The following is a 72,089-nucleotide window of genomic DNA, read 5'->3' on the forward strand; positions in this document are numbered from 1 at the left end:
AAACACAAATCCCTGTACATTAACACATCACAGTCTGCCATGCATGTAACCCAGCTGCATGAAGGACACAGTTGCATACACCATTATGCGCTGTCAGATGATCACACACCTATATGTCACACAGGTCTTGTCTCTCACAGTCACATCGCAGATGACATGCTGACCCTCTGAATCATGGACACCCCAGTTGTACGCAGCAACAAGCCACACCCTAATGACACAGAGGCAGACACCTGAGGGCACATGTCACTAAGCACAACCTGCAATTTCATACACAGGAGTGGGATTACAGAGTGTTTCTAAATGCCCTTGAGGGGGCGGGACTGGCCAGGACTAAGTGAAACAGTGTTTGGCCCTGGACAGTAGTCAGGTGGCTAAGCAAGTGTGACATACATGATATACATACTCCTGAGGCCCAACAATAGGAGTCCCCTGCTGCATGGGTTTGTTTGGAATACCCCAGCCACATGTTGCGAGTCAGACCAGCAATTGGTACACATCTCAAGGGCACACATAGATCACATGTCAGATCTCAGGCATTGTGTAAACAATTGACCCACCCATGAAACACACAACAGATTCACGGGAACTGATGCTGACTGGTACCTGAAGCATAGCTGACTGCAGGGACACAGTGCCCTAGTGACACAAGTATCAGACTGGAGGGGCCACACCTGTGGAACAGATGAGGAGGGTGCATCACACAAATGAGGGACCTGAGTTTGGGACTACAAGACCTACATAATGTGGAAGTGTGACCAGGACAAAAGACTGCTATTTGCATGTCAGACATAGTACACAAATCAGACATGGACTCACCCCCTTACTGCTGCTGTCTGGCCTTCAGCTGCTGCCTATCCAGGTCCAGGAAGGCCACCGCCAGGATCCAGAAATTGTGGGGAGTCAGGGTCCGGTGTCCAACCCTCCTGCATGGAGGTGACAGCTTCAGCTGGACTCTATCTATCCTCCGGGTCCAGCTCCGAAGGTCCTGCCACCTCTTCTGGCAGTTGCGGATCCGGCGCTTGTAGACCCCCACAGAACGCACAGCCCGGGAAATGGTCAGACAGATCTCCTGCTGCTGGTGGGCATCAACCTGTGAGGAGGACAAAGTGAAAAGTACATTAACACACATGCCCCAGATTTGTGCAGCACACATTTGGATATACATGTCATCATCACAAACGGAAATAAATTACACAGGTAGTGCAACCATGGGGAAGGAAAAATCACATGCATGTCTGACATGTTAACAATGCTTAGATAGTTTAAGCTTGCAATAATGCACTTTAGCAGCAGGAAGACTATTCATTACATGTACCTACACACTTAGGGGAACGAAAGTAGTCAGTGAGAATGCTTGCCACTGGTGTACACACTGCTAGTACTGCTAGTCAGACAACATGCATAATTAGGAAGGCAGTGGACTGTACACTCACCTGCTCCCCTGGATTCCCATAGAGCTTTCTGTACTCTGGAAGGAGCCCATCCAGCAGGGCCTGGTTCTCCTCCTCAGTGAAGGCTGGGGCCCTCCTCAGAGTACATGCCATAGCAGGAGCCAGAGGATGCAGAGACTACAGCAGTGGTAGCAGGGATGTGGTTCAGTAGCATGTAGTGCAGGCAAGTGAGCTCCCTGGGGGCCAGCCAGCCTTATATCTGTGCTGCAGAGGCAGACTCTGTGCCATGTGTCCCAAGTGATAGGTCCAACACGGTTGCATTCTATGAATCTGGCCAATCCATTCAAAAGTACGACTCGTACACGCCTCCCGCATCGTTCAAATCTTCACCTTCATGGAACACTTCAAATTGCATCATTGTTGTAGGCATCCAACTGAATTTCCAGTGCACAACTCGTACAAGTTTTGAATCCGCATCCGTCTCCGTGACAGTCCTGAGCCAATGGGTGTGCCCGGCTCGTTCAACTGACTGTATAACGCGTATTTTGAATATACACATGCACCCGTCTCCATACGATTCAATGGCCAAGGCTTACGCCTGTCTCGGACCATGCCTGTCCGACGCGTATGCATGATAGTCACCCGCGTCGGACCTCATTGCATTCAATGACAAAGCGTACGCACGGCTCAGACATGACACGTGCAATGCGTACGCAGTGTCACCCGCGTCGGACCTCATTGCATTCAATGACAAAGCGTACGCACGGCTCGGACATGACCCATGCAATGCGTACGCATTGTCACCCACGTCGGACCTCATAGCATTCAATGACAAAGCGTACTCACGGCTCGGACATGACCCATGCAATGCGTACGCGGTGTCACCCGCGTCGGACCTCATTGCATTCAATGACAAAGCGTACGCACGGCTCGGACATGACCCATGCAATGCGCACACATTGTCACCCACGTCGGACCTCATTGCATTCAATGACAAAGCGTACGCATGGCTCGGACATGACCCGTGCAATGCGTACGCATTGTCACCCGCGTCGGACCTCATTAGTGTGACTATTATAAGGATACAACACACATTTACTGGCCAGGGACACCTGTGCACACCTACCACACTACAGCATTGGCCACACAGTGTCCCATGCCATGTAAGGCTGCATTCCCTGGGTGTTTGGGGGGGCCACATCTGTTTTTTTGGCTGGCACTTTGTGCAGCCTCTCCCAGGCTGTGCACGTGTACATGGGGGCAGACTCCTTTGTGTGTTGTGCACATTACCACTGTGATGTGCAATTGGACAGTAATGGGCATGAGTCACGGACGCAGTTTCAGGTTGGATATGTTTAGTACAGGTCACATACACCCTGAGTCCTGGGGGTGATGGCATGTACGTCACAGTGAGACCTTTAGCCACAATACTGACGTGCACCCACAGTCTGTGTGCATGTTGTGTCTAAGATGTGTCTGATCAAATGTTACCAATGGGTGACAGTCTCCACATCCATGTGGTATATGCATCAACCTTGATGGGGTGTGTGTCTAAGAGACGTACATGTAGGGCCGGCAGGAACAACAGTGGCCACTTCCTGTGGGACTTACGCTTGCCTTGTGGTGTGTACGTGCTACGCCATGTCCATTGCTGTGTTGATGTGGCGAAACAGGGACCCTGGGTTTCTTTAGGCAAAGATCTGTGATGCCGGGGATACATGAGGCCTCAATTGTCACTGTGGTGTTTTTTTAGAACGTTGCAGCGGCACATAGGTTGGGTGACACAGCCAGATGATTGACCATTGCACTACTTGGGACTCATGTGGACATTGAGATGTGAGGTGGTGGTCTTGTAGGTGACATATGTCTCCATGACCAACAGCACACACCTCAGTACATTGTGTAATGTCATGTACTAGCATTTGATAGGGATCATGGTCATGGCCACATGGGTGGATAAACTGACAATCTTCATTTGTGCATCTCTGTACTGCAGGGCACCAGCTGTCCATCGTCTGTTCCCAGACCTTGCAACCACGCAGGAACGCGACTGCATCAGATGGTCCAGCTTCACCAGGCCACTGATTGCGGAGTTGGCGGAGCAGTTGGCGCCACATCTGCTACCTGGCCGGACATACCCTACAGCACTGACCCCAGAGGTGAAGGTGATGGCAACCCTTCACTTCTTTGCTACTGGTACCTTCCAGTACACTGTGGCTACTGCTGGTGGGATGTCGCAAACGATGTTTAGTCGGGTGCTACACGATGTCTTGGAGGGGATGTTGCAATTCCTCAACCTGTATATCAAGTTCCCGAAACCAGCTGAACTCCCTGAAATAAAGGATGCCTTTTATACACTGTGGAGGATGCCGAACGTCATTGGATCTATTGATGGGACACATGTTGCCCTGATACCGCCAAAGGCACACGAGCAGGCATACCGGAACAGGAAGCACTACCCTGGTTCTGCGCATGATGCCTACATTATGAGGAGTAGTCGCAGTGCAACGCTGATGTCACAGATGCCAGCTCAGCATGCCTGGCTTGTCGGTGTGTACTGACTGTTTCTCATTGTGTGTGTTTGTCAATGTTGTATTCCGCACTCCGACAAAACTCAGCTACTTGTTCATTTTTGTGTGTGTAGGTGATTCCGGATACCCCAACATGCCATGGTTGCTGACACCCCTCAGGAACCCTGTGACACCAGCTGAGCTGCGCTACAATGAGGCACGTGGTCGGAGCAGGAGGGTGATTGAGCAGACATTCGGCCTCCTGAAAAGCCGCTTTCGCTGCCTGGACAAGACCGGAGGGGCCCGCCCATATGAGCCTGCAAAGGTGTGCAAAATAATCCTTGTCTGCTGCATGCTACACAACATGGCGGTGCGGAAGGAGGTGCCTCTCATCCAGGATGACGATCACGACGACCAATGTCTGGCACCTGTGGAGGTTCCCGGCCTGGGCCAAGATGCCAGTGATGATGAAGATGATGATGACGTCCGCTCCCAGCTCATCAACAACTTCTTCACCTGAATGTGAGTTTCCAGGGTTGTTATGTGAATGTATGGAGGTAGCCTGGAATGTGTTGTGCCAGCTCTGCTGCTGTCTGAGTGTATCTGTGTGCCACTTGACTGGATGCATGCTGTGATGTGTCCATTCAGGTGGTGTGTACTCCACAATAGGGTAGTACTGCTAACTAGTGTTTGTGTAGGTGTCTTGCAACATGTTTTCTGAATGTGTATTGCATTTCTCTCCTGTTCTTCTGTGCTTTTGACTGTATCTTGTCTGTCCTTCCCAGGGTATTTTGCCTGTTGTGTGGTCACCTCTGACCCCCAACACCCAGAAGCCAACACCAGTGTGGAAGTTGACAATTCCCATCAACTGATGTACCACACATCCCTGGACTTCCATTCTCCAACACATTGGGAGCGTGTGTCCACTGTTACGTTGAATTACCGTGCAACTAGTGTGGAATAAACGTGTTGCTGATGTGTGATGAACCTGTGCTATGCTTTGTTATGTGCGTTGTCTGTCTTCCCACATCTGCGTGACATCTGCTTACCTCATCTGTGGACTTGCTGACTGGGCTTGGTGTTCTGTCTGTGCATGCCAATGTGTTTGATGAGTAACATGGCCATGGTGAATATGTTTTGTGTTGCCATAGTGGTGTGTCTCCCTCACATGTGTCACATCCCCATGACTCACCTTACGTTGGTCATATTGTTGCAGTATTTGGCATGCACTGTGTTGTGTAGCAGATCGACATCTCCCTGTACATGACAAGTTGGAATCACAACAGAGGCAAGTATAGTGTACTGGTGAGTTTATTTACAAACATGTGTGAGGGAAGTGCACAGGATGGTGGGTGCTGTACAGTGGTTTGGGAATCAAAAGTTCACATTGGAGTTGGAAGTGCTGGTAGATTAAATGTCCAGAGTAAAGTCCACAGTCATCTGATACATTGGCCCAACATGAACCCTCCATGTCATGTGGGCGAGTTGTGTGCGATTGGACAAGGTGAACGGGTTGCGCACAAAGAACATTGTCCAGAACAGGTTTAGAGGCCCTAGGGGGTGTGCTGGGACATCTGCCTCTCACATGTCCTTCTTCGGACGACCCCCTTCTTCCGGGGGGGATCCTCATGTGCAGGCCTCTGCGGTGCAGGGGACTCTCCGCCAGAGTCCTCCTCCCTCCTTGTGGCGCTGGCGGATGGTGTTGCAACAGATGTTGTGGGCACACAGTGGGGTGTGTACAGGTTGGTGTTGATCTGGTGGAGGCATTGTAGTATGTCCCGATGCACCGCAGTGATGTCATCCCACTTGGCCTCCATGCGGGCATGGTGGGCAACCTGCTCGTGTTGCATGTCCTTGAGGATCCTCACTACCTGGCCAAATCCTCTGGTGCTATCCTGGTACACATCTAAGATGCGTGCCAGGTGGGGGTCATCATGCAGTCCAGACCCCTCTGCAAGGCGCGCCCTGTGCCACCCACCCCTCCCAGCACCCCTCTCCACACGGGCAGGACCAGCGGCAGGACACACAAGTGACACTGGGACCCCTTGGGTGGTGTTGCTGGTGGTGTTGGCTGTAGCTTCCGGGGAGTCCTGTGTCCCTGTGCTGTGGGTGTTGATTGTCCTTGGCCTGTCCGTGTTGGCGGGGGTGCCCTGTCGGTGTCCAGATGCTGGAGGCATGGGTACAGGGGGGCAGATGTTGATGCTGCTGGTGTTGCATGATGGCTCACACCGGAGGGGCCAGGTTGGTCGTCGTCATCCGAAGAGGAAAGTAACAGAGTCAGACCAGAGAGCTCAGTGTCAACCAGAGTCTGGGACTGGGTATCCTCATCATTTGGTGCTGGGTGCCCAGCACCACCTGTGTTTGGAAGAGACACACAATGTGATTAATGTTTCTACATGCATCGTTGGTTCACAAACATGACATTTTCTACTTTTCAAACAGATGCCTGCCTGTACAGTGCTTTTTCCCAGCTTGTCACGGACAGAGTTTGATTTTGTTGTTGGCCATTTCCCAGCATGGCCTTGTGCTCCCCGCAACAGAGCCCACTCCCTGTGAGGCGAGTATGGTTCAGTTTGATCTTTCTGGGCCATGTGGGTGGGTGTAGGTTGTCTCTGACTGCGAGTCCAATCATACTCTTGGCTATACCCCCCTTCTCAGCATGCCCATACTTCCTCCCTCTTGACTTTGCTTCCCTGTGAGGGGGTGTGACAGCAATGGCAAGATGGCTGACTGTGAAGTCCTGATGTTTGTTGGCCAGTTCCCAGCATGGCCTTGTGCTCCCTACAACAGAGCCCAGTGTCAGACATCTTGTCAGTCCCTTCCCACTTCCTGTGAGGCGAGTATGGTTCAGTTTGATCTTTCTGGGCCATTTGGGTGGGTATAGGTTGTCTGTGACTGCGAGTCCCATCATACTCTTGGCTACACCCCCTTCCCAGCATGCCCATACTTCCTCCCTCTTGACTCTGCTTCCCTGTGAGGGGGTGTGACAGCAATGGCAAGATGGCTGTCTGTGAAGTCCTGATGTTTGTTGTTGGCCAGTTCCCAGCATGGCCTTGTGCTCCCCACAACAGAGCCCAGTGTCAGACATCTTGTCAGTCCCTTCCTACTCCCTGTGACGCGAGTATGGTTCAGTTTGATCTTTCTGGGCCATGTGGGTGGGTGTAGGTTGTCTGTGACTGCGAGTCCCATCATACTCTTGGCCACACCTCCCTCCCCAGCATGCCCATACTTCTTTCCTTTTGACTCTGCTTCCCTGTGAGGGGGTGTGACAGCAATGGCAAGATGGCTGACTGTGAAATCCTGGTGTTTGTTAGGCTACAAGTCCCAAGTGAGCCCGTGTGCTTCACACAGCAGCACCTAGTACGGGGTATCTTTTCCTGATATTTCAATGAGGTGTGTGTCAATGCATTGTACCCGGTGAGTTGTGTGGAGTTTGTGTTGAGGGGGGGTGTCTCCCCATGCTGATTAGAATGGTCAGGGCTGTCAGTCCTCCTTCCCATCATGAAACGTGCTTCCATTGTAGGGTGTGCAAGTTGTCTTTCAGGATGTCAGTCAGTGGTGTCCTGCTTCTGATTTGCACACAGGCCCTAGCAGGGCCTTGTGCTCCCCACAGCAGGACCCAGTGTCAGCCATCTTGTCAGTCATTTTCCACTCCCTGTGATGTGGGCATGTTTCTGAGAGGTCTTGATTAACCCTTGGCGTAGTGGGCGTAGTGGGGCTACATGGAGCTTCGTGTAGTGTGGCCAAATCTACGCACACTCCGCATTAAGTCAATGGTGCACACTTAATATGCTTGCGCACATTTAGGCATACATGAATAAATGTTTTTAGTGCATTAGATTCACATTAAATGTAATGTTCAGTATGTCCCAAAATAATCATGTGTCACGAGCAGGATAAGTGCACACCTACCTTTGGGTTACTTTTGCATACATTGTATTGTAGTGCTGATATAACTACTTGCAAATAAGAATAAACCTTCTCCTCACACAATTCTTTTGGTCTCCCTTCCTTCCTCTCCTGTTGATTGAATTCTTTTTATGTATTTACCCTGTAACTGATCACATGTTGAGACATTGTTCCTTGTTCATATACCCTACCCGGGTTTCAACTGGGTTAACAGGTTTACTCCTGTTTTGTAATTCTATGTTATTGAGCAACCGCTGGATTGCAAGAGTATATTTGTATACTTTCTTCATCTTTATGACACATTGGGGCCGATTCCGATTCCGGACGCAAAATGAACCGACCGACACGGATCCGGACCGAACACCGACCGACACGGACCAGCGGCGTACGACCTGTGTAGTACGATGCAACGCGTGTGAATTACAACCGACACGTACGGAATACAAGCCATACGACCGAGCCGTAGGGAAAATAGTGATCCGGCCGGAAAACCGACGCGAATATCACCGACCGACACAAACCCGGAATGAAGCCGACCGACCCGCACCCGCGATGTACGATTTGCGTAGTATGATGCAATGAGTGCAAAACCAGACCAACTCGCACGGAGAACAAGTCACACGACCAACACGCACAGACACACCCAACACTCCAACTATATAAAGGACTACACTCACTGCCATCATCCCTTGCAAACAGGAGACACAGCCAGCAGCAAACACCAGTACACAGCAACCACAGACACACTCACAACTCACCCATCACACAACTCACACACCATCAGCACCTCATACAAAAGCACACCCACATACACCCAGCAAAACCAACACCAACCCACCATCACTTGCACCCTCACACATACATCCCTCACCACCACCACCCATCACCATGCCTCCAAAGAAGAATCCAAAGTTCACAGATAATGAGTTAGAAGTGCTGGTAGACGAGATCATCATTGTAGAGCCACATTTGTTTGGTACATTGGTCCAAAGGACCCCCATCTCACAGAAAACCAAGATGTGGGCCAGGATTCTGGACAAGGTGAACGCACAAGCACCAGCAAGGCACGCAAAGGACGACATCCACAACAGGTGGTATGACGTGCGCAGGAGGGTCAAGAAACTCATTGAAAAAGGATCACGCCCTGAGTCAGTGCACTGGCGGTGGCCCTCCTGCCAAACCAGTCTACTTCAGGACCTGGGAGGAGAAGGTGCGGGACATCCTACCACCAGAGAGCGTCCATGGCCTAACAGACATCCCAGAGCCTGGTGAGTACACAAACAACATACCCAAGATTGTGTGGCAAGGGGACAGTGAAACCATACACCGCAAGCAAAGCTAGACTAACCAATAGATAATCAGCCCAAGATGTGTATGCCAGTCAGACAAACACAATACCTGCCATCTCATAGTGACTGGGAACTGTGTCATGACATGCATCAACCTACAAACAAATAGAGCAAGCCAGTGGCACTAAGCCAAATACACCCTGCCAGACAGTTTGACACCACAAACACACCACCTCACAGTGCAGCTGACTGTCAGGAAGGAATAGTGGGGATGCAGGTGAAGTGAGTGTAGACAAAAGCATGATGGGGCCTGTAGTCACAGATAATGCTCCCCCTCCTGATTGGCCCATCAAGACTAAGGGTGGGCAGAGTGCTCCGCTCCGCCCGCGGAGTGTGCTTAGTGCTGCCTGCTTCGTGGTCCACGAAGTAGGCGTAGCAGGCAGTGCTACGCACACGCCACGGCGGAGCAGAGTTGCCCGCCACCCGCCTCCCGTCCGCCCTCATTTTAAAATAACTTAAAGAATTTAAAAGTAAGAAAATGTCTTACCTGAGGTGCGGCGTCCCGGGTCTCGCTCTTCCTCCTTCAGCGGCAACTACTTCCTCACAAATGCTCATGCGCGGACGCCCACGCATGCGCATTTCTCCCGTTTGAGGCCGCAAAAAATGGTCGTACATCTGGCCCATGGTGTGTTATAATTTAGTGTTCAAACCATTGGGGATCAGATCCAATTTGACATCTTTTCAGACACAGTCCCGGGAAAGCTTAGATCATTTTTCCTGAACTTTGAGAGGTGTAGACCTCAATGCTTCCTTCTAATTTGTTCCTAAGTGTGGCTTAGGCTAACACTTTCTCTGTTACCCATAGACGACTCTTGACTGTGCTTCAGAGATGCTGATACCTTCCCTACTTAATTTGTCTTTACTTTGTTTTAATTTCCTGTATGGAAATTCCTGATTTTGAGACTCTTAGATTTTTAAAAATCATCCCTTTAGTTGGAACTCTACCATAGAAGATTTAAATTCATCAATGCATAGACAACTAAACTTGCTACTCATTTGAGCACCAAATTTTACTTCCAATTTTTTGTATTGCTGTGACTGAATTGCTTGTTTGCCTTATATGAGTTCACCCTAATTTCGTTTGCAGGTTTGGATTGCTTGTGACTATTTTGTACATCTATAGTATGGTTTTAAGAGTCGCGTATCTTAGTTTCATTTTGAATTCGTAATAAATCTTCTTAAACCATAGCTAAGAATTACTGGTTTTCATTGTGTGGCCAAATGGTTTGCTCTGTTAATTGGATTTGGTTTATGTCAATGTTAACTCCCATCACCTCACAGTCCGATAGGAAGGTCCTGCGGAGGCCCAATGGCAAGCAGGTGGGCCCAGAAAACGCTATATAACCAGGGATAAAGAGGCAACATATGGGATCCATGAGTGGATCCTTTGCTCTTACACACTCTTGTTGGGGCTTTGAGTTCCTGAGAGTAGCTAAGGCCTGTAACATACAGTTGAACATATCGAGAGTTTGTTGCACAAACTATTATTTCTTAAACTATGGATCAGTTGCCTTCTACCAGAAGTACTTCTCTTGCTGTAATTTCACGTCTTAAATATATTTGAGACAGACAGCGTTCTATTAATTTCTCTCAGTAAGTTATTTGGCAGATAAGCCGACTCTCAGGTGAGATAAGCACACTGCTCAACAAACAAGACTATCTTTAAAAGCTGCAAAGCTTTGCCAATCATTCTTTGGATGCACCGTAAAATATGAAACAGAATTCTTGAGTATTAATTAGGGGTGGGCGGAATTTGCGAAATTAACTTTCGCAAATTATCGCGAAAATGTTTAAAATTATCGCAAACAAGCGGAAATATCGCGAAGATGCGGAAGTTTTTTTCCCGCATGTTTGCGAGATTTTCTGCAAGGTTGCGGGTCGCCAACTTACCCATGTGGTTGCTTGCGGGCGCGGCCATCTTGTTTTGAGTTGTCTCGCGGTGCATGATCGCGAGAAGAAAGACGTGATCGCGTGACGCATGACGTCACTGCGGGCGCGAACTGTCGCGAGACAGTGCAAATGGCTAAAAACTATACAACATCTCATGGAGAACGCGACCGGATCAAGAAAACTTGTCGGCGAATGCAGGGATTCAGGTAAGGCGATCGCGCGCGAGAATGTATTATTTTACAGCGCGAGCAAGAAACAAATTATCGCCAAGCTGCGGAAACCGGAAATTTTGACATTTTCGCGCTCTCCGCGGAACGCGAAAATGTCAAATTATCGCAATTTCCACGAACAGGACGAAATTTTCGCCCAGGCCTAGTATTAATTAGTTCGCATTCCTCCATATCTTTAGAAAATAACACCAAGCATTTGTGTCCGTAGAATTTCCAAACAAGATTTAATATATTTTGTCTTTTATGTCGTATGTGCACCTCACTATTTTGAGGCCTATTACGATGGCGGTCGGAAAGCCTCTGACCTGTAGTCGGAGGCTTTCTGACGCCATCATCAGTTTCAATTCCGACTGGCTGATTATGAATCAGCTGGTTGTAATTGAAACCGGTCGGAATTGACACCAGCCAGTCATTCCGGCTGGCTTCCGATGAGCTCAAGGAGCCCGTCAGTCAGCAAGCCGGGCCGGCCCATAATCCTAACGGGCGGTCTTTCTGACCTTGGGATTACGATGCCCCATTTCCGGCATGGTTGCCATGCCGGCTATTAGAAACCGTGAAAGCGTGTTTGGGGGCCCCTAGTAGGGCCCCCTTGTGTGCGCGGCCTCCAGTTGGGGGCTGACTGCACCCCGTCGCATGCACCTTGAGGTGCCTGCCACGGGGTGCAGTGATTTACACCACCTCCCATTTCCCTATGGGAGCATGTACTACGGCTGAATTACGGCCATAACACATGTTCCCATAGGGAAATGTTGGAATGCGCCTGAATAGTTTGGCTGGTCCCGTTTATGAGATGGTGTCGTGTGGAGGCAATTCCGCCCCACATCTAAATCAGCCCCCTAGTATCTTTCCTGCGGTCTCAAGGCATATGTTGTTATTTATCCGCAAAAGTTTGCCTATTTTTTCTATACAGTGCGACTACATTTAATATGCATTTTGATGGTCTACTTCTACTACATATATTCAAGTAGTTATTTGAATTCCTGGTACTTAGGAAAGAGCAAATTTTTAACCCATTATTACGGCAAATATTTTGATGCTTAAAGATTTAGCAAGAGGCTATCCCTAAAATGCCCGGTGTAATATGATTTCTGCTTACATAATATTTACATTCTTTTCTTTAGCAGTCACTGCAGTTCTAGCAACCCTGCAGTAGAGAGGCAGGAAACCTGCATGGTATTTTCACTGTTACATACTTGCATGAGCCATGCCAGAACTCACCGAGTTTACCTTTGCTGCTTCTGTCATCCCCTCTTCTTTGTTTAGGATGTCAATGGTGACAGTTACATACCAAAAATACTACATTCCAGGTACAGAAAAAAAGGGGAGCACACAGATTGACTCAGCACTGGCTAGTATGTAAATAATTGTTAATGATTTAATTCCTGACTGATGCCAGGTCACTGCATATGCTTCCCTCTCCCTCCCTTACTGGTGTCCTAATCTACTACCTTTATCCATTTCTGAATGGACAAAATAAGCAGACCAGAGGGGAAGGTGGGAAGGATGTCATTGATGTTAGTGTTACCAATGCAAGCAATACCTTGTTGGGGACTGCCTACTCATGCAGGGTTCTCTACGAAAAAGCAATACATCACACCCGCCCCCTCGAAACCTCGAAAACGTTTGAGAGCCATAACAAAATGTGGGTTTGTTAAGAAATCCATCCCTGGTCCAGATGAAAATGAGGCACTATTGACTACATTATGTTTATAATTAGACTAGGGGATTGATGTGCTGTGCCGTGAGCCAAGAGATTTAGTAAATACATTTAAGAGTTTTCGGTCAGTATTTTGTATCAGTGTGGTATATGTGGATTAGATGGTCGTATGTTGTTATTATTGATCGAATTTTATTACAATTCAAAATGCACAGGATGTAGAATGAAGATTAATGACATTTTTCATCCGTCGTGCCACATGCATTGTAAACTTTCAACAGTTCAAACAAATCAACAGAATGGTTTCATTGTCATTAGGCAGCCTTGTAGAGGTCTCATAAATATATTACATACAGTATGCATATGTCATATATCCAAAAGAGCCAAAGGGAAAGGGAAAAAAGAAGGAAACCCCTGGTTATTTGATAACAAGAAGAGGGCACATATCGGAGGGAGACGGAGGGGAAATGATACAGGACAGAAAAGTAGATAGGTTCTGTTATGGATAGGGTACACTGATACATATTCTGCATCTGCCCTATTAATATAGCATCGCACGGAGGGTCATGGGGCATACAACGAATCAACCGTGAGTGCTTTAGGTCGAAAAGTGTGTTCCCTAGGCTGTTCAGAGTGCAAGATGGTAGTATGCTGAATAAAATGCTTCTCCTCTCTTGAAGAGTGTCCAGATATTATCTTGTTTCTTTTTCGACAACTCTACTATGTGTTGTGGATTATGTCTAAGGCTCCCTGTTTTCAGTTTTTACAGATAAATACAGAGAGAAAACCATTTATTTTCTTGTCTGTATTTATTTTAAAATGTGGCTAAAACGGAAATTGGGTGTTTTTTGAGTGTTCCTAAATACTCTTTGTCATGACTGCCAAGCCAATTATGGTGTGGATAGATAGCTAAGGGGGTTAAAAAAGAAAGGACTATTAAGCTTTATTGTTCAATTACTGTTAGACCTGGCACCTTGGTGTGAGTCTCCCTTCCACTTTTTGTCGCTGTGCCTCATGTGTTTTTATGGTGTTGGCCGCTCAGCGCACTGTGCCACTGCCAACCAGTGCCACAGTGCAAGTGCTCCCTATGTAAAATATATATGTTGGTTGGATTCCATGATTGGATTATTTGGTTTACTGTCAGACCCCAGTAAAGTGCACCAGGAGTGCCAGGGCGTGTAAATACAAATGCCGCTGGTGGGCTTGCAGTACTGGTTGTGCCACCCACAGAAGCGGCCTGGTAAAATGTGTCTAGTGTCTGCCATTGCAGAACCCGCGTGCAGTCTGGTACTGACATGCTGACTGGCAAGTGCCCACACTTGCCAGTCCCTAAACCTTCTCTTAACTTCATGTTAGTCACCCCTATGTTAGGCCCAAGGGCAGGGTGCGTTGTAAGCATAAGGTAGGACAAGCCCTGATGTGCGTGGCATGTCCTAATAGTGATTTACCGCCATTTTTCGTTGTTCACTATTGTAAGGCTACCCTGTTCTCATAGGCCAGAATGGGCGGTTAGGATTATTACATCCTATGATCCTAACCGACCCAGGGAACATGGTAGAAGATCGAGTTTAGTATGCCTGAACTCGGAATAATAAGGTACATCTTTTCGTAAGGTTTATTTTAATATTCTGCGTTTGCAAATGCCACTTTTAGAAAGTTGGCCTTTGCTTGCCTAACCATTTCAGCCCGCCTCTGCATGATGTGTATCTGCTGTCTGGCTTGCGTGAGTGACAGGGCTGGGGGAACCCAGATGGGCAGGTCTAGGTAGCCTGGTGGTGAATAGAAAGATTGACAGGTAGATGGGTGGGAGGAGTACACCTGGACTCTGAATAGGACTGTGTTCTGCCACCACAATGCCAGCTCCGCCCCCTGTGGAGCGTCTGATCACTCTGCCCTGCACTCTGAAAGAAGAAGCCTGTATCGCGTCAACAAAGTGCTCCAGAACCGGACTGAACTAGGCAAGGGCCCCCCTGGCCTGGGAGATCAAAAGAAATGCAGTATAAATGTAGGAGCCCTGCTCCTAAGAAATCAGATCCGCTTTGACCCAAGAAGAATCTCTGCCTGAGGAGGAGGCGCCAGGAAAGCTGTAAGGAGGAAGACTGTCCCTATCCTGGGGGACTGGCCTGCAGTGGTGACCTTGCTGCCAAAGGAGAGAAGAGGAACCTTTTGCTGAAGACTTTGCTTTATTTTTACTTTCAAGAAACTTGTGCTTTTCAAAACGATCTCCAAGGGCTTGGAAGCGAGCTTGCCCCCTGAACTGAGCCCCAGGACCATTGGGCTCAACCTGACCTTCACTCGCCCGCCGCTGGACTGTGGTGTTCCTTGCCTCGCCGGAGCCGTGACTCTCGTGCCCCCAGCCCCTCCTTGAGCCGTGACCTGACTGCTTAGCCGCCCCTGCCTTGGGAAGAGCCTCGCTCGATCTGAGCCGCTCCCCCGACGCCGTGCTGGGCTGCCCCCGTCACATCGCTCGCCGGAGGCTCGCTGTGCACCTTCACCCCTCCCGCCGGAATCGGCGTTGTGAGCATCTTCAAGCCTTGGACGGCCCGGACGTAGACTGCGTGCCTGGCTGCCCTGCTTTGTTCACTTGCCACCTGTAACACCCCGCTCTTGCCGTGAGCCTGAAGGACCAGACCCCCCTCGTGAAGTGTGGAAGCCCCGGATGCCGCCTCGCCCTTCTAACTAAGAACCGCTGAAATCCCGCACCCGCCTTCATGAAAAGAAACAAGGTACTGTTCTTACGAACTCGACCGCAAGCTCGCATTGGATCCAGAGTCCGCAACGTTCTGTTTTCCCTGTCGTCTGCCGCGTGCTTCCCAGTTGCCGCCTCAGCGCGAAGTGCGCTGAGGCCCGCAGTCACCCTGTTGCCCGCATAAGAACTTTCCGTATAAAGAGAACTTTTCCGTATTTATAGAAATTGTGGCCCCACCGTTACTGGGTCTTGTACTAAATCTGCTGAAAATATATAAAAGCCTTATTTTTGTATACAACCTAATTGGTGTCCGTTTGTGGTGCATGCAAGGGATTTACTGTGTCTATAATTGCAAGTGCTTAACCGTGTACGCCCTGAAGTTTAGCCTTGACTGCTCGCGCCACGCACCTAGAGGGTGAGCAGGGGTTATTCTAAGGAGTCATCCTTCGCCCTGACTAGAAGTAAAGGGTCCCTGCTTGTCGCTGGTACTTGCCTGCGCCAACCAGAGTCCCCTCATTTCTAACATTGGAGGCAGCGGTGAGGATTTTCGGATTTGCATTGTAGTTGGATATAGTGAATCATTGATCGCCACATAGAGTGCAGACCAGTAACGCAGCCACAATACTATTGACATTTATGCTTTCCCAAGAATCTCCATTTTTTGAGAAACCATGCCTGGTTCACTCCCTGCAGGAAGGGCAGCCTCTATAGTCTCTGGAATGGACGATGTATATTGGGGAGAAGGCGCACTTGAGAGCTACACAAATGAGGATTTAAAAGGTTTTTGCTCCAAGTTCAGAATTGCCCAAACTGGATTGAAAAACAAGGCCCAACTTGTAAAGGCGCTGAGGGCCTGGTATGAGTCAAGGGCACCAGAGAATATGGTGGAAGTGGTTCCACCAGAAAGCGTCCATGAGTTTTCCAGAGGACTGTCGCCAGAAGAGTTGGCAGACAGGGCAGCAACCAGGGCACATGAAGTAGAGATGGCAAAGCTTAATGGGCAGATGGATATGGACAAACTAAGATTAGCCATGGAAGAAAGAAAAATCCAAATGGAACATGAGATGAAGCTGAGGGAGCTGGAGCTGAAAACGAAAAGTTTGGAGCTTAATCCCTCTGGTGGCAGCACACCGCCAGTGCCGGCAGAATCAAGGGTATATATTCCTAAAGATGTGGTTAAGGAGTTTTTTAAGAATGATGACATAGGGAAGTGGTTCAAAGCCAACGAAGTAGCCATGTCCTCTCACCGGGTCCCTGAGAAGGACTGGGGAGCGGGGTTGTGGGGGCGGTTCTTAAGTGAAGGGCGGGACACACTGCTAGATTTGCCCTCAGATGTGTATAACGCTTACCCCCATATGAAGGATGCTTTAATGGCTAGGTATGGGTTGACTCCTGAAATGTATAGACAGAGGTTCAGGGGTTGCACTAAGATTCCCAATAGTACGTATGTGGAGTATGTGACTTTTTTTTGCAGAGTGCTGGATGGTTGGGTAAAGGGTAGCAAGGTTAATGATTATCAAGGGCTTCTTGATTTAATGGCATGGGAGCACATGTCCAGTAATTGTTTTCCTGAGCTACGCCAGCACCTGATTGATAGTAGGCTGACTAACCCTAGGAAGCTTGCTGAGGAGGCGGACCGCTGGGTCAGTACCAGGGTCCACAAGGGTCACGTGGGAGATTCCGCCAAAGGTGGGCAGGGTCCCCAGCAGAAGAGTGGGGGGGACAGGGGTAACCAGAGGGAGTTCCCAAAAAGGCCCCAAAGTAATCCCCAAGGAAACCAAGGGAAAGGTTCTCAGGTCCCCCACCCCCGAGACCGACCGGGGCCCCGACAGGTCTTCCTGTTTAGAAGGGGCCCCTAAAATGTTACAGGTGTGGTAACATGGGGCATTTTGCCTCTGATGTAAAGTGTTCGCTGTATGGTAAACCAGCACCCACTGGTGCTCCACCCCGGCAGGTGACTAGTGTAGCCTTGGAGGCGGAGATGGGTGCCCAAGGTGGGTGGGGTCCCACAGAGATGTCCCTGGTCTCATTAGGAGACTGTGAAGTTTTCCCCCAAACCCATCTGCCTGATAACACTAAGAAGTACAGGCAGTGGGTGACCATAAATGGCCGTAGAGTGGAAGCTCTGAGAGATACAGGAGCCAGTGTGACAGCTGTCAAGTGTCACCTGGTGTCTCAAGAGCAGGTGGTCCCAGGAGCATTCTATCCAGTTGTTGCCGCTGACAACACAGAGAGTCACTGTAAGTTGGCTCAGGTTCCCTTTGAGTGGGGGTGGGGTCTCTGGTACTCTTCAGGTAGCTATGAGGCCTGCCATGCCTGTAGACTGTCTGTTAGGGAATGACTTGGAGAGCTCACGTTGGGCTAAGGTGGAGCGGAGTGCTCACCTGGAGATGTTGGGTATGCCAGATTGGGCGTGTGTCACCACACGGTCCATGGCAGCAAGTAGAGGTACTCAAGAGGTCCTGGAGCCTGAGAGGGAGTCCCAGGCACCGGCCTTAGAGAGAAGGAGCAGGGGGCACGGGAACCCGGCCCCCGAAGTTCCCACGGTCCAGGAGGAAGCAGACCTTGAGGGGGATGCCCTGGAGCCTACAGGGGAACAGATAGCTGAACTGGGGGACCTACCGGAGCTGACCCATTGGCAGCAGGAAGGAGGCCCCTCCAGGGACGACTTTTGTAAGGCACAAAGAGAATGCCCTTCTCTCGTGGGTATGCGGCAGCAGGCTGCAGACCAGGCCGCAGATGATCAGTCTGGGTCACATTTCATTTACTGGGAGAACGACCTCCTATATACAGAGCCTAAGGTTGCTGAGTCTGGGTCAGCCCGTGCGCTGGTGGTACCCCAGGACTTCAGAGCCTTCCTACTGGGGCTGGCTCCCGATGTGCTATTGGCAGGGCATTTGGGGCAGGACAAGACCTTTGAAAGGCTTGTCACCCACTTTTATTGGCCTCAAATGCGCAGGAGTTCAGACACTCACTGCAGGACATGCCAGACTTGCCAGGCAAGTGGAAAGAGTGTAAGGAAGCAGAAGGCTCCACTCCAGCCATTCCCTGTGGTTGGTACCCCATTCCAGCGAGTGGGGATTGACATTGTAGGGCCACTGGACCCCAGGACAGCGATGGGCAATAGGTTCATCCTGGTCCTGGTAGACCATGACACCCGGTACCCGGAAGCCATCCCTCTGAGGACAGTGACGGCCCCCGTGGTGGGACGTGCACTGATGGGAATATTCTCCCGGGTGGGATTCCCTCTAGAGGTGGTGTCTGACCGGGGTACCAATTTCATTTCCAAATACATGAAATCCCTTTGGCAAGAGTGTGGTGTAACCTACAAGTTCACCACACCTCACCACCCCCAAGGAAACGGGTTGGTTGAGAGATTCAACCGTACCCTCAAAGGCATGATAATGGGCCCAGAAGGACCCATGAGGCGTAAGTGGGACGTCCTCTTACCATGCCTTCTCTTTGCTTACCGTGAGGTGCCACAGAAGTCTCTAGGGTTCAGCCCCTTTGAGCTCCTGTACGGCCACCCAGTGCGAGGACCTCTAAGTCTGGTCAGGAAGGCTGGGAGCAATCTCCCAGGAAACCTCCCCAGAATGTATATAGTTACATGCTGGCCTTCAGGAATCAGACTAGGCGATTCAGGCAACTTGCTGAGGCAAATCTGGAAGCCAGCCAGGAGGAGATGAAGCGGTGGTACGACCAGAATGCCACTCTGGTAGAGCTTCAGCCTGGACAAAAGGTATGGGTCTTGGCCCCAGTGGAGCCCTGTGCGCTCCAGGATAAGTGGACCGGTCCCTTTGAGGTGGTGGAGCGCAAGAGTCCTGCTACCTATTGGTGGACTTGCGGTCTCCAAGGAACCCCTTAAGGGTCCTTCATGTCAACCGCCTCAAGCCCCACTTAGAGAGGTCCCAAGTGGGCATGCTCCTGGCAACAGATGCTGGGATGGAAGAGGAGCCTCTTCCAGACCTCCTGTCAGCCCAGGAGCAAGATGGGTCAGTGGATGGTGTCATCCTCTCTTCCGCCCTGACCCCTGAGCAACAGAATGATTGTCGCCAGTTGCTGGGGCAATTTTCTGATCTGTTTCCCCTGGTTCCCGGTGTCACTGATCGGTGCGTCCATGATGTGGACACTGGGGATAGTCCACCCGTGAGGCACAAGGCCTACAGGGTGACTGACAGGGTGAGGGCATGCATCAAGGAGGAGGTCTCCAAGATGTTTGCCCTCTGGGTAATTGAGTCCTCCAGCAGTCCTTGGGCCAGCCCAGGGGTCTTGGTCCCAAAGGCTGCAGCGCCGGGAGCCACACCCGAACTCCGGTTCTGTGTGGACTACAGAGGACTCAATTCGGTCACCAGGACTGACGCACACCCCATCCCCAGAGCTGATGAGCTCATAGATCGGCTAGGGGCTGCCAACTACCTCAGCACGTTTGATTTAGCGTCTGGGTACTGGCAGATCGCCTTGACCAATGGGGCCAAAGAGAGGTCAGCATTTTCCACCCCAGATGGGCACTACCAGTTCCGGGTTATGCCCTTTGGGATGAAGAATGCCCCTGCCACCTTCCAGACATTGGTCAACCAGGTGTTGGCTGGACTGGATTCGTTCAGTGCTGCCTACCTGGATGACATCGCAGTGTTCAGCTCCACTTGGGAAGAACACCTGCGCCACCTCTGGGAAGTGTTGATGGCGCTGCGGAGGGCAGGCCTCACGATCAAGGCGAGTAAGTGCCAGATCGGGCAGGGTTCCGTGCTGTACTTGGGGCACCAGGTTGGGAGCGGCCAGGTGGCGCCCCTTCAACCCAAGATAGAAACCATCCTGAATTGGGAGTCGCCCAAAACCCAGACAGAGGTGAGAGCCTTCCTAGGTCTCACCGGGTGCTACAGGAGGTTTGTCAAGGGGTATGGCAACATTGTTGCCCCCTTGACAGCGCTGATGTCTAGGAAGCAGCCCAAGAAAGTGATTTGGACTGACACCTGTCAGAAAGCTTTTGAGGCCCTGAAAGCTGCTATGTGCACGGCACCCGTGCTCTTGGCTCCCAACTTCTCCAAAGAGTTTATCGTTCAGACAGACGCTTCAGAGCATGGTGTGGGGGCTGTTCTTTCACAGATTAATGAAGAGGGCCTAGATCAACCTGTAGCCTTCCTTAGCAGGAGGTTACTTCCACGGGAACAGAGATGGAGTGCTATTGAGCATGAGGCATTTGCTGTGGTCTGGGCGCTGAAGAAGCTAAGACCCTACCTGTTTGGGTCTCACTTCCGGGTTCAGACATTCCACAGGCCCCTCAGATGGTTGATGCATATGAGGGGTGAGAATCCAAAGCTGTTGAGGTGGTCCATTTCCCTACAGGGTATTGATTTCACGGTGGAACATCGCCCTGGTACAGATCACGCCAATGCTGACGGTCTGTCCAGATTTTTCCGCCTTAGTGATGAGGGACTCCCTGGGGTAGGGTAGTTCTCCCCACTTTTCAGCTGGAGGGGACACGTGTTAGACCTGGCACCTTGGCGTGAGTCTCCCTTCCACTTTTTGCCGCTGTGCCTCATGTGTTTTTATGGTGTTGGCCGCTCAGCGCACTGTGCCACTGCCAACCAGTGCCACAGTGCAAGTGCTCCCTATGTAAAATATATATGTTGGTTGGATTCCATGATTGGATTATTTGGTTTACTGTCAGACCCCAGTAAAGTGCACCAGGAGTGCCAGGGCGTGTAAATACAAATGCCGCTGGTGGGCTTGCAGCACTGGTTGTGCCACCCACAGAAGCGGCCTGGTAAAATGTGTCTAGGGTCTGCCATTGCAGAACCCGCGTGCAGTCTGGTACTGACACGCTGACTGGCAAGTGACCACACTTGCCAGTCCCTAAACCTTCCCTTAACTTCATGTTAGTCACCCCTATGGTAGGCCCAAGGGCAGTGTGCGTTGTAAGCATAAGGTAGGACAAGCCCTGATGTGCGTGGCATGTCCTAATAGTGAATTACCGCCATATTTCATAGTTCACTATTGTAAGGCTACCCTGTTCTCATAGGCCAGAATGGGCGGTTAGGATTATTACATTCTATGATCTTAACCGACCCAGGGAACATGGTAGAAGATCGAGTTTAGAATGCCTGAACTCGGAATAATAAGGTACATCTTTTCGTAAGGTTTATTTTAATATTCTGCGTTTGCAAATGCCACTTTTAGAAAGTTGGCCTTTGCTTGCCTAACCATTTCAGCCCACCTCTGCGTGATGTGTATCTGCTGTCTGGCTTGCGTAAGTGACAGGGTTGGGGGAACCCAGATGGGCAGGGCTAGGTAGCCTGGTGGTGAATAGAAAGATTGACAGGTAGATAGGTGGGAGGAGTACACCTGGACTCTGAATAGGACTGTGCTCTGCCACCATAATGCCGGCTCCGCCCCCTGTGGAGCGTCTGATCACTCTGCCCTGCACTCTGAAAGAAGAAGCCTGCATCGCGTCAACCAAGTGCTCCAGAACCGGACTGAACTAGGCAAGGGCCCCCCTGGCCTGGGAGATCAAAAGAAATGCAGTATAAATGTAGGAGCCCTGCTCCTAAGAAATCAGATCCGCTTTGACCCAAGAAGAATCTCTGCCTGAGGAGGAAGCGCCAGGAAAGCTGTAAGGAGGAAGACTGTCCCTATCCTGGGGGACTGGCCTGCAGTGGTGACCTTGCTGCCAAAGGAGAGAAGAGGAACCTTTTGCTGAAGACTTTGCTTTATTTTTACTTTCAAGAAACTTGTGCTTTTCAAAACGATCTCCAAGGGCTTGGAAGCGAGCTTGCCCCCTGAACTGAGCCCGAGGACCATTGGGCTCAACCTGACCTTCACTCGCCCGCCGCTGGACTGTGGTGTTCCTTCCCTCGCCAGAGCCGTGACTCTCGTGCCCCCCAGCCCCTCCTTGAGCCGTGACCTGGCTGCTTAGCCGCCCCTGCCTTGGGAAGAGCCTCGCTCGATCTGAGCCGCTCCCCTGACACCGTGCTGGGCTTCCCCTGTCACCTCACTCGCTGGAGGCTCGCTGTGCACCTTCACTCCTCCCGCCGGAATCGGCGTTGTGAGCATCTTCAAGCCTCGGACGGCCCGGACGTAGACTGCGTGCCCGGCTGCCCCGCTTTGTTCACTTGCCACCTGTAACACCCCGCTCTTGCCGTGAGCCTGAAGGACCAGACCCCCTTCGCCGCGTCGCCCTTCTAACGAAGAGCCGCTGAAATCCCGCACCCGCCTTCACGAAAAGAAACAAGGTACTGTACTTACGAACTCGACCGCGAGCTCGCATCGCATCCAGGGTCCGCAACGTTCTGTTTTCCCTGTCGTCTGCCGCGTGCTTCCCGGTTGCCACCTCAGCGCGAAGTGCGCTGAGGCTCGCAGTCACCCTGTTGCCCGCATAAGAACTTTCTGAATAAAGAGAACTTTTCCGTATTTATAGAAATTGTGGCCTCACCGTTTCACCGTTACTGGGTCTTGTACTAAATCTGCTGAAAATATATAAAAGCCTTATTTTTGTATACAACCTGATTGGTGTCCGTTTGTGGTGCATGCAAGGGATTTACTGTGTGTATAATTGCAAGTGCTTAACCGTGTACGCCCTGAAGTTTAGCCTTGACTGCTCACGCCACGCACCTAGAGGGTGAGCAGGGGTTATTCTAAGGAGTCATCCTTCGCCCTGACTAGAAGTAAAGGGTCCCTGCTTGTCGCTGGTACTTGCCTGCGCCAACCAGAGTCACCTCATTTCTAACAATTACTTAAAATCGTTACAATATACTATCGTTATTAAAATGAAGAGAGTTAAAATCCCACACATGTAGCTACAAACTGATAGTGAGTAAAACATTAAAAACTGATATCAAAACTGTCAGTAATGTGCAAATGCATAAGAATTAGTGGTGAGTTTTGTCAAATTCTTTCTTGCTTGTTAGCCGGCTGGTTTCTTTTTGTAACTACATTTTCTGCGTTAGTGCGGCCCGGATTGATTCTGTAAATTTCCCTAGCCGCGCGACTGTTTGAGCTGTTTCAGCAGAGAAACACAAGTCTGAGACTTCTCCACATCGTACAAGACCGTGAGACCTGCAGATGGGAAGAACCAGTCAGTGCCGCTCGTTGGCTAACTTTGGGCAACAGCACAGCAGATGTAGCCAGGATTCACGATGGTAATTAAAAAGACGACATGCGGCTAAATTGTCCTACCGGGCCCAGGCTTGGTTAAAGTCCACGATGGGCAATGCAAGAAGTCTCATGTAGGTGATTATTTCCCGAGCCGGGACTGTCAGTGCTTGCTCGAAATAAGGCTGTGGTTTTCCCACTATGTAGGAGGTGTCCAGTGATGAGAGATTGGGTTGCTGGTGTAAGCTTTCCAGGTCTCTTTCATGGGATATTTTCTTGACCTGTGTATTCACTGCTCGAATTAGGCTGGCTTATGGTATGCACAGATTCAGACCATGGTGTAGCTTATGTGTAAGTGATAGCTTACTGTGGAAGATAAAGTGTTGGAAGGGTTAATGAATTAATATGATTCAGTCTTATGCAAGGCATTAGACAAGTTGCTAAGATTCTAATACAACATTGAACTAAAACAGAATGGTATTCTTCTAAAATATACAGATAGAAATGTGACCATTGTGGTGATAAGTGCAAGAGAGGAAATATCTAAGATGATTCCGGATATGTGTGTTTGAAAGTTGCAAATGAACCGGTTGATGCTCCTAAAAAGGTTTCTGCTATTGTTCTGGTACAGAAGAAATATAGAATTTTGGCAATGTGTGTGGATCGTAGACCTTTGAAAAAACACCTTGTAAATAATTGTCATCTTTTGACATGCATGCAAGAGATGGTGGTCACATTATTTGGGGAAACATTTTAGAGCACCTTGGATCTTTGATCAGCTTTTCACCCAATTAAGCTCACTAATGATTCTTTACATATTAGGACATTCATTACACTAGATGGGACATTCAGATAAACCAGGATGCTGTTTTGGCAGGTGTTAGACCTGTAATCTTTAGTGTGGTCTTCCCCTAATTGTTTGCTGGCTTACCTCCACCTTTTGCTGTATATTTTTGTTGGCCTTAGGACTCTGAGCAGTTAACCACTGCTGACCATTGCTAAAATACATGTACTTCTCTCCTAAACATAGTGACATTGACATATACCTGATTTGCATATTTAGCTTACCTATAAGTCCCTTGTAGGGTGGTGCACCATATACCCAGGGCCTGTAATCTAAATGCTACAAGTGGACCTGTGGCACTGGTTGTGCCACCCATATAAGTAGTCTTTTAATTTGTCTCAGGCCCGCCATTGCCAGGCCTGTGTGAGTAGTTTACTGCCACTTCAACTTGACATTTAAAATCACTTGCCAAGCCTTAAACTTCCCTTCAGTTACACATAAATCATCCCTAAGGTAGGCCCTAGTTAGCCCTAGAGGCTGTGTAACTGAAAGGTAGGATATGTACTTTTAAGTTGTATATTTCCTAGAAGTGACAAACAGTGACATTGGTTTTTCACTACTGTGAGGCCTACTCCTTTCATAGGCTAGCTTTTGGAATACCTTAAAACGCTTTTTAGCTGTAATTCCTGATTAGAAAGGAATAGCTTCATTATGTTTCATATTTTTGGAATAGTAATGAGAAATCCTCGTTAGTGGTAAAGTTGGATTTAACATCACTGTTTTAGGAATGAGTCTTTTAGAAAGTGGTCATTTCTCTGCTCTTAACTTAGCTGTTTGTGTCTGCAGTCTTTCTCCAATACACGTCTGCGGTGGGTGACAGCTAAAGTTTGTGCAATCCCTCTAGACAGCCAGAAACACGGGAAGGGTGGGAGTGACAGAGAACTCATTTGTGTTCATCTGCATTCTGATAGGTCTTCATAGGCAGGAAGAGGAGAGGGAGCTGATATATCTGAATAGGCAGTGTCCTATGTCCCACACAAAGGGCTGATTACCTCCAACAGATAGCTTGCCAAACGGGGCTGGGATGAAAGGGGCCCTGTGCACTTCAAGGGGTTGCTTTGAAGTCACCCCCACTTCAAAGGAACATTAGGTTATAAGTACTGGGACTCTGGCCCTACCAGGACAGTACACTACTGGACCTGTGAAGAACTCTGCCAGGTGTAAAGACTTCTGTGCTACAAGGATTGCCACTCTGCTTGATTGACTGTTCTGAAGGAAATGCATCTCTGCTTTGCTGAGCCTCCCTGCTGGCTGCTGATCTCTGCCCTGTTTAGGACAAGGACTGGACCCATCTCACTTGAACTCAGAGTGACTCCAAGGCTTGCAGGCTTGCCCACTGTTCTGAAATCTAAGGATCATCAAAGACCTCCTGCCACCTTGCTGCTGCTGCTGGTCTGTGCCATTTGTGAGTCCCGCCCTGCCAAGTGGTGTCAATTCAGTCTTCGGCCTTTGAAAGGTGATTTCTGCTGGCCTGAAACCCTTTGATGCCAATGCAGGAGCCGATCAATGACATCAACTAGATGGACTGTGCGGCTCGACGATGATGGACAGCATGGCCCAACGATGATGCAGTGCCTGCATATTAAAGTGGTGCGACCCATAAGCCTGTATCAACGGAATTGACGACTGCACTAAGCCTCTTCGACTCCTCACATCGAGTCTTTGATGCCGACGCTTGCCCCATCAAAGCTACTTTGTCAGCAGGACCTGTCTGAGTACTAGAGATAGCCTCCCCTCCATTGCGGTCAGCCTGAACTCTACATATACCACGGTATAGCAAGATCTCAGGTAAACCCTTAGCGCTATTGATTTCTAAGCACCTTTTTTGGTTTTTTCTTTAAAAATGCATAACACCGGTTCTACTTATTGGAGTTTTGTCATTTTGGTCTTGATTTTGTCATAGAAATATTCTCTATGTTTCTAAAGTATTTTTGTGCTGTTTTCATTGTGTTACTGGTTGTGTGTGTGTGTGTGTGTTGCACACATTCTTTGCTCATTGCCTCTTGAGATAAGCCTGACTACTCTGAGCCAATCTACTAGAGGATGAACACAAGTTATCTTTTAGTGTGTATCTAGATTACCCTGACTAGGATTGTGGCCCCTACTTGGACAGGGTGAATACCTCTGCCAACTAGAGACCCAAAGCCTCATAATTAGATTTTGGACAAAGAATTGTCTGTTGTTAAATATAAGTTTATAAGGTTACAGCTATGGAAAAACACTTTTTAGCATTTAAGAAGTTCAATATTTGGGTCGCAAAATTTCTGATAAGGAAATGTTTCCAAAAGACAGCTCGATTTGAACTATTAAAAACATTTGTTAGCCAAATAACAAAATCATCTGGGGCAGCAGAGTCTGGACTCACCCAAGATGGTGGCTTGATAGAAAAACAATGCAATAGGGCAGAAAATTAATTCAAAATGGCTGGTAATTTTGACGGAAGGTGCAAGACACATGCGCAGCCTGAAATCCAAGGAGCCAACCCTCCCAGGGACCCTGAACAAGGCAAATACACAGGAGGGTTCAGACCAAGTGTTGTGCTACATACTGTGGATGTCTCCCTCCTTGGACTTGCTCCGGAGCTGAGAGAGATGGGTTTCTGCCACTGCTGCTTAGTGTTGAGCGAGTTCCCCAAATAAAATAAAAATAAGAAAACTTGCTCCTCTGGAGCCATAAACACTTGACTACCAACCCCCATGAGGTGCCAGGAGGTTCAACATACTACTACTGAGGGCTCTCGAACTTGGCATGCCCTAACTTGGATGGGGCCTGCCTGGCAGCAATGTTAGTGGTGCCAGCAGCCTACTACTATTGAGCAGTTCAGGGAGTAAGGCTGCTGGTCGCCTGTACTGGACCTCTGTGAAGTGACTCCAATCAGATGAATACCAGTCATCCTCGCCTCTTTGGAGGGGACCCTGCATGACTGACTCATCCTGACTGGCACTGGATACTAGTACTTACCATGCCACCAAGCCTCTGTCCCTTGACAGTGGATGGTCAGTGCAAAGGGGACAATCTACGCTAAAGTGCTGCACATCTTGTAGGACATAGCAAGGGAACATATGCCGGCATCTTACCTCCCCTCCCCTCCCCTATAACGGCAGATGTTAAAAGGCAAGGTGACCCACCAACTCCTCTCCAAGGATGTGGTAGCCGGTAAGCAGAAATCTCATCATTCCACCATGACAGACATAACATTGGAAACCTTATTGAACAAACTCACTTCATTTAAATCAACCATCGCCTCTATTAGTGATGACACCCAAATTCCATATTTAGCACAATTAAATCTCCATGAACTGACCTGTGTGCATTTTAAGCACTTCTGGCTACCACCAAGCAGAAGGTGACAGCCCTGGAAGATAGAGACCCAACCAGACGTGGGTCAGGAGAGATGGATCCTCAAAAAAGCAGGTGGTCATGGAAGAAAAGAGCAGCGGAAACAACATCCACTGTTTAGTCACCCCCAAGGGGGCGAAGTCCGATGATGTGGCTGTTTTTCTGATGACTTTACTCCCAGAAGTCACTTTTAATGCACCCCCTGGAGTTCCACCACGCCTACCGTATACATACTCGCACAAGCTGAAATCCATAGACCCTTTGGATCGATCAAAGCCTGCCTCCTTTGCAACGTGTCGGTTTCTTAACACTGACAGTGTCTGAAAGAATTGAAGAGGTGTTTTTTTTTGCTTGGACTGCCGGGTATCACATAGATAGTACGCGTGACCCATGGGTGTGATATAGGGTGTAAGTGGGACTATGGAGAAAAATTCGGACCTTGGTGAATAAGGTGTAGCTTGTGTCTGGCCAGGGAGGACTGATAATTATCAGGTTGCTTCTTCTCCATGCCAATTGTTGCTATTTTTGTCCCTGACAGACTATCAGGCTCACTTTGCTCTATATACCACTAGAGTATTCCCGCTTCATTGGGCAGTAAGCGCTAGGAGCCGGCAAAGATTTAGTATTTCAAAATAAGCATTTGTTTCTTTCAATTTTTTCTCTTCTATTTTCATTAAGGTTTTCAATTCATGCATTGTTGATATTGTGGTGCTATTACATTTTGCAATTGTATTTTATGTTGAAATGTTATGCCCTGTTAGTAAGTTTATGCATCTATGAAATAGTTGCCATTTTTTCCCACAAGTCAGTACTCCATTTTTGCGAATCTACTGCTAAAAAGCAACTTGCATTGTTCTGAACTAAACATTGCACTTTCTAACAGGTTGTTACTATTTCATCGCATTGTCTTTGTCTATCGTTAAGTGCTTTTAGGTGATGCATTGTTTTCCTTAATAGAGCTCATAACCAGTAGCTGTTGCCGGCCCAAACCAGTGTGCACAGTTTCCCCACGATCAGAGTAGAATTTGGAATTATTTAAAACTTGAGAACGGCAGAATTTTACAAATTTCTTTACAAGTTTCTTAACTCATCATGGAGTCACAACTAGACTACATGTATACTATATTCTCTGCACAGGCTAGGAAGCTATAGAAACACTGCAAGGCGTATGCATTCCCTGGTCTAAGGGGAGACGTTCAATACTGATATAATAGAAGACACATTCAGACCAGATTTGTAGGTCAAGAGAGGGCTGGTAGAAGGACTCTGGGCCCAACTCTCAACCTACACAACTTCAGGACTATTAACATATGGGAAGGAGCCACCCCATATCAAAAACCACTTTCAAAATACAAGGAATCTTAGGTTTGGTGGTCGAGTTCCCTCTCACAGACCCACTTGAGCTGGAGAAAGAATAAGGGAACAATTGTATTATTCTTCCTCCCCTACCAATATACTAGGACGAGACCTACTGTCCAAGGTAAGAATTTCCCTACAGTTCACTGTGAATGGGACTATAGTTGGCACTTCCTCTGGAACCTCCCTCCTAGAGCACCAGCCAGCAAACCACTCCCTTGTCACGTGGATGTCAGCCAGGGTGATCCCAGCCTATTGAGTAGTGTTGGAATATACAGGAAGCGTCCTGGAGCTATACAAATTAGCTTGGCAGTGGGCAGGTCGCACACACTACCTATTGGTAGAAACTTCCAAAAGGATAGCATGTAAGGTGCGCAAAGAGATGGAGGCTCAAGACCACGCATCGACATGCATACTGAATCATCTGTGGTCAGATGGGGAATCAGCCCAAGGCGCATAGGGACAATGGAAGTAGCAACCAGAATGCGTGCACCCCCAGGGTAGCCCAGTTCAGCCTCTGTCACAACACTGGCACCTCCACGAATGGGGAAGTTGAACAGATGAGTTAGGCCCATGCCATGTGGTGCATTCCCTCTGCCAGAGGCCCCCTCTCTGTTACCAAATGTGGTACCCAGACGAGTGACCTCTGTAGGAAGTTTGGCACACCCGACTAATGCAATGACACCCCAATGAGGTGTCCACCTGTCACACAGGAAAAATCCCAGGGCCTAAAGTGGGCAGGTTGCTATCCATACCCCCATGCAGTGGCCCCCTTGAAAGACGAAGAACAGGGAGAGACCACACTCAAGAGGTCTGTTGTGGCCACAAGCATGCAAGTGGCACCAGGCTTGAAGAAGACTCAATCGTGGAACTCCAGAGGGTTCCAACAGAGTGCTAGCACAAGAGAAGAGAGAGGCTGGCAGCTGACAGATGTAGGAGAGTGCCACTATTGTTGCAGAAGAAACCACAGGACCGACTATTGTTGCCTATAAAACGTACCATGAGCACAGTGGAATAACACAAGGACTACCCCCACATAATACCCACCCTCAAAACCAAGCCCAGAACAATGAAAATGCATTGTGCAATCAGACTCAGGGAAATCAGGCAATAGACACCCCCTGCAGCAGGGACTGGGTGGTTGGCTGAGCACATGGCAACAGGACTGGGGCCACAGCAGAGATGGGTGACTGTCTGGGGAGGCAATGCCCTTGCACAATCGCAGAATGCAGATACACAGTAAGTTCAAAACTACTCCAACATGATGTATCTCCTTCATACTCTTGCCAGATACATTTCCTAACCTGCATTCACGAATAACTTTATGGTTGTAGTAGACGATATTGATTGGGAATCCACATTAGAGTTCCCCATGTAGGTGCCCACATGGGCCTGGTCCTCTCTCTGCTGTTGATCCCCCGGAACGGGGTTGGCTGGCCATGCCCCCAAGGGAGATAGTCTGATGGGGGAGCTCTTGACTGGTGTATAAAAACCGCCACCCAGGTTCACTAATCCAAATCGAGCCCTGGACTAGCTATATAGGTCTAAATAACCCCAGGGTTTCCACCAACTGCAGGCCCCCTTATAGTTCCAAAATGTGCCAGACACTCCAGTGCTGGAAGCCAGGTTTCCCACACACCTAGAACAAGGTAGTCCTCAAAACTCCAAACAACTGCATGACACCCAGTCCGTAGGGAAAATCCATTAAAGCCATTAGCATTCCCAGCATCGTACCAGTCACAATGAGTCCTAACCACAAACCCGACTCTCTTTAAAGCAAAGTAAGTGAACACAATCCCAGTCAGTCTCCTGCAGAGCCAGAGAGGAGCCATGAGCAACTCTCTGACTACCTCCAGCAATACATGCAGAGAAAAAAGGGACATGCAAGTCCCTAAAAAGATTCCCCATCCACCTCCCCCCGCATTGATAAAATGACACACACACATACATTTAAAGGAAGCGGCCCACAAAGTAAAGTACTCTCGCCTACCACGGCGAGGGAGGGACCAAAGTGCCCACAAAATAAGTCTAAGGCCACCTAACCTCACCATTCCCTAAAGTGCTACCACCTCCTTCCAGTGTCCCACTAAAAATGTTTACGCAAAGTGAAGCTACAGAATATACCCCTCAAAGGGAGGCACGGGAGTTTCCCAAATGCTATATACCAATATGTGTTTTTTCCAAGCGAACCTACAACTCACAGCTCTTATCCAACAGGTCTGTAATTGAGCCGCATGTGCAACAGTTTTTACAATGGCCCACCATCCCTTCAGCCGAAGCTCCCAAAATGACTTCAATTAGGCCAAATTGCTCAAGAACACAGACTGCAAGCTGCCTTTAAAGACACTTTTTACAAACAGGCTCTTTTTTGCACTGCACCAAGACATACATGGGCACCCAGAAGACAGATTTCTGCCCTTGAGACCACACCAAGACTTACGAATATTTCCAAAGTTATGTATTTATGTATTTTTGTATATTCTCTGTCTAGCATGGGTGCTCTCAAGCCCTCCAAAGCCCAAAAATCCATCTAGTTTCATAGAGCCTACCTTGACATTTTTGCAGTGCTTGCATAGGGACCTCTCCCACCTCACTTACAGTTACACTTAACCCAATGCTAGCATTCCTCATGCACTACACAACGTACTCCTACATAAGCAGCGTAACGTGTAACTCCGCAAAGTGGTAAAAAGAACTCTGCCGCGCTACGCAGAACTCTGCGAGTGGGCAGAGTTGCTTTTTCTGCCTGTTTGCATGATGTTTCAGCCGTACAGCAACGCGAGTTGCATGTTCGGGGTCAAATATCGCACAAACTGCACCACTTGGTCGCTCATGGGTGTGGCCATTTTGTTTTCTTCTCTCTGTTATGGTTCAATCCCGCCTTAATCTTTTTCAATCCTTCTTTCTCAGAACTTTTTTTCTGATCTGTTTTATTTATAATCTTTCCCTATGTCATCTTATATGTATATTTTATATTGTCTTCTACTTTTTGTTTGTGTTTTACAGCGTATTTTACTGTTTTTCTATATTACTTCTTTCTAATTTTTTTACTTCCTTTCTTCTTCTCCACCCTTACTTTTTTACTTTCTACATTTTCTTTTCCGCCCGCCCCCCAGCATCATGGCAGAGAGTGAGACCCGAGCAAAGAGGAGCCACCTTCCTTGCGGAAGGAGGTGCCCGGAAGGGGTGCAGCCCTGGGCCTTGTTTTCAGAGGTGGCAGCACTTGTTTTTTTGTGCAGTGCCACCTCTCCTCCACTCTGGCAGCTGGCGGCAGGCCTGGGTCTAGGTTCCAGGAGCACCAGGAGTGGTGGGAAAGGGTACGCCGGGCAGTGTATCGCTGCTCTGAGGTCCGGCACACCCATAACCAACTGACGCACCGGTGGTCCAATATCCTAGACTAAGAGCAGGACCTGATGGAACTTCTAGGTGTTCAGGTTGCATGGCTTGGTGAGTAGCTAATTATAATTATTATTGTGTGTTCTATGTTATTGCAAATATTATTTTTTTCCCAAATAGCGAGAATGCTGCTGCTAACATGCAGGTCTAACATTATGAGATTGTTATTCGAGACAGGTGCTTGGGGCTACCTAATCTTACTTGTTTGCAGCTTTTCACTCTCTTTAATTATGTAAGAGAACTTAGTTAAGTTAGGTAATGCAGACTAGTGAGACTCCTTTACTTTGTCCTGTCATTAAAATAGTGTTAGTTACTTGGCATTAGTTAGTAATTTAGCGGCCCGCGTCCTCTCACTTAGGTCCTTGACTCCTTAGTAGAACCTTTTTTGTAGTTCGTATAGTGAGTGAATAGCAGCCAACCAATTTGATGTATGCAATATGCATGCATCCATCTATGCATTTAGACTAAATGCAGACTTAGGGCCCCATTAGTATGGCAGGCGGACATTGTCTGCCCGCCATACCCTCGGGAAACGGTACCGCACTCCCGATTTGTATGCGCCCACCACACTGGCGGCGCATGGCGCCTCATCAACATTGCGGTGGGCGGTGCAGAGAGCACCGCCCGCCCCAATGCCACAAAGGCAGGTTGTGCATTTCAATGCACAACATGACAGGCACCGCGCGGTGCCTGCCATGTTGTACATTGAAATGCAGGGGGTACCATTGGTACCCCCCGACCCCCAGAATCCCTGGGGGCCTGCTACAGGCCCCCAATGTCAAACACCACCTGCCTTTACTTGGTGGCGTTGCTGCCACGGAAAGGCAGGTCCCCGCATGCATTGTAATATGGATGGCGGTGTCTTCCAGACACCGCCACCATATGAAAGGCGGATTGCCTACCGGTGGAAAACCGGAGGATGGTCCTCCCGTCCGCCGGGGTCCCCCCCCGCCATGGTAATGTGGCGGGGGGAATTTGTCAGCGGCAGTGATTTTTAGCAGGCGGATCGCCACCGCCATGCGGGCGGTGGCGATCCACCCGATATTCTAATGACCCCCTTAGTGAATTGGCCCATCAAAGGGGTTTTAGATGATTGCGAATGAGATTGGAAATTAGAAGCAAAAAAAATTTTTTTGCAATTCACCCAAAGTCTTTGGACTAGGCAGGCTAGGTAGGTTTAGGATTCAGGAATCGGAATGGACCTATGGAATAATAAAGATAGGACAGTCCGCAACCGCGATACTAGTCTACTAATACTACCACTCAATCTGATTTAGGACTATTGGACTTTTTATTGGACGTTTTACCGGACATTGGTTGAGGTTAGGGAGAGGGGTGGGTCAGGTGTTGTGGGTTTCTTTGATTATAGTTCAGGGGTCTCCAACGAGTAGCTCAGGAGCTACTGGTAGCTCGCCAGTACCTTCAAAGTAGCTCTCTGAGGTGAAGTCAAGCCCAGTATCAATTTCAGACAGTAGGTGCCTATTAAAGAAGGCAGCACTGATCATCTTAAGACCCTAAGAGTGACTGCCAACCAAACTTATCACAGTAACTCATATTAACACTCAAACACACACTGTGCGGCTTAAAGGACCTGCTACATGACAGTCTGTATCCAATCACAATATAATTAAGCCACAAGGAGATTGACCATGTTGTAGTCCCTCCTTTATCAGTCCCAACATGTGTGTTAACAGTGCACCATCAAAAAAGTATGGCAGCAGTAGCCTGAGCTTTAATCAGTGCTGACCCACCAAAATGCGAGACTGCAGGAGTCAGAGTGAAAATGTGTCAGTTAGATGCATGATCAGCTCCAGACCTGAGGAGAACAGGGAATGATCCAGACCAGAGAAAATTAAGAGAATCATCAACATTTATGTGTGTGCCCATAAAAAACACAATTGCTTCCTGAAACTATGCCTGGTGTCAAGAACCGCCAAATATATATGCTAGCCCCATCATAAGAGTGTTATATTTGGCATAAATGTGCCCATTCCTGACATAATAGTGCCAGTGGCATAATAATGGTCATCCTGGACTATTATAGTATTTTTGGTCTAGTTGTGGTAGGCTGGCAGCCATCATATACCTACTCTGAGCATGACTGGCCTATATGTACCTATTCCTGGCATATTAATGGTCATGACTGATATATGGTCTTATCCCTGATCATTCTGGTTTCCAGCCTTGGCACAACTGTGGCCCTAGTATAATGGTGGGCATTACTGGCATAATCCTGTCATCCGTGGTGCTATGGTGAGCATCCATTATGATATAATGGGGTATCCCACAATTGTCCATGGACCTGGGTAACGATTGGTATAAGAAACAACGGTCCTAGACTTCTTTAAAGCTACAATTCACTTATGAAAAACATTCATTAATCAAAGGGCATCCGGTACATATAGAATTCGCAATGTATCATTAATGTACCACCATTTTCTTTACAATGCAAACAAGTATATCCTCAAAAGACACAAAGGCACAAAATATCGCTCCAATAGTGACTGTTTATTATTTAGTTACTTTTATAACAGATCACCATATTCAATGCTCCAAATAGATAAAGAGATTGCTCCAAGGGGAGTGTTTAAAAGGAAAGTGCTCGTGAGGTAGGACAGATATAAAGGAGGGGAATCCAAAAGGCAAATTCAATAACCAATCAATTACACATTCTGGTATCCTTAGTAAAACAGGTTGTGGTTCATAGTGGCACCAGTTTTACAGATAGGCCTGTCCCTTATGGATTTACAAATATTCATTTCATGATTTTCTGATAATGCACAGAGAACATTCATCTGTGAAAAGGATGGCTGGGATGAACCACGACCAGTTTTACTAAGGCAAAGAAAAGCAGTGTGGAGAGTGTGGAGTGGACCCGGTGAAGGAATCTTGCCATCTGATCTTTCAAAGGGAAAGGAAAAAAATTAACCTCCAGGGGAAAATTATTGATCAGCCATCGGTAGGCCACCACAGCATTGTGAATCTCAATCATCATCATCACTAAAACATTAAGGGGCCGATTCTGATCCGGGTCGGAAGGGCACCAAACGCGATCCAGCCGGAAAAAGTTCCAGCCGTACGCGTGTTTTCCGCCCTACTCGTACAGCTATACGAGTGAGCCAATACGATGCGAGCTACATGAAAATCACCGAGCGAGTCGTTTCTGGGTCCGAACCGCTCCGTACGTCTCGGTCGTAAGCTAACCGTGGCGTGCAATGGATGCGATTTTCGACCAAGCCAGTACGATGCACGCGTCAGACAGCCCTTGCTAGCCGGAGTGTCCGGCTCGCAAAAGCTCCCGGAGTCGGACTTCGGGGGTCCGCGTCGGACCCCCCGACACCCGCAGCCATACTACTCGCACACAGGGAGAGACCCATGGGTCTCCCCCACACAGGCATGTACGCGCGGATGGCACCGACGCGTACCCACTGTAGGGGGCGCACTTGTTCGAGACGTACCCATTCAGTCAGTGGGAGCACATGTACGCGTCGTACAACTGGCTCCCATTCACTTCTATGGGAGTCCGACCGAACCGAGTCCGACAGCATACGTGCGCATCGTACTCGCTCGGTCGGACTGTAGGGGCCTGGTTCGGTCGGAAAACACTCCGGATCCGACTCGGTCGGAGTGCTTTCCGACCCGGATCGGAATCGACCCAAGAGCGTAACAAACAACACAAAGTCTCACACTGCCTGCTGCCACCACATGTATCATTTCTTCTTCTGAAGTCGCAACTCTAGTTGACAGACACATGATTGCTGATGATGACATATCATCAGTCATTCACAAGTTGACATCACAATAAACAACAATCACTCAGCGTGCAATGCATGCCATCATTTACCTGTTCTTCCAGTGTGCTCACCGTGATCGATTGGTGGCACATTACAGAATGCAGATCATCCATTCCTTTGCTGTAATTCGAATGATTAATAATCTCAAATGTGGGGCAGTCTCTCTAGGTTAGGAGGAAAGAATGGATAGATTGTCAGGGCCAAGGGATGGAAGCAGAGGCAGGCACACATTTGTTTGTATTCTCCATCGAATGTCTGGCTTGAGGGAAATGGCTTTAGGTCGAGTCAAGTCTTCACTGCAGACAGTTGCAACTCCAATCCGGCAATAAAATGTGTCTAAGAGAAAGACGGTTGGGATGGATTGGTCAACCAGACACACACCAATAATAAAGTAAATAATGTTTAACTTGAGTTTGGCTTAAGTTTAATTTAAGACAAAATCCTAACTTAAGACAAAATCCTAATTTAAGACAAAATCCTAATTTAGGACAAGATCCTAGTTTAAGATAAAATCCTAATTTAGGACAAAACCCTAATTTAGGACAAAATCCTAATTTAAGACAAAATCCTAACTTATGACTACTAAATGCCTTCTGTGAATACCAAAAGTAGTAACTTTAGGATTTTGACGTAAGTTAGCTCTGTGAATTGGCCCCTCCGCTGTCAGCTTCTTCCAATTTCTTTTCACGAAATATCAAGAGCTGTTCGGCAGATGGGGTTTAGCCAGGTTAAAGGAAAAAGGAACTAGGCAATGGTCCGACCATACCAACTGGCTCGGGGCTTCGGTTTTCAGAGAAGGGGTATTGGAAAAAACCAGTTCCAGGGTATGGCCCGCTTTGTGAGTGGGATGTTTGACAAGTTGGGGCAAATTGGCACCTTCAAGAGAGGAAACTACCTGCATAGCTTGAGCGAAGGAAGGGTCATTAACGTGTTGATTGAAGTCCCCTAGTACTGTAAAATTGGAGAATAAAAGGGATTTCTGCACAATGTAATTGCAGAGTTCTAGGTGAATATTTTTCAGGCAATCCTCGGGTCTATATATTAGCAGGCCTGCAAAGGAGGTAGTAGGTTTAGTCTTGATGCAAAAATTAAGGCCTTCAATCACATCCATATTCATCAATGCTGAGGAAGCTATCTCCTAGGCGTCCTTTAAAATAATCGCTCCTCCTCCTCCTCTTTTATCTCCTTCCCTATTCGCGCAGCATATTTTGAAACCAGATGGAATAGCTAATGCTACTGCTGCTTGGGTATTGTCCTTCAGCCATGGTTCTGTCAAAAACATGATCTCGTACTCCATATCTGCAAAATTAACCACAAATACTCCGCATACCCTAATCTGTTCAACTGGCACGCTCTGCTCTCTTTTAGCACCCATGGAGCCCATGTGATCTCCCGCAACTCCCGGCACCCAATTACACTCAGTGCACGAGCTGGGGGGCACATCAAATGCCAGGTTACAACCATGTGCCTTGGTACAGATTTTAACATTCAGGGCCAGGAGCTTGTGTCTAGACCACTGGATTACCTTATTTTTAAGCAAATGGGCATCGTGGCTGGCGCTGGTCGCGATCCGGCTGCGGACGGGCTCGTATGGGCTTGCCTTTGGCATGCCTGGGCGCTCTGGCGGCACGTCCACTGCACGCGTCCGCTGCGTGGCCGAGCACACATTCAGAATAAATACAGCCCCCCAAACGGAAGTGTTGGAATTGGGGGCGGAGCCACTTCCCTCCACACAATCAGCACTCAGCTGCGGTAGAACGGGGACTGGCCAGGAGGAAAATTGCAAGTGCCAGGTAAAACTATTTTAAAAACAATTAAGAACAAGATTCAGTTAAAAACAGACTTGGGTGCACATCAGCTGTTTCGCAATACCGCTATGAACTCTGGTGACCTTGCCTTCCGGCACACTGCCACCTAACGATAAGTCATGCTACAGACATGCGCATGGGCCTAGGTTGGTGGGGTGGGTTCGCTGATGCAGGTGTGCTGCTCCTAGCTTGCTCCCCGGACACAGCTGCTGAAGGCACAATTTTTGGTTTCCCAAAAATGTACTGGGTGACATACTGGTGGTGGAAAGTAGCAGTGCCTTCTTCTTCTTACTGGAAACTTTGACTTTCTTGGCACTTGTACCTTTCTTTGGGGCAATCTTGAAGCTGTCAGTTAGCATGCAAGTTGATGTATTACTGCTGGCAATGCAGAGAATTTGCCTATTCACGACTTGTCCTCGGATGGCGGGGCCTATGCAAACTCCAACCCTGGTCATCCCTGGAGAAGATCTGTCTGAGTTGCTCTAACTTTCGCTACAGAAGAAAACCACTCTGTTGCATCAGGCTCGACGAAGAAGAACTGCTGATTATTTTGGCTGGGCTCAGTAAAGTACATTCCAGATGGATTCAGACTGTTTTCTGACTCTCAGGTGAATGCAGAAGGATCGATACCTTAATTCACCGTAAAATCAAAGGCAAACTTCCCCTGGTTATAGATAACGAGGTGGGAACTACTCAATCAATCAATGAATCAATCAGGGATTTGTAGAGTGCACTACTCACCCGTAAGTGTCTCTAGGCACTGGCGGAAGTGAGATTCAGGCAGCTCAGGTCATTCTGAAGAGCCAGATCTTGAGGCTCTTCTTGAACACTTGTAGTGAGGAGCTTCCTCTGATGCTGAGGGGGAGTTTGGTCCAGGTCTTGGCCGCGATGTAGGAGAAGGATCAGCCACCTGTTCTGGCTCCGTGGATGCGGGGGATTTCGGCCAAGGCTAGGTTAGCGGAGCGGATGGTTCTCTTGGGTTCGTGGAAGGAGATTCTTTCATTGAGGTATTGGGGTCTGGAGACATCCTTTACAACGCAGGTATTACAACGCAATGCTTTTACAACGCAACTATTACAACATAGGTACACTTACATCGCATGATTTTACAACGCATGCTATTACAACGCATATACAAGTACAAAGCATGCTTTTACAATGCATTGGTAAGTATTGTATGGTAAGTGTTTGTAAATTTTTTTACATAATGTATGTTAAATCATTTAAGTAATAGTTATTTACGCTGAATGAATAAAATACTTTAAACATAAAATAAAATAATTTCATTATAGTTTATCATTTTTAGGTATTCATTTTGTCATTACAGAGTTAATATTTATGCTAATAATAATAATACATATTTTATGGAATAGTTATACATTTTGAGTAAAGATAAAAATAATAATACTCAGGTATTAATTTTGTTATTAAATACTTAATGTTGATTGTAATATTTATTTAGTTTATGTTAAGGTTTAGGTTAAATTTGATGTAAATTAATACTCAGGTATTAATACTATTTAAATAATATTTTGTTATGCAATACGTTATAGAACATATTATTATAAAGTAATAAAATATATTTAAAAAGATAGGGAATTTGTTGTTTAAATATTATTATTGTTAAGAGTAAATGGTGAACAATAGTACATAGATTTAAATATAAAGTACATGTAAATTATTATTAATTAATGTAAAAAAATAATATATATATATATATTTAAATGTGTAAAATAACAAATAATTATTCATTATTTTATCATTTTAATAAACATAAATAAACATGCATAAACACATGCAAAATATGTAATGTATTTATAAAAAAATGTTTTGATCATTTTTAATATTTAGAATAATTGTGATAAATTCAGAAAAATATATACAAAAATAGAGTACACAAACATTTTTTATAAACTTATTTTTGTATTTTATTATGTGTAGCAACATTTTTTAATACATTTTTTAATAAGTTTCTCACACTTTTCCAAATGTCCTTTTTTATCTTTACAGAAAGAAATTACGTCGGCGCGTTAACGTAAGTTTCATCATTAAGGAGATCGTCGCTGGAGAGAACAGAAGCAAGGGAGAGCTGCGTTAAGGTAAGACAAATGTACATTATTAAATTACATAGCGTAGTAGTAATGTTTATTGTAAGGAAAGATGAGGGAGGTAGTTAGATGTAGGAAATGTGTTTTATGTATTTTTGATGTGTGTTTGCCAAATAATTTCCACCGTTACATGTTGCAGTAGTAGGCCCACGTTGGCTTTCTTTATTTTCATAAACTATTTTTGTTTCATAAAGTGGTTAATGGTATATATATTAAACACTTCATGAAACAAAAGTGTATTGAAAGGTGTGCTTTTTTGGTTATTGATGTGCTTCTCTAAAAAAATATTATTTTTGCGATCATCGCAGTTAGATGTATTTACAATGTGATTTAAAGTTATACATTTTGGATGTGTTCATGATTATTTTTCAACAGGATTTTTGGGGCAGATGAATTGAATTTTTGGAACTTGTTGCGTTTTTTCGAGAAAAAAAACAATTCTTTTCCGGATTTTTTTATTGGGTCCCTATATTTTGGATTTCTACAGATATCGAAATGGGATTGTATTTCGATGAGAATTGGATTGCACCGTTGGAATTTGTTGCATTTTTTTAACAATATCTTTATATTTCTGGATTTTTTTATGGGTGCATTTTTTTAAAATATGCACTGTTTTTACTGTGCATATTAATATCTTTTTCAGCGGTCGCTGGATTTTTCACATGGATTCTCTGTTATTTACTATGGATTTCACAAATAAAGGACTCTTGGTGAAGTAATGGATGGAATGTAAGCCCATGAGTTGAAGAAAGAAAACATCTGAAGGTAAGAAGACCCGACTTTTATTATTAATTTAAAAATTGTTTGGAAATGATCAATTGAATTAGTGGGATTTGTTTTAGGGCAAAACAGACAAGTAAAAAAATAGTGGTTTAAAAGTGTAGGATGTGTGCACGATTACCAAGGTAGTCTGAAGCCACTGTCAATGAAAATTGTTGAATTACACCCAATAGTCTTTCTGACATTTCCTTATTTCTGGTAGAAATACGTGAGTTCAGACTACCTGTTAATGATTGCAACATTCTCATTTCTTGGAAACTTTGCTGCTTCTTCAAAATTTCCAAGAAATAATCGAAATTAGGATGAGGTTTGCCAATTGATTTTTTGAAGGAGTTGTGCCATGCCGCTATGGCATTGTTTGTTTTTGCTCATCCCTCTAAGCAGGTCGAGTAACAGTTCCACCAGTCCACATGGAAACGCGGTCTCCTTCTGTGACCCGACCTGCTTAGATGGCCAATCCATGTGTCTTCAAAATAATTTAGTATAGGTGCCACTTTATCTTTATTTACTGTAAAATATTCTGATTCTGTAATTGAAGTGTAGCACTCGTCTACACTCTCCTGAGGAACAAAGCCAATGGCAGTTAGTTTTCTTAGTTCAAACTGTAGTTTACTGTATGATATATAATCCTCAATTAAGGATGTTTTTTTAATTTTTCTCCAATATGCCTGAAAAAAGTGAAAGAAACATCCTTGAATTTGGGTCTCTGGATATGTTTTTGGTATTGTATTATTCATAGTTAATTCAAAGTAAATTATTACTTTTCTCAAACTTTTGTTGGATGTTTTAGATTTTATCACTGATAAAAATTCAGTGTATGTTGAGGATTGATTATCAGGGAGTAAACTGTATACTAAGGGAACCACTGTATTGTTAATGTATGCGCGAATAGTGTATATTTGGGTGAATGTATGGCGTGTGCTTTTAAATGTTCCATCCATCATCCAAATATCATTGTTTTCTAACCTCACAAGATTTTTGGGGTGTGCTAAAGATTAAGATTCTCTTTTAAGGGTTTTGGTTGTCATGCAATTAGAAAGGTTCATTAGAAACAGTAACAGAGAGTTCAGGTAGAATTATTATGTCAGAGTATGTTTGGGGTGTTTCTCATTGTGGGTTACTTATCTGTTTTTGACGTTGAATAGTTCTTCTCAAATTAGGTATTGTGGGCATACTACTTGCAACATGTGGTGGAATGTGTTGAGATACCTCCCTTAAAACTGCACCACAACGTTCATTGGAGGTGGTTGCAATATCTTTGATTTCATTTATCCTTTCTCGAACTTCAATCTCCATTGCAGAGGCAGAGTGGTTATGGTCTGTGGTTTTAAAACAGTGTCACCAAGAGTAACTGCTCTGCCTGTGCAATGGGTTGAGTAATATTGCACACACCTCCAATGACACCTGGGTTCAGATAGTCTCTCCTCACAATAAACATACCCACTATGGTTTAGCAGTCTGTTCCCTCCTTTTGATTGTATGTCCTTGGCTTCTTTGGATGGAGTCGCCATTTATTTTCTGAAAAGAGAAGAAAGGAAAAAATTTGTATTTATTAAAAAATCAGTGATATATACCTGTTTAGAGGGAAAATGAAAATATGTTTTATATACTTTTTTTCACAGTTTACAATGTATGCATTTTCTAAATCTGTTTAATGTTTTTATTTTGATATATCTCTATCTTTGTTGTTTTTAAACATAAACAATGATCCTTTATTGGGAGAGAAAAAAGTTTAATTAGTTGTATAGAAAAATATTTGTTTTTCTTACCTTTTAATTAGACGTTGCAATGTGCTTTTGTTTTGGAAAATTGATTGTTGTTTTCTGTGTTACTGAAAATAAAAATATGTTTTGTGCTTTATTAGATATATATGGTTTAATGGTGAAGTTTCCTAGGGAGAGAAACATAGTTATTTTTTTTTTGTTGGCTTTTCTTTTAGGAATCTTACTTTTATAATATTGTATAGGTGGTTTCTTTCTTTTATTTATGATTTAGAGTTGCTTTGTGGTCTGAAAAAGTTTGAAGAAAATTATTGTTAGTATATTAAAAATATCTTACATACTTTTTCTGAACTATAATAGTATATTTTTGGTTGAGGAAAACACATTAATGTTTTATAATTCTATACAATTTTTCTTTTATATTCGAAGAGATACATTTGTGTTTATTTATTCAAGTATAAACAATCTATTTACCTGTTATGTGTCTTTTTCTGTGGGAGAAAAAATATCATTTTCTTTACCGTAATTTAAGTACAATTTAGAATGTAATAATTTATTGATGTGGAAATTACCTTGTAATGTTTTTCTTTTTACTGATTGTTTGAAGGTTTGAAAGCTGGGAAAAGAAAGATTTGAAAATAATGTATAAATTATGTTGATTAATTTTTTTATTTTGTTTCTTTTGTGTTGTATGTTTTCTCATTTAATTACTTATTTTTGGTTGATTATATTTAAAGGAATTATCTTGGTATATGCTTTTGATGATGTTAAGTGGATATTTACATTTCGTTGTTACAATGTTGTTTCTGTTTTAGATGTATTTTGTAGTAATCTATTGATATAAAAAAACAACACGAGATATCTTTAGTATGTGATGACATTTATCAGGTAGTTATAAATACAACAGTATGTTTTACAAAGATAAGTTTATGTATTAGAGGATTTAGGAACTTACCTTTTATAAATATACAGTATTTTTACAGTTTTACACATCATTTCTATTAGGAATGGCAGCTTTATATTATTTCTATTTAGGACTATTTTAGAGGTATGCACTCTTTTGTTTAGCAATAGTAATGTTAATATATAACTATTCTGCACATTTTTTGAAAGAAGCACCTTTTGGAATTGGAATAGTTATTTAAACCGCATCACTATCCAGCATTTTCTCTGAGGCTAGCACCCTTTGGAGTAGGATTAGTAATTTTAACATACTACTATCCTGCAGCTTTTCTGAATCAAGCACCTTTTGGAGTTGGAATGGTTATTTTAACCTAAACACTATCCAGCATTTTTTGTGAGGAAAGTACCCTTTGGAGTGGGAATAGCAATTTTAATATACTACTATCCTGCACCTTTTCTAAAGCACGCATCTTTTGAAGTTGGAATAGTTATTTAAACCTAAACACTATCTAGCATTTTATCTGAGGCAAGCACCTTTTGGAGTAGGACTAGTAATTTTAACATACTACTATTTTCTCTGGAGCGAGCATTCTATGGCTTTGGAGTAGGAAAAGTAATTTTAATGTAATACTTTCCTGCACCTTTTCTGAATCAATCACCTTTTGGAGTTGGAATAGTTATTTTAACCTAAACACTATCAGGCATTTGCTCTGAGGCAAGCACCTTTTGGAGTTGGAATAGTTATTTAAAGCTAAAGACAATCCAGCATTTTCTCTGAGGCAAGCACCCTTTGGAGTAAGGATAGTAATTTTAACATACTACTATCCTGCACCTTTTCTAAAGCAAGCAACTTTTGGAGTTGGAATAGTTATTTAAACCTAAAGACTATCCAGCATTTTCTCTCAGGCAAGCATCTTTTGGAGTTGGAATAGGTATTTAAACCAAAACACTATCCAGCATTTTCTCTGAGGAAAGCATGTTTTGGAGTAGTAGGAGTTTGTTTATTGCTTCAATTAATTAAAATTGTTACAAAAGAAAAGACTGGTTGAATTCAATCTTAGGTAGACGTAGTCATTTCATTTAATAAGATTGTTGGTCATATCTAAAACGTCATAACTTAAGCCATTCTCAAAGTTAAAATTGTTAAAAAAGAGAAAATTGTCACAAAAAAAAGAAATAGACTGGTTAAATTCAATCATTAATAAACATGGTCATTTCATTTGACAAGACTGTTAATCGTATCTAGAACGTGATCATATCTTTAGGCCATTCTCATATTTACAACAATGAAAAGTGGAGGAGATTACAAATTGTCACCAGCCTTTGACTGAGTCGTTTTGTAGTAGTTCTTTCCTTGTGTACAAATTTCGCTAGTCTTGCCAGTTCCATTGGAATCTCCAGCTTGAAGAGAAATTTCATGGAATCAGTACAGGAACGTATCCCATATTTTAAGAACAAGGGTTTCAATAAATGTGATGTGCATAGTTCAACCCATGGCATATGCAGATCATGTGGGTCACGGATTCCTCGTACTGATGGCACAATCTACAATTAGTAAATGCCTCTAGGGTTTTCCAACGGCTGTTGATGTCTTTTATCGGTAGTACCATCAGTCTCACTGACAAAATTTGCCTTAGAATTGACTTGTTCAGGGCAGAGTCAAGGTATGGCTGACTCAGTTTTTCGTGCAAGGAACTTGCTAGTAGCCTGATGTTGCTGCTAGAGGACTCTAGTTCCTTCATGTCGTCTTCCTTAGATAAAAGTTTAACTTGTTTCTTTAAAATGGTTTTTAAGATTCCAGGATGGTAAAAAAAATCCTGCCAGATGGTCAAGTCAAGGTGCAATTCAGTGCAAGCAGTTAAGAGGCCGTTGGCCCACAAGTTGTTACTTTTTGCAAAAACTTCCTTTAAGATTGCCTTCATTGTGTTTGGGGGGGCAGCTCAGACCCCTCGATAGTACCGAACAATCGATGCCCAATGTTCATAGCACTGTTTGTTTAGCCCAAATTCCAGACGTACCAAGGTATTCCGAGCATGAGCGGGTATATGGAAGATCTGTTTAAATGCCCTGCAGTTTGCACGTTCCATGATGTTAATTGATGCCGCGGGGAATGCCAGTTGGCCGTATGTAATTGAAGGGAGTAACGTACCACTTATAACCTTTCTAATGGGTCCTGTTGTCGGACTACTTAGGGGTCAATTCCGATCCGGGGTCGGACAGCTCTCCGAGAGCTGTTCGTAGCCTTACCTTGCGACCGACTCGTACCCGGAGCCGGTCCGTCCTGGAGATGAAGTACGATGCACATAACTGAAAAAATCCGACCGACACGTAGGCTGTGATTCAAGCTTCATTCTCCGTCCGAGCCGTACCTCCGAATGCCGCACCGAGTCGCCCGGAAGCAGTATCCATAGCAGTTTCCAGCCGGGCAAGTACGTTGCGCAAATCATACGCGCTGGACGGTTCGTCACGTACGGCATGTCACAGCATCCAGAAAAGAACCATATCAGGTACGATTTGCGCCAGAACTCAATCCACGGCTATGAGACGGACCATTTTGCAACGGGTACGAGACGGAGCAACAAGCAGTGTGTACGAGACAAACACATCATGAATCCCATCGCGCAGGTCATACCAGTACTGTACATCTATGACCGGATCAGGAACAGACACGGATGGCGCAGACGGTAAGTCAGACACCCACCACACAAACAAATGACACGTACCCGCAAAATGTCACACACACAGGCGATCCATATCCTGGTCACTAGCAAAAGGCCACCATTGGGGTTGCATGGCCAGCACTACTACCACCACCACTCATAGGGCTTTTGTTGCCCATCACTACTGCCACCCCCACCCATAGGGGACCTGTTGCCTAGCACTCCTGCCACCCCCACCCATAGGGGACCTGTTGCCCAGCACCACTACCACCCCCACTCATAGGGCTTATGTTGCCCATCACTACTGCTACCCCCACCCATAGGGGACCTTTTGCCCAGCACTCCTGCCACCCCCACCCATAGGGGACCTGTTGCCCAGCACCACTACCACCCCCACTCATAGGGCTTATGTTGCCCATCACTACTGCCACCCCCACCCATAGGGGACCTGTTGCCCAGTACTCTTGCCACCCCCACCCATAGGGGACCTGTTGCCCAGCACTCCTGCCACCCCCACCCATAGGGCTTATGTTGCCCATCACTACTGCCACCCCTACTCATAGGGCTTATATTGCCTAGCACTCCTGCCACCCTCATCCATAGGGCTTATGTTGCCCATCACTACTGCCACCCCCACGCATAGGGCTTAAGTTGCCCATCACTACTGCCACCCCCACCCATAGGGGACCTGTTGCCCAGCACTCCTGCCACCCACACCCATAGGGGACCTGCTGCCCAGCACCACTACCACCCCCACTCATAGGGCTCATGTTGCCCATCACTACTGCCACCCCCACCCATAGGGGACCTGTTGCCCAGCACTCCTGCCACCCCCACCCATAGGCTTATGTTGCCCATCACTACCGCCACCCCCACTCATAGGGCTTATGATGCCCAGCACTCCTGCCACCCCCACCCATAGGGCTTATGTTTCCCATCACTACTGCCACCCCCACCTATACGGCTTATGTTGCCCATCACTACTGCCAACCCCACCCATAGGGGACCTGTTTCCCATCACTCCAGCCACCCCCACCCATAGGGCTTATGTTGCCCAGCACTCCTGCCACCCCCACCCATAGGGGACCTGTTGCCCAGCACCACTACCACCCCCACTCATAGGGCTTATGTTGCCCATCACTACTGCCACCCCCACCCATAGGGGACCTGTTGCCCAGCACTCCTGCCACCCCACCCATAGGGCTTATGTTGCTTATCACTGCTGCCACCCCCACTCATAGGGCTTATGTTGCCCAGCACTCCTGCCACCCATAGGGCTTATGTTGCCCATCACTACTGCCACCCCCACTCATAGGGCTTATGTTGCCCATCACTACTGCCACCCCCACTCATAGGGCTTATGTTTCCCATCACTACTGCCACCCCCACTCATAGGGCTTATGTTGCCCATCACCCCTGCCACCCCCACCCATAGGATGGGTGATGTGCCACACATCCAGCATACATCAACATTAGGTATTGCAGCAAAATACACCCCCCTAACATCATGACAGCAGTGTGTAGTCTGTGACTAATGCCCACAACAGTGAGTATGTCTTCGAACATACAATGTAACTACCATCACATGTGTGGCCTACAGAAGGCAAGCATCACTATAGCACTGTGCCAATGTAAAACTAACTGTGTAGAACAAAAGTCAAGTGTGTGGTTCCAAACTGCAGCAAATGTTGAGCATTGTGGTGATGGGGTCCAAAACCCCCCTCATCACAGTGACCAAAAGGTAAGTGTCATCATGGTCAAAGCTGTAAATGCCAAACAGCATGTATGATTCCTGGTCCCAACACATGAAACACTTTTGGGGAAAAGTAGTGGTTGTGTCCCATACCCACAGAGATGTGGTGAGGCTAACAGTGCTGTGAAACCCTAACATACTCTCGGCCATGTGCAGACAAGCACCACCCATGGGGGCTGACAATGCATACAGTGTACAATGACACAAAAGCAGAAGTGACGATCACAAAGCATACACACATCTCGAAAATAGACACACAAATCAAAACATCCTGTGTAGACTGTAGGTGTCAGGTTCACAAACTCCCATTCCATGCCAGCAATGGCACCTAACAACCAGGATGAATGTGCAGAATGATGTGATATGACTCACAGGGACAGCAGGGAAAATCACAAAAACAATATCCAGACAATGGCCCACAACAGCAATACCAATGCATTGGTGCAGATGCACAAACACAAACAGGCAACCTCACACTGCACATCTGACACAACATGTGTGTGTGCGTGTGTCTCAGTATCCCCAGGCAACTACACAACACATGAGGGTGGCTGAACCACAGTGAGACAGATGTGGACACAGTGCCATACAAAAGTAAACCATCAATGGGCCCTCCTTAGTGGGCAATCAGGCATTGGGAGATGATAGGGAGAACAACAGACACATGTGACACAAGCTGGAATGAACAGCAACTAACACAGCAAGAGACTGACACACAACAGCACTACCCCCAGGGACCAGACATTTGGGTGACACAAGCATGCATGATACGTCCACTGTGATGACAAAGGTAGATGTTGTACAAACTGTGAAATCCAGACATGTGTCCTGTGCCACAAACGTACATCACACCTACACAAACACAAATCACTCAGCATGGCCCATCATCCATGGACAAACGGGAGCTAGGGGCCCATCCATGCAAACATTTACATCAGTACACCCTCAACACCACACACTCTGAACTGCACCAATGTGCATCTGTGAACCCCACATGGACAGGTGACATTGCACATGCACCCATGACAAACACAGTAATGTTGGGAGGAACTAAGGTGCACAGACTCATCACACAAGGACAGTTTACAACCCTTGTGAATGACAGACATACTGAACAGTATGTGGTACATGGCCATGACGTCAAAGCTCATGTAACCTTCGGAATCCCTGCCACAGTCCCAGAACAATGCAGAAGCCACGGCGAACCACAAGGCACACATGCTGACACCTGCAAACATTGCAGCCCTGAACTGGACAAGTGGGAGCAGTCACACACACATACACATGTCTCAATCACTGAAAGGTACCACCTAGGGACAACTACATGATATTGCGAACAAACAAGTGCCTTGTGGACCCCTGACTGTGTCCCATCTGCGTCTGACCACATCATCACCACTCAGAACTGACAAATCCCAATGATGAAACACCAATTAACAGTAGTGTGTCATGCACCCCCACATCTGGTAGCCCATGGCAAAGTTGTGGGATGAACACAGTACAACTCAGCAAGCATCAACAACAGGAACATATCAAGGGAACACTGGCTGTGTATGAAAAGGGATGTGGACACACACACACATGCTCACACAACACACACCATGGGCCCAGGCAATGTAATGGAACAAGACACTTACTTGAGGGGACCCAACTCCTGTGGAAGCTCAGCTGTGCCAAACATAGTCCCAGCAGGTCTCAGTCATGTCAGCAGAATACTTGGTCAGTCAGCCATCAGTTACCACACAATGAAGGCTCTGGTCACAAAAGCCTGTGTACGGGAGTGTCCCTTAAGTCATCTGCACATACTCAATACATATGTCCAGCAAGTTGCACAGAGGGCCCAGTTACTCCTACACCAATGATGCCCACACTTACATGCCCAGTGGAGATGCACCCACAGTCAGGGAAATAGACAAATTGGACAATGGAAAGCACATCATATGTGCATGTGTGCAAACAACAGATGTGACCATGCAAATTAAATGTTTACAGAGATGTCCACAAATTGTTAATCATGACACACCCATTTAGCTGCAAAGGATGATATGGATAATGACCAGAATAGAATACATATCTCATGGACCACATGGAGTACCTCACATCAACACCTCAGTATTCAACATTGGAAATCTAGCATTACAATTGCAAGGTCATGCTAAACATCATCAACATAATGTACAGCTAAATCAAATTCACAAGGATAAAGAAAAATGCTTTATTCAGCAATTTTTAAATGCAAAGTCCTTTCGAAATAAAGGCCAATGGCCAGTCCATATCCAAATGACAAAAGTTAACTTGAGTGACAACTGTCACACGTTGCTTGCCTGCACTGGTAAGGGCAGGGGATATCCCCTCGGAGGGGCATACATGGAGGCAGGCCAGGCACCGCAGGGACAGGATCAGGGCACAGCAGAAGGAGGCGGTGAAGGGGTGGTGGATGCAGAAGAGTCACTGGCAAGTGCAGTGGAGCTGACTGAAGTAGTGGGTGCAGTCACAACTGTGGGGCACAAGTCAGATGGGGTGGGTGCCAGCACAACTGCAGTGGGCAGGTCAGATGGAGTGGACTGGGTCCCCACTGCAGTGCCCAAGTCAGACGGGGTGGTTGTGGACTCCACTGCAGTGCCTAACTCAATGGGAGTGGAATGGGGTTCAAGGAGGTTGGCAGGACACAGGGGGGGACACGGTCCCCACATCAGTGGTACTAACTGTCTGACCGGGGTGGAAGAGCAAGTGGTAGGGGGGATGGCCTCAGCATTTTGGTGATGGTGTATCTGTGGGTGGGGGAACCTGGGGCAGGGTGTGGTGGGGGAACCTGTGGAGTGGTGGCCTGGGGGATGGAGGACGGATACTTCATCGTGGAGCTGCGGGGTGGGGGTGGGGTCTTGCTCTTCTGGCTCCGGGGGGACTTGCGGGTGGGGGCCTCAGTCTGACTGCACCTGGGGGAGGGTGTCCGGGTATGAGGGGTACTCCCTCTGTGTATGGGGACTTCCCCTTCCCCTTGTAAGATGGATCTGCAGGGTCGGTGGGGAAGAGGCCATGGTCACAGAGGAAGAGCTTCTGTGGAGATGGGGTTGCAGGTGAGGCAAGGGAAGGGGGCTGGGAGGGAGAGGTATCAGAGGACTGCAGAGTGGTTGTGGATGACTGTGTGTGTCTGCAAACCATCCCCTGTGAGTGTGGTATCAGTCCCCTGCGCTTGCTTGTGTGCAAGTCTAGCCCTTTGTTTGGGTGTTTGTGTGCTGCCCGTGTCTGTGGGTTTGTGAGAATGTGCAGGTGTGTGTGTGCTTGGGACAGGTAGAGTGCTAGGAATCGTGGTTGGTGCAGGGGTAGGAGGGGTGCGGGACTGTTGGAGGAGGGACACTGCTGTCTGGGAGGAGGCCATGGACTGATTGGTCCTCTGTAGGGCAGACATGCCAGATGAAATGCCCTCCATGACCGACACCAGTTGTGTCAACAGACTGGTGTGTGCATAGAGGACACTCAGCATTGATGTCTGCCCTACATGGATCTGTTGAAGCAAGTCCACAGACTCCTCACTCAGGGCAGCGGCGGAAACAGCGGCAGGGGGTGCGGTGCCTGACACAAAGGAGACATGCTCCCGAACACGGGAGCCTCCACAGACCTCTGGGATGGGAGCCGATGGGAGGGTGGTGATGGTGGTGGTGGGTGCGGTGGCGGGGACAGCCTCACTAGCTGGGGTTTGGTGGCTGCTGACACCCGCCTCCACAAGGGAGTCATCCTCTGAGCTGCTGTGGCCCTCAGCTGGGGTGGATGGTGCTGAGGACTCCTCGATGTGGCTCCACTCGCCCTCCGTGCCACTGGGTCCCTCCGACTCCTCGCCTTCGGTCCCAGTCAGTCTCTGTGGCTGTGGAGCTGTCCCCTCCTGTGGCCGTGGATGTATCTGGATAGAATTAGGAAAAAAGAGAACAACATCAGTCACCTGCCCTGACTGCACACACCACAGTGAGTACATCACATCACAGGGCAAGCCCTGGCATCATCAGCTGAACACTGCTCACACTGTTTAGAATAAGCCATTTGTCAGTCTCACCATCAACCATGTTACTCATATCCCTCCTGGACTTGCACCCATATGTCTGTTGCATGTTGGATGCTAATTCCCCAATGTGCCGACATGCACCACCTACACATTTGTTGGACATGCAAGTGAACATGTAGGAGTATGTCACTATACGCACATCACATCTCTTGCCACTGACTCAGTACAGGTGTCAGGATGAACGGATGGGCAGAGTCTCATTTCACATGCTTGTGATGCATGCCAGCAACACACACTATGATGTTCTCATGTCCTGATAGTCAATGCCACAATAGGGTGCATGGAGCACATTTGAACACAATGCAGGATCACTCGTAGCAAGTTAAATGCCATGGCACTGGCATGACTTGAAAGTCACTCAACACTGTCTCCTGTCACAGGGGCATCCAGACAACAACAGTATGCACTGTGTCACAATCATAGCTCATGGGTAAAGCAAACTCTGCAGCTGACAAGTGCACTTGCCCATCCCCTGCAAACAACATATCCCGGACCCACATCATACAAAACAGACATATGAGTCTCGGCGAGCACAACTCCCTGTACATCAGCACATCACAGTCTGTTGTGCATGTAACACAGCTGCCTGAAGTGCACAGTTGCATACACCATTGTGCACTGTCAAGTGATCACACACATATATGTCACACAGGTATTGTCTTTCATAGTAACCTCTCAAATGTCCTGCTGACCCTCAAACTCATGAACAGCCCAGTTGTCTGGAAAAAGAAGCCACACCACAATGACACAGAGGCAGACACCTGAAGGCACATGTTACTAAGCACAACCTGTAATATGGTACACAGGAGTGAGATTACTGAGTGTTTCTAATGCCCTTGAGTAGGCATGACTGCTCAGTAGTCAGGTGGCTAAGCAAGTGTGACACACTTGATATACATACTCCTGAGGCACACAAATTGGAGTCCCCTGCTGCATGTGTTTGTTTGAAATACCCCAGCCACATATTGTGAGTCAGACCAGCAATTGTAACACTCATATCAAGGGTACACACAGATCACATGTCAGATCTCAGGCATTGTGTAACCAATTGACCCACCCATGAAACCCACAACAGAGACACGGTAACAGATGCTGTCCGGAAGCTGAAGCATAGCTGACTGCAGGGACACAGTGCCCTAGTGACACAAGCATCAGACTGTAGGGTCCACACCTGTGGATCAGTTGAGGAGGGTGCATCACACAATTGAGGAACCTGAGTATTGGACTACAAGACCTACATAATGTGGAAATGTGACCAGGCCAAAAGACTGCAATTAGCATGTCAGATATAGTACACAGATTAGGCATGGACTTACCCCCTCCTTGTTGCTGTCTGGCCTTCAGCTGTCCATTCAGGACCGGGAAGACCACCGCCAGGATCCTGAGCATGTGGGGGTCAGGGTCCGGTGTCCACCCCTCCTTTGAGGAGGCGACAGCTTCAGCTGGACCCTTGCGATCCCCCGGGTCCAGCCCTGAAGGTCCTGCCACCTCTTTTGGCAGTTGCGGATCCGGCGCTTGTAGACCCCCACTGATGGTCAGCCATATCTCCTGCTTCTGGTGGGCATCAACTTGTGAGGATGACAAAGTTAAAAGTCCATTAACACACATGGCCCATATTTGTGCTGCACACAGTTGGATATACATGTCATCATCACAAAGGAAAATGAGTTACACAGGTAGTGCACCCATGGGAAAGGACAAATGCCATGCATGTCTGACATGTTAACAATGCATGGGAAGTTTAAGATTGCACAAATGCACTTTAGCTGCAGAACAGCTGTTCATTACATGTACCTACACACTTTGGTAGATGAAAGTAGTCAGTGAGTTTGCTTGCCACTGGTGTACACACTGCTAGTACTGCTAGTCAGACAACATGCACAATTAGGAAGGCAGTGGACTGCACACTCACCTGCTCCCCTGGTTTCCCATACATCTTGCTGTACTGTGGAAGGAGCCCAACCAGCAGGGCCTGGTTCTCCTCCTCAGTGAAGGCTGGGGCCCTCTCCAGAGTACGTGCCATAGCAGTAGCCAGAGGATGCAGAGACAGCAGCAGTGGTAGCAGGGATGTGGTCCAGTAGCATGTAGTGCAGGCAAGTGAGCTCCCTGGGGGCCAGCCAGCCTTATATGTGTGCTGCAGAGGCAGACTCTGTGCCATGTGTCCCAAGTGATAGGTCCAACACGGTTGCATTGTATGAATCTGGCCAATCCATGGAAATGTACGACTTGTACACGTCTTCCGCATCGTTCACATCTTCACCTTCATAATACCCTAGGAATTGCAACATTGTTCGAGGCATCCAACTGAATTTCCAGCGCATGACTCGTACAAGTTTTGAATCTGCATCCGTCTCCATGACAGTCCAGAGCCAATGGGTGCCCCCGGCTCGGTCAACTGACTGTACAACGCGTATTTTGAAAATACACACGCACCTGTCTCCATACAATTCAATGGCCCAGGCGTACGCCGGTCCCGCACCAACGCATGTCCGACGCATATGCATGATAGTCACCCGCATCGGACCTCATTGCAGTCAATGGCTAAGCGTACGCACGGTTCGGTCCTGAACTGTGCAATGCGTACGCATAGTCACCTGTTTCGGACCTCATTGTAGTCAATGGCTAAGCGTACGCATGGATCGGTCCTGAACTGCGCAATGTGTACGCATAGTCACCCGCGTCGGACCTCATTGCAGTCAATGGCTAAGCGTACCCACGGATCGGTCCTGAACTGTGCAATGCGTATGCATAGTCACCTGCTTCGGACCTCATTGTAGTCAATGGCTAAGCGTACGCACGGCTTGGTCCTGAACTGTGCAATGCGTACGCATAGTCACCCACGTCGGACCTCATTGGTGTGACTATTTGACGGCTTCAACACACAATTACTTGCCAGGGACTCAGGGGCACACCTACCACACTACAGCATTGGCCACACAGTGTCCCATGGCATGTAAGGCTGCATTCCCTGTGTGTTGGGGGGCAACATTTGGTTTATTTTGTGGCACTTTTGTGCAGACACTCCCAGGCTGTGCACGTGTTCATGGGGACAGAATGTGTGTTGTGCACATTACCACTGTGTTGTGCAACTGTACAGTTATGGGCATGAGTCATGGACACAGTTTTAGGTTGGATATGTTTAGGACATGTCACATACACACTGAGTCCTGGGGGTGATGGTATGTACATCACAGTGAGACCTATAGCCACAATTCTGATGTACACCCACAGTCTGTGTGCATGTTGTGTCTCAGATGTGGCTGATCAAATGTGCCCAATGGGAGACAGTCTCCACATCCATGTGGTTTGTGCATCAACATTGATGTTGTATGTGTGTCTACGAGACGTACATGTAGGGCCTGCAGAGACAACAGTGGCCACTACCTGTGGGACTCACGGTTGCCTTGTGGCGTGTACATGATACACCATGTCATGCCAGTGTCCATGTGGCAATACAGGGACCCTGGGTATCTGCATGGAAACGATCTGTGATGCCTGGGAGACATCAGACCTCACTTGTCACTGTGGTGTGTGCTTGTAACGTCACAGCAGTACATAGGTAGGGTGACACAGCCCAATGATTGGCCGTTACACTACATGGGACTTATGTGGACATGTGGACTTGAGATGTTAGGTGATGGGTATGTAGGTGACATATGTGTCCATGCCCAACAGCACCCACCTCAGCACATTGTGTATTGTCATGATGTATCATGTGATATTTTGCTTGGTTATAGCCACATGGGTGGATGAATCGACAATCTTCCTTTGTGCAACTCTGTTCTGCAGGGCACCAGCTGTCCATAGACAGTTCCCAGACCTTGAAACCATGCGCAGAAACGTGACTGCATCCGACGGTACCACTTCACCAGGCCACTGATTGAGTAGTTGGAGGAGCAGTTGGCGCCACATCTGCTACCTGGCCGGACATACCCTACAGCACTGACCCCAGAGGTGAAGGTGATGGCAGCCCTGCACTTCTTTGCTACTGGTACCTTCCAGTACACTGTGGCTACTGCTGGTGGTATGTCCCAAACTATGTTTAGTCGTGTGCTACGCGATGTCTTGGAGGGGATATTTCATATCCTTGACCTGTATATCAAGTTTCCTAACCCAGGTCAACTCACTGAAATAAAGGATGCCTTTTATACACTGGGGAGGATGTCGAACGTCATCGGATCTATTGATGGTACACATGTGGCCCTGATACCACCACTGGCACATGAGCAGGCATACCGGAACAGGAAACATTTCTACTCCATCAATGCTCTGGTGGTATGTCTTGCAGACATGTGTATCAAACATGTGTGTGCACGTTTCCCCGGTTCTGCACACAATGCCTACATCATGAGGAGTAGTCGCATTGCACCGCTGATGTCACAGATGCCAGACCAGTGTGCCTGGCTTGTCAGTGTGTACTGACTGTTTACCATTGTGCATGTTTGGCAATGTTGTATTCCACCCTCCTTCAAAACTCTGCTAATTGTTCAATTGTTTATGTGTAGGTGATTCCGGATACCCCAACATGCCGTGGTTGCTGACACCCATCAGGAACACTGTGACACCAGCCGAGATGCGCTACAATGGTCGGAGCAGGAGGGTGATTGAGCCGACATTTGGTTTCCTGAAAAGCCGCTTCAGCTGCCTGGACAAGACCGGAGGGGCCCTCCCATATGAGCCTGCAAAGGTGTGCAACATTATCCTTGTATTGTGCATGCTACACAACATGGCAGTGCGGAAGAAGTTACCTCTCATCCAGGATGACGATGACCTACCTCCACCACCTGTGGAGGATCCAGGCCTGGTTAATACACACTGTTTAATGAGTGGAGCACACCTATGTTTCACACTGTATCACTGAAATAGATCTTATTTGTTGAAAGTTTTACAAAGCGTGCTACAGTGGGTTACGTGCTGCCTAGGCACGCCTAATCCATACACCCTACTTCAAGCCTGATCGACCTGACCACCGTGCAAGCTAATGCAACTAGTCGCTTATTGAAAATCACAACATGCGTACATTTTATATACAAATCAATATTCCCTTTTAAATCACAGTAAATGACTGTATTCCAACATGATTCATTTATTGTTCAGATATTCAAATTTTCATACTGAACCAGAAACAAATTAGTACATGTTTATACATTGAATTTAAACACTGCCCAATGCATTTCGGGCTGTAGGCCCTTCGTCGGGGGCTTCAATCTGAAACATATCAAAAGATATACATCAATGATGTGTCAACCACTCACTGTACACAGAAGTAAAAATGTTTACACAAGTATCACATAACTCACATTAAATATCATAGAGCAAACGTGGGATCTGTATGCATATTTCTTGTTTTTAATCCAGGCATTAGTCAGAAAAAAGTGAAGAAGAAAACAATTTTGTGAAGAAAAAAGTAAAAGGAAAACACCTCCTACCACCGGGTGAATGAACTTTAGTGACTGAACTGAAAACTATCTTCAAAACACTCCAAAGCCCCTTACTGCTACATAACCACTAAATACTCACATATAACTTCAGTGATTCATTTCTGTTAGAAAAAGGAAAACATGTCCTTTACTCCTCAATCCTTTATCGCAACTGTCAATATCTACCACCTGTGGCGTATCAACTTATACGCACCTCAAAACTTGTTCTCAAATCGCTAGACCGTATATAATGTTCCGCTCGATAATTCAAACAAACTGCTCAGAGGCTGTTGAATAAAAAGAAAGGGACAGTCATGAGACTGCCTCTCACCATCTTTCAATATACAACAATAAAAACAGACAAAGCTTCCCCAACCCGCTGCACATCTACTTACTTCTACCTCCGATTCATACTCGTAGTCCAAAGCGATCTCACGCGGCCTTGCCGGTACCGATTTTCACCGCCCACGTTCAAACACCGTTGTTTTACGCTCGCGTTACGGGAACAAAATACGTCCTCACGACGCGTCATGAACACAATAAAAGGACCAACTGAATGAACCACTATACTTTCTTCTACCGTAGACATAGCCAACAGACTATACTACTTCATTTTGAAACAGTCTGAGATTAGCAAATAATAATACAAATATCTCCCCGCAAACGGATACAAAAAACCTTTTAGTATCTATTTCACCATTAACCACCCCTACTGCACTTTACTAAAAAAACACCAAAAGAAAATCGACTATTCTGTATGGCCGAAATCAAAATCCAAGCGTGCAATACTTAAAAAATTTGAGAAAACAAAAAAATAAAAAAATGATAAATAATAAATAAGGTGCAGAAAAATTAGATTAGGAGTCACAGAAAATTGGTATAATGTAGTTCACAATCTACTAATAACGATTTATATGAACAGAATCACATTTTCTGAGCATCTCATTTCTGTTTATAGAAAACATTCATAATCAATTCTGTCGTTAAGACCCCTGGGGTCTTGTGTATCCAAAGGTTTCATCCAATACACTTCCCTTTGCAGTAAGGATCTAGTAAGGTCCTTACCCAGCTGTTATATGACTTTCTCAATAATCTGAAATTTGAACTGAGCTATGCTGTGTCTTGCTTGTACCCAATGGACAGCTAAACAACTAGTTTTATTTTGAGTTCGAATTGTACTTTTATGCTCAGACATTCGTATCTTAGCCTTTCTTTCAGTTTTGCCTATGTATAAAAGTCCACAAGGACATTTTATACAATAGATAATGTTCTGAGTGTTTCAATCAGAATTGTGCAAAAGTTTAATGGATTCCCCAGTGTGTGGATGTTGTAACATATTCCCAAGGATTACATTATTGCAATGTACACAATTAGTACATTTACTAGTTCTTCTAAACTCTTGATCATTGAACTTTGCCGAACTCTTCATTAAAAGTTCTTTGAGATTGTTAGATCTCTGATTTGCGTATAGTGGTTTGTCTTTAAAAATTCCATTAAAGTCAGTTTCATATTGCATGAGTTCCCAGTGAGGATTAATAATAGTTTTAATTCTTTTTGAGCTGGTAGAAAATTTGGTCACGAAAACTTGTCGATTCTCAGGGTTTCTAGATTGCTTAGTTAACAATTCCTTTCTTGTTTTCAGAGTTACCAAATTTAAAGCCTTTTCCAGGATTTCTTCAGGGTAACCTCTGTTTACGTATTTTTGAAGTTGAATCTTAAGATGTTTTTTTACTGTCTCTGAATCTGAACAAATCCTCTTTATGCTAAGGAATTGAGAATACAGCAAATTTTGAATTAAGTTAGGTGGATGAAAGCTGTGGTAACTTAAAGCATTGTTTCTATCAGTTGCTTTTCTGAAAATCTCAGTTTGAATGTCGTGTCCTTTATTAGTGATTTGCACATCTTTTGAGATGTTTCAGATTGAATCCCCCGACGAAGGGCCTACAGCCCGAAATGCATTGGGCAGTGTTTAAATTCAATGTATAAACATGTACTAATTTGTTTCTGGTTCAGTATGAACATTTGAATATCTGAACAATAAATGAATCATGTTGGAATACAGTCATTAACTGTGGATCCAGGCCTGGGCCACGATGCCAGTGATGATGATGAGGGTGACGTCCGCACACAGCTCATCAACAACTTCTTCACCTGAATGTGAGTTTACAGGGTTGTTATGTCAATGTATTGAGTTAGCCAGAAATGTGTTGTGGCTGCTCTGTTGCTGTTTGAGTGTGTCTGTATGCCACTTGACTGGATGCGTGCAGTGATGTGTCCTTTCAGGTGGTCTGTACTCCGCAATAGTGTAGAACTGCTAACTTGTTTCTGTGTAGGTTTCTTGTGACATGTTTTGTGCATGTGTATTGCATTTCTATCCTATTCTGCTGTGCTTTTGACTCTGTCTTGTGTCTGTCCTTCCCAGGGTACTTTGCCTGTTGTTTGGTCGACACTGACCCCCAACACCCAGAATCCAACACCAGTGTGGAAGTTGTCAATTCCCATCCAGTGATGTGCCACACACCCCTGGACTTCAATTCTCCGACACTTTGTGACCATGTGTCCACTGTAACGTACAATTACCAATGCAACTATTGTGGAATAACCATGTTACTGATATGTAATGAACCTGTGCTACGATTTCTTATGTGCATTGTCTGTCTTCCCACATCTGACTGACATTTGCTTACCTCACCTGTGGACTTGATACCACTGACTGTAGATAGGTGTTGTGTCTGTGCATACCAATGTATTTCAGGTCAACATCATTGTATGGGATGAGTTACATGGACATGGTGAGTATGTGTTGTGGTGCCATAGTGGTGTGTCTCCCTCACATGTGTCACATCACCATGACTCACATAACGGTGGTCACATTGTTGTAGTATTTGGCATGCACTGTGTTGTTTAGCAGATCAACATCTCCATGACACATGACAAGTTTGAATCACAACAGAGGCAAGTATGGTGTACTGGTGAGTTTATTTATAAACATGTGTGAGGATAGTGTACAGGATGGTGGCTGCTGTACTTTGGGTTTTGAATCCAAAGTTCACAGTAGAGTTGGAAGTGTTGGTAGCTGAAATGTCCAGAGTAAAGTCCACAGTCATCTGCTACATTGGACCAACATGAACCCTCCATGTCATGTAGGCGAGTTGTGTCAGATACGACAAGGTGAACGGGTTGCGCACAAAGGACATTGTCCAGAACAGGTTTAGAGGCCCTGGGGGATGTGCAGGGACCTCTGCGTCTCACTTGTCCTTCTTCGGACGACCCGTCTTCTTCACCTGTCTTCTTCTTGGGGGGTTCCTCAGGTGCAGGCATCTGCGGTGCAGGGGACACTCCGCCAGAGTCATCCTCCCTCCCTGTGGCACTGGCAGATGGTGTGGCAACAGATGTTGTGGCCACACAGGGAGGTGTGGACATGTTTGTGCTGATCTGGCGGAGACATAGGAGTATGTCCGGATGCACCGCAGTAAGTGCATTCCACTTTGCCTCCATGCGGGCATGGTGGGCAGTCTGCTCCTGTTGAATGTCTTTGAGGATCCCCCCTATCTGGCCAAATTCTCCGGTGCAATCCTGGTAAGCATCTATGATGCGTGCCAGTTGGGGGTCATCATGCAGTCCAGACCCCTCTGCAAGGCGCGCCCTCTGCCTGCCACCCCTCCCAGCACCCCTATCCACACGGGCAGGACCTGCAGCGGCATGCACAGGTGACACTGGGACCCCTTGGGTGTTGTTGCTGGTGGTGTTGTCTGTAGCTTCCTGGGGGTCCTGTGTCCCTGTGCTGTCGGTGTTCTGTGGCCTTGGTTTGTCTGTGGTGGTGGGTGTGCCCTGTCTGTTTCCAGTTGCTGGAGGCGTGGGTGCAGGGGGTGCAAATATTGGTACTGCTGGTGCTGCATGATGACTCACACTGGACAGAGACGGATCCACACCAGAGAGCTGAGTGTCCACCAGAGTCTGAGACAGGGACTCCTCTCCATTTGGTGCTGTGTCTCCAGCACCACCTGTGTTTGGAAGAGACACACATTTTAAGTTAGGTTTCTACGGGCATCAATGGTTCACATACATGAAATTTTCTACTGTACGTCCGGATGCCTGCCTGTACACTGCTTTGTCCAGGGTTGTTACGGACAGACATTGATATTGTTGTTGCACATTGCCCAGCCAATATGAAACATTTCAATGTGCATGTCGAAGTGTGTGCATGCCCAGCTCATGTATAGATTTGTCTGTACATGACCATTACCACTCAAGGGCCATGACGTTGCTGACACAGGTGTGTCATCCCTGTACACATGTGAGCTTTAGCAAGGACATACGTGCTATTCCACTGAGGATATGTTGTAAGATTGGGGCATGTGTGGTAGCAGATTTTGCTAGTCTTTGTGTGCCACATTGGTGTATTGGTACGACATGGTCACAGTCCGGTAAGCCTGTGATCTCTTTGGAGGAAGCGTTTTTTTACAGTGTTCCTAGTTACCATCTCATTTCATACAAGGGATGATGTCACCATCGTTAATGAGTCTGGTGCTGAGTTTTGTACGTGCATATGTGATTTGACTTGTCAATGTTCTCCATGGTGACATGGATTGGGCAAGGTAGCACTCTGGCGTTTCAATGCTCATGACAGTGAGGGCCGGTGGTGTGTGTGTTGCAGTTTGGCTGCTGTGAGTAGTATGTCTCCTCCAATGCAGTCCAGGTTAGACCTTGTGTCTACAGTGTCTATGTCAGTGAGTGGTGTGTTGTGTGAAGGATGCATATGTTTCAGCACGATGTAGGAGTGAAATACAGCTCATAACAGCACCAAGTGTGAATGAGACCATGCTATGGTGTCGGCTATATTGGTGTGTCCATTCCATTCGCTGTCAGATGTCCCCTGTCAATGATGTATATGTGAGTTCCTGTGTGTTTTGTGCAATGTACCATTTATGGCTCTTCACACTTGTCATCTGCAAGACACACCTCCCCAGCCAGTCCAGGGGGCTCCCCTAGACACTGCATCTCCAGACAATGAGTTTGAACATATGGTTGCAATGCCTGTGTGTGCGACCGTGTTTTGTTTGGCCAATGCATATGAGTGATTTTCTGCCACATCATTTCTCAGGCCCACGTGTCAGACATCTTGCCCGGGCATCATCTTTGTGAGTGACTAGTACCACGTGTGCAATGTGTCTTAGCATAGAATGTGTGTGTATGGCCAGCATTGGTGTTATTTGTTTACAAGTCAGGGCCTCCTTCTCTCCAGGCCAGTTAACCCATCATGAAGCGTGCCAACATTGCAGTGGGTGCAGGTTAACTTTCAGGATGTCAGTCAGTGCAGTCCTGGTGTTTTTTGTTGCCCAGTTCCCAGCATGGCCTTGTGCTCTCCACAACAGACCCCAGTGTCAGACATCTTGTCAGTCCATTCCCACTCCCTGTGAGGCGAGCATGGTTCAGTGTGAGCTTGCTAGGCCATGTGGGTGGGTGGAGAATGTCTGTGACTGCAACTCCCATCATGCTCTTGGCTACACCCCCCCTTCCCAGCATGCCCACACTTCCTTCCTTTTGACTCTGCTTCCCTGTGAGGGGGTGTGACAGCAATGGCAAGATGGCTGACTGTGCAGTCCTGGTGTTTGGTGGTGCCCAGTTCCCAGCATGGCCTTGTGCTCCCCACAACAGAGCCCAGTGTCAGACATCTTGTCAGTCCATTCCCACTCCCTTTGAGTCGAGCATGGTTCAGTGTGAGCTTGCTGGGCCATGTGGGTGGGTGGGGAATGTCTGTGACTGCAACTCCCATCATGCTCTTGGCTACACCCCCCTTCGCAGCATGCTCATACTTTCTTCCTTTTGACTCTGCTTCCCTTTGAGGGGGTGTGACAGCAATGGCAAGATGGCTGACTGTGCAGTCCTGGTCTTTGTTTGTGCCCAGTTCCCAGTATGGCCTTGTGCTCCCCACAACAGAGCCCAGTGTCAGACATCTTGTAGGTCTATTCCCACTCCCTGTGAGGCGAGCATGGTTCAGTGTGAGCTTGCCGGACAATGTGGGTGGGTGGGGAATGTCTGTGACTGCAACTCCGATCATGCTCTTGGCTACACCTCCCTTCCCATCATGCCCATACTTCCTTCCTTTTGATTCTGCTTCCCTGTGAGGGGGTGTGACAGCAAGGGCAAGATGGCTGACTGTGAACCCCTGGTGTTTGTTTGGCTGCAAGTCCAAAGAGAGCCAGTGCTTCACACAGCAGCACCCAGTACGGTGTATCTTTGGCTGATATTTCACTACGGTGTGAGTCAATGCATTCTACCTGGTGAGTTGTGTGGAGTTTGTGTTGAGGGGTGTGTGTGTCTCCACATGCTGGTAAGTATGGTCAGAGCTGTCAGTCCTCCTTCCCACCCGGCCAGACATCCCACCATGAAACGTGCTTCCATTGGAGGGCGTGCAAGTTGGCTTTCAGGATGTCAGTCAGTGGTGTCCTGCTTCTGATTGGCGCACAACCCCTACCAGGGCCTTGTGCTTCCCACAGCAGGACCAAGTGTCAGCCATATTGTCATTTATTTTCCACTCCCTGTGATGTGTGCATGGTTCAGAAAGGTCTTGATGGGCCAGTGTTGAGGGGGAGCATTATCTGTAACAACAAACCCCATCATGCTTTTGGATACACTCACTTCACCTGCATACACACTATTCCTTCCTGTCAGTGAGCTGCACTGTGAGGTAGTGTGTTTGTGATGGCAAACTGTCTGACAGTATTTATTTGGCTTTGTGCCACTGTCTTGCTCTGTTTGTAGGTTGGTACATGTCATGACACAGTTCCAAGTCACTATGGGATGGCAGGTATTGTGTTTGTCTGACTAGCACACACATCTTGGGATGATTATCTATTGGTTACTGTGGCTTTGCTAACAGTGCAGGGTGTCACTGTCCCCTTGCCACACAATATTCAGTATGTTGGTTGTGTACTCACCAGGCTCTGGTATGTCTGCTAGACCATGGACGCTCTCTGGTGGTAGGATGTCCCGCACCTTCTCCTCCCAGGTCCTGAATATACTGGTTTGGCAGGAGGGCCACCGCTTGTGCGCTGACACAAGGCATGATCTTTCTCGATGAGTTTCTTGACCCTCCTGCGCACGTCATACCACCTGTTCTGGATATCGTCCTTTGTGCGCAACGTTGGTGCTTGTGCGTTCACCTTGTCCACAATCATCGCCCACATATTTGTTTTCTGTGGCATGGGGGTCCTTTGGACTAATGTACCAAACAAATGTGGCTCTACTCTGATGATCTCGTCTACCAGCACTTCTAACTCACTATCTGTGAACTTTGGATTCTTCTTTGGGGGCATGGTGATGGGTGGTAGTGGTGAGTGATGTGTGTGTGAGGGTGCAAGTGAGGGTGGGTTAGTGTCAGTTTTACTAGCTGTGTGTGTGGGTGCTTTTGGTGAGGTGCTAATGGTGTGAAAGTTGTGTGATGGGTGAGTTTTGAGTGTGTCTGTGGTTGCTGTGTGATGGTGTTTTCTGCTGACTGTTGTCTCCTATTTGCAAAGGATCATGGTAGTGATTGATGTCCTTTATATTGGTGAAGTTGTGGGTGTGTCTTTGTTCCAAGTTTTTTTTTAAATATTTATTGACTTTGTCATTGCTTGTTTGCTTCTCTGGGTCGTTCACGTTGACTTTCTTCTGTGTTTCATACGTGTCGGTCACAGAGATCTCTATTGCTTCAGGTCCCTGTTTTCTGTGCGTGTCGGTCCTGCAGCTTGGGCTCCGTGTGAGTCGGTCTGGGTTTACATGCATTCCATCGTACTGCGCGGATCGGACATCGCGGGTACGTGTCGGTCGGGTTCAATCCTGGTACGTGTCGGTCGGTGCAAATCGCTTCCGTTTTCCGGATGAATCAAGGTTTTCCCTATGGCTCGGTCGTACGGCTTGTATTCCGTACGTGTCGGTTGTAATTCACACGCGTTGCATCGTACTGCATGGGTTGTATGGCGCCGGTCTGTGTCGGTCGGTCTCCGTTCCGGGTCCGTGTCGGTCGGTACGTTTTGCGGCCAGATCGGAATCGGCCCTGTAAGTCTGGAGTTCAATTTGCAAAGGCCATATGTCACTGCCTTAGCTTTTGATTCGATAAATGCAGTGTGTGCAGCAGATTTCCCACTGCTTATAATCCAAACCCCACAGTAGTTGTATTTAGTTGTTGTTGCTATTTTCAGGGTACCCATTCTGCATTGTTTTTTGAGTTTGTTTGCATACTTCCCGAAAATTACTACCTTTGGTTTCCCTGCGTTTGCTCTTCAGTTATTTTCATTGTTGTAGATGCTTAATGCATCCAGTGTTCGTTGCATGCCTGTTTTGGTATGGTCCATGAGCACCATTTCGTCTGCAAACTGCAATAGAAACTGTCTAGTAGATCCAAGTTTCGAAGGTAACAAATTGGCTTTGGATATAGTTTTGCTGAGGTCTGGGGTGTCAAGATTAAAAATCAAGGGTGCCAATACACATCCTTGTTTTAGTCCTAGGTCTGTGAAGATTTTTTTTGGTTACCGAGTTTGTCGATACTTTCACACGTACCCAAGTGCCAGTGCAGAGTGCAGTAATTGCATTCAGCAGAATAGTCGGGATCCCCCAATCTTGTAGTTTCCTCCATAGAAAATTCCTGTTGACTCCATCGAATGCTGCAGAATAGTCCACGAAGCATGCAAAGAGTGGGGGCTGGTTTTCCTGAGTGGACTGTTCTACCAGATAGGCAAGGGCTATGATGTTATCTAGAGTCGACACTCCTGGCCTAAAACCAGACTGGTATGCTGGGAGAATTTCATTCTGCCCAATTCTGCAGGTCTTGAAGGAGGAGGCTTGCGTATCCTTTAACCTCAATATCCAAGAGGGCTATTAACCTATAATTGGTTGGGTCTCCAGCATCACCCTTTTTGTGGATCGGTTGAAGAAGGGAGCGTTTCCAGGCTTCAGGTACCGTTGAGTTGTCCAGGCAGAACTGATAAAGTGGAGTGAGTACGGTTCCCCAGAAGTCACTGTCTTCTTTGAAGAGGCTTCCAGGCAGGCCATTGGGCCCCGGGGCCCCATCCTTTCTGTTTTTTTTAATTGTTAGCATCACCCGATTTCCTGCGTCAAAAACGTACAACTTTTGGAGTAGGAATAGTAATTTAAACATACTACTATCCTGCACCTTTTCTGAATCAAGCACCTTTTGGAGTTGGAATAGTTATTTTAACCTAAACACTATCAAGCATTTGCTCTCAGGCAAGCATCTTTTGGAGTTGGAATAGTTATTTAAACCTAAACTCTATCCAGCATTTTCTCTGAAGCAAGCACCCTTTGGAGTAGGAACAGTAATTTTAACTTACTACTATCCTGCACCTTTTCTGAATTAAGCAGCTTTTGGAGTTGGAATAGTTATTTTAACCTACATTGTATCTAGCATTTTCTCTCAGGCGAGCACCCTTTGGAGTAGGAATGGATATTTTAACATACTGCTGTCCTATACTTTTTCTAAAGCAAGCACCTTTTGGAGATAGAATAGTTATTTAAACCTAAAGACTATCCAGCATTTTCTCTGAGGCAAGCACCCTTTGGAGTAGGAATAGTCATTTTAACATACTACTATTTTGCACCTTTTCTGAATGTAGCACCTTTTGGAGTTGGAATAGTTATTTTAACCTAAACACTATCCAGCATTTTCTCTGAGACAAGCACATTTTGGAGTAGGAATAGTAATTTAAACATACTACCATACTGCACTTTTTTTTAATCAAGCACTTTTTGGAGTTGGAATAGTTATTTTAATCTAAACAATATCCAGCATTTTTGTGAGGAAAGCCCCCTTTGGAGTAGGAATAGCAATTGTAATATACTACTATCCTGCACCTTTTCTAAAGCACGCATCTTTTGAAGTTGGAATAGTTATTTAAACCTAAACACTATCTAGCATTTTTTCTGAGGCAACCACCTTTTGGAGTCGGAATAGTAATTTTATTATTTCACTATCCTGCACTTTACTTGTGGAAACCATGGTGCCAATTACGATCCTGGAAAAACCGGGTACGAACCGTCGGTCGGAGCGTTTTCTCCGTCCGACTCGTACCCGGTTGTTAAACTTTACAAACATGAAGTACGATTCGCACGGAAACACCATTTCCGTACGAATCGTAAAAAACACCGACCGACGAAAATATGCATACGAATGTGATCCGGGAATGCTCCGACGTGACGTCGGGACGCTTTCAGGCAGCATTTCACGAACCAGAAAGTACGATTCGAACCGACAGCAGTCCGGACGGCAATATTTTCACGGCACCCAAAAAGTGCCGGAAAAGCGAAGTACGCCGCGAAACGACCAGATTAGGGGGCCCGGTACCCCCCCCCCCAGGCCCCGTGAGTACGCGCCGAACCCCCGTGTATGTACACCCGTGTACGTACGAGTCGAACCCCCGTGTATGTACACCCGTGTACGAGTCGAACCCCCGTGTATGTACACCCGTGTACGTACGAGTTGAACCCCCCGTGTATGTACACCCGTGTACGAGTCAAACCCCCGTGTATGTACACCTGTGTACGAGTCGAACCCCCCGTGTATGTACACCCGTGTACGAGTCGAACCCCCCCGTGTATGTACACCCGTGTACGAGTCGAACCCCCCGTGCATGTACACCCGTGTACGTACGAGTCAAACCCCACCCGTGTATGTACGGTGCGTACCCCCACCACGGGGTTCGACTCGTACGTACACGGGTGTACATACACGGGGGGGTTCGACTCGTACGTACACGGCTGTACATACACGGGGGGGTTCGACTCGTACACGGGTGTACATACACGGGTGGGGGTTCGACTCGTACGTACACGGGTGTACATACACGGGGGGGTTCGACTCGTACACGGGTGTACATACATGGGGGGGTTCGACTCGTGCACGGGTGTACATACACGGGTGGGGGTTTGACTCGTATGTACACGGGTGTACATACACGGGGGGGTTCGACTCGTACACGGGTGTACATACACGGGGGGGTTCGACTCGTACACGGGTGTAGACACACGGGGGGTTCGACTCGTACACGGGTGTACATACACGGGGGGTTCGACTCGTACGTACACGGGTGTACATACACGGGGGTTCGACTCGTACACGGGTGTACATACACGGGGGGGTTCGACTCGTGCACGGGTGTACATACATGGGGGGGTTCGACTCGTGCACGGGTGTACATACACGGGTGGGGGTTTGACTCGTATGTACACGGGTGTACATACACGGGGGGGTTCGACTCGTACGTACACGGGTGTACATACATGGGGGTTCGACTCGTACACGGGTGTACATACACGGGGGGCTCGACTCGTACACAGGTGTACATACACGGGGGGTTCGACTCGTACACGGGTGTACATACACGGGTGGGGGTTCGACTCGTACGTACACGGGTGTACATACACGGGGGGTTCGACTCGTACACGGGTGTACATACATGGGTGGGGGTTCGACTCGTACGTACACGGGTGTACATACACGGGGCGGTTCAACTCGTACACGGGTGTACATACACGGGGGGTTCGACTCGTACACGGGTGTACATACACGGGTGGGGGTTCGACTCGTACGTACACGGGTGTACATACACGGGGGGGTTCGACTCGTACACGGGTGTACATACACGGGGGGGTTCGACTCGTACACGGGTGTACATACACGGGGTGTTCGACTCGTACATGGGTGTACATACACGGGTGGGGGTTCGACTCGTACGTACACGGGTGTACATACACGGGGGGTTCGACTCGTACTCGGGTGTACATACACGGGGGTTCGACTCGTACACGGGTGTACATACACGGGTGGGGGTTCGACTCGTACGTACACGTGTGTACATACATGGGGGGTTCGACTCGTACACGGGTGTACATACACGGGGGGTTCGACACGTACACGGGTGTACATACACGGGGGGTTCGGCACGTACTCACGGGGGCTGGGGGGGGTTCGGCGCGTATGCGGGCACATGTCTCCATGGTTGCTATGGGAGTTCGGTCCGTACGGTGCATTTTCCATACGGTTGTGACATCGGACGCAAGGGATGGATCGTACTTGCACGCTCGGACTTCACTTTTCACATTTGTACGTAAAATCGTCCGGGGATGTGTCGGACACTTTTTCTGACCCGAGGACGTGTGGGGAAATTTTCCGAAAGCGATTCGTATGGTCTTTTTCCCATCCGAATTGTACTTGGCAGTTTGTACGCTACTTGTACGATTCGTACGGTAAAAAGACCGGATACGAGTCGTACGGGGAATTTTTTTCCAGGATCGTAATTGGCACCCACGTATTTGCATTGATATAGTCATTTAAAGTCGTACTTTATAACATGTTTTAGACGGAAACACTATTTTAACTTGGAATATATTTTGTAAAGTGAATAATAATTATTATTTTTGTTGGTGAAGTATCGTTTGTTTTAGAAATATTTATTGTAAACCCACTATTATATATTTATTTACAATCGAGAAAAAGTATGTTGTCACTTACTTTATATGTATTGTTCCAAATAGAGTATTTAGCAAACTTTGTTGGAGTTCGTAAAGTTTTGTAACAAACTGAAAAAAAAGATAATATGTTTGATTTTAGTATATTAGCGTCTCTATACATTATTAAGTTGATATACATTTCTATAGTGTGTACTTACTTCGAGTTTTGGATTGTTTTTCTCTGAAAATTATTTTTTGGAGTGTGTAATCCCACGTGCAGTTTCTGGTAATCAGGTAATCACAGTTTTTAAAATGGTGGATGTCTCCTTTTATACGTTTTGTTGTGTTGAACGTTATTGAAAAGTAAAATCTGTTTTGCGTATGATTTTTTGTTGTCTTTTTAATGGTGTGTAAGAATGTATTAATTATTTTGTTATGTTATGTTATGTTTCGTAACTTTTTCTTTTGGTATGTTTTACATCAGTTTTGGCTGTTTCCGGGTCAAAGTAACTTCAATGAAAGAGTTGTAGGACTTTTGTTTGTCGGCATTTGAAAACGGTATTTATCTTTTTATGTTGATATTAGTTGTGTTTTTCGCATGCAAATGTTTCCTATTTTTTATGGTAGTTTACTTCGTGAAATAAATTATATTGATTTTAGTGTATTTGTTTTGATTTTAAATCTGACATTATTTTAATTGTTGGATAAATGTGTATCATGGTAAAATCTTTTTATATATTATTTTTTATTAATTTATTTTAACATTTATTTAATATGTGTTTTATATATTTGAGTAATGTATAGTATAATTATGTTTTGTTTAAAAATGTATATTTAGTTTAAAAAATACTCTATTATTAATTTTGTTGCTTGGGTATTTATTCTTCATGTTGGCAATGTTAGTAAATATTGTGTTAAAAATAGTGTTTTTTTTATAATAATTTTAAAAACTATTAATATAAAATTATTAATAATAAACACAAGGTTTTTTTCAGTGCTGGAGTATTAATTTTAATGCCTAGGTATTAATTTTAAATAACTACGTTTTAATACACTTTCCCACCCAAAACCCATATTTTCCCTGCATCCCACTGCAGGGGTTTATTATACAAATAAAAAAAATGCATTGTTAAAGTGTGCGTCATGTTAGTATGCGTTGTAATGGGTTATACAATGTATTAATCTATATTTGCGTTGTAATGGTATGCGTTCTAAAAACTTGTGATGTAATGTCAGTTGCGTTGTAAAAGTTAAGTTGTAAAACTATACGTTGTATTTGTTTGTGTTGTAACGTCATATATTCATTGGGGTCTGGTGTTGTAGAGGGCTTTGTTGTCGTGTGTGAGCAGTTTGAAGGTCACTCTCTTTTCGACTGGGAGGCAGTGGAGGTCTCGGAGGTGCTGGGTGATGTGGTCTTGTCGTGAGATGCCTAGGACGAGTATAGCTGGGGCATTCTGGACAATCTGGAGTTTGCAAAGTCGAGATTTGTTGATTCTGGCATTGAGGGCGTTCCCGTAGTCCAACCTGCTGGTGATGAGTGTGTGAGTGATGGTCTTCCTGGATTCGGGGGAATACATTTGTATTGTATTGTATTGTATGCAGTATTTATAAAGCACAACAATCACCGAGCGGGTATCTCGGCACTACAGTACATGATTCATTATCAGATGGCCCGGGGAAAACGGAAATAGAGCAGATGGAACATCACCAGAGCTAACAGGCTCTAGGAAACAGCCATGTTTTGAGCTTTCTTCTGAACTGCAAAAGGTCATGAGATTGTCTGAGTTCCAAAGGGAGGCTATTCCAGAGCTTAGCTGCAGCAAAGCTAAAGGCCCTACCCCCTGACTTGGCTCTTCGAATCTTTGGAACTTTCACCAAATACGCAGTGACAGGGCGAAGACATCTTGTGGGTGTGTACCAAGTAAAGATCTCTTGAAGGGGTATGGGTCCTAAACCATGCAAGGCTTTAAAAACCAAGCATAGCGAC

This window comes from Triturus cristatus, chromosome 2_2 (genome assembly GCF_964204655.1).
Source record: "Triturus cristatus chromosome 2_2, aTriCri1.1, whole genome shotgun sequence".
Classification (NCBI taxonomy): Eukaryota; Metazoa; Chordata; class Amphibia; order Caudata; family Salamandridae; genus Triturus; species Triturus cristatus.